The sequence below is a fragment of the Panicum virgatum genome, chromosome 7N, assembly GCF_016808335.1.
Source record: "Panicum virgatum strain AP13 chromosome 7N, P.virgatum_v5, whole genome shotgun sequence".
Lineage (NCBI taxonomy): Eukaryota > Viridiplantae > Streptophyta > Magnoliopsida > Poales > Poaceae > Panicum > Panicum virgatum.
The window spans coordinates 49,451,427-49,519,891 of record NC_053151.1 but is presented as its reverse complement, the minus strand read 5'-3'; the positions used below and the strand labels follow the sequence as shown (position 1 = coordinate 49,519,891).

At 47.1% G+C, this 68,465-nt stretch overlaps 7 protein-coding genes, 1 long non-coding RNA gene and 1 pseudogene across 12 annotated transcripts; 7 read left to right on the top strand and 2 right to left on the bottom strand.

Annotated features, from left to right (window-relative positions):
* The first annotated feature begins 10,915 nt into the window (after positions 1-10,915).
* On the top strand, positions 10,916-15,370 carry LOC120683728 (BTB/POZ domain-containing protein At1g50280-like). The gene is made up of 3 exons (XM_039965815.1): positions 10,916-11,291; positions 11,404-12,570; positions 14,619-15,370. The coding sequence occupies exons 1-3, from the start codon at positions 11,229-11,231 to the stop codon at positions 15,072-15,074; spliced, it is 1,686 nt and encodes a 561-aa protein (XP_039821749.1). The 5' UTR covers positions 10,916-11,228; the 3' UTR covers positions 15,075-15,370.
* A 2,449-nt stretch (positions 15,371-17,819) lies between these two features.
* Positions 17,820-25,440, top strand: LOC120682992 (vacuolar protein sorting-associated protein 41 homolog). Its single transcript, XM_039965002.1, has 19 exons — positions 17,820-18,203; positions 18,723-18,992; positions 19,073-19,252; positions 20,599-20,862; positions 20,941-21,073; positions 21,468-21,558; positions 21,863-21,965; positions 22,364-22,467; positions 22,602-22,695; positions 22,776-22,931; positions 23,024-23,086; positions 23,181-23,246; positions 23,368-23,568; positions 23,680-23,757; positions 23,881-24,000; positions 24,120-24,200; positions 24,280-24,365; positions 24,628-24,709; positions 24,793-25,440. Exons 1-19 carry the CDS (start codon positions 17,919-17,921, stop codon positions 25,186-25,188), a joined length of 2,853 nt encoding a protein of 950 aa, XP_039820936.1. The 5' UTR covers positions 17,820-17,918; the 3' UTR covers positions 25,189-25,440.
* A 93-nt stretch (positions 25,441-25,533) lies between these two features.
* LOC120682993 lies at positions 25,534-27,476 on the bottom strand (annotated as a pseudogene).
* A 42-nt stretch (positions 27,477-27,518) lies between these two features.
* LOC120682994 (small glutamine-rich tetratricopeptide repeat-containing protein 2-like) lies at positions 27,519-33,415 on the top strand. 4 transcript variants are annotated; one of them, XR_005678660.1, is made up of 8 exons: positions 27,519-28,060; positions 28,152-28,201; positions 28,306-28,393; positions 28,823-28,939; positions 29,795-29,846; positions 29,953-30,066; positions 32,770-32,936; positions 33,116-33,415. XR_005678660.1 is itself a non-coding variant. In XM_039965004.1 (6 exons), exons 1-5 carry the CDS (start codon positions 27,590-27,592, stop codon positions 29,101-29,103), a joined length of 777 nt encoding a protein of 258 aa, XP_039820938.1. In that variant the 5' UTR covers positions 27,521-27,589; the 3' UTR covers positions 29,104-29,119; positions 29,206-29,456. The 4 variants fall into 4 exon arrangements, 1 of the variants encoding a protein (XP_039820938.1); XR_005678659.1 differs by having other exon boundaries at positions 29,795-29,859; XR_005678658.1 differs by having other exon boundaries at positions 29,795-30,066.
* A 1,487-nt stretch (positions 33,416-34,902) lies between these two features.
* LOC120683563 (protein BPS1, chloroplastic-like) lies at positions 34,903-36,322 on the top strand. The gene has a single exon (XM_039965645.1). It carries the CDS (start codon positions 35,051-35,053, stop codon positions 35,984-35,986), a length of 936 nt encoding a protein of 311 aa, XP_039821579.1. The 5' UTR covers positions 34,903-35,050; the 3' UTR covers positions 35,987-36,322.
* A 1,098-nt stretch (positions 36,323-37,420) lies between these two features.
* LOC120683567 (mavicyanin-like) lies at positions 37,421-38,632 on the top strand. The gene is made up of 2 exons (XM_039965653.1): positions 37,421-37,894; positions 38,047-38,632. The coding sequence occupies exons 1-2, from the start codon at positions 37,714-37,716 to the stop codon at positions 38,388-38,390; spliced, it is 525 nt and encodes a 174-aa protein (XP_039821587.1). The 5' UTR covers positions 37,421-37,713; the 3' UTR covers positions 38,391-38,632.
* A 964-nt stretch (positions 38,633-39,596) lies between these two features.
* On the top strand, positions 39,597-45,498 carry LOC120683132 (uracil-DNA glycosylase, mitochondrial-like). 2 transcript variants are annotated; one of them, XM_039965159.1, is made up of 7 exons: positions 39,599-39,867; positions 39,984-40,204; positions 41,260-41,418; positions 43,030-43,060; positions 44,283-44,418; positions 44,524-44,607; positions 45,197-45,498. In XM_039965159.1, exons 1-7 carry the CDS (start codon positions 39,651-39,653, stop codon positions 45,261-45,263), a joined length of 915 nt encoding a protein of 304 aa, XP_039821093.1. In that variant the 5' UTR covers positions 39,599-39,650; the 3' UTR covers positions 45,264-45,498. The 2 variants fall into 2 exon arrangements, with proteins under 2 accessions (XP_039821094.1, XP_039821093.1); XM_039965160.1 differs by lacking the exon at positions 41,260-41,418 and having other exon boundaries at positions 39,597-39,867.
* Positions 45,499-48,808: 3,310 nt separating this feature from the next.
* Positions 48,809-56,897, top strand: LOC120683207. The gene is made up of 2 exons (XR_005678700.1): positions 48,809-48,903; positions 56,249-56,897. It is a non-coding gene; the product is annotated as an uncharacterized LOC120683207 (long non-coding RNA).
* Positions 56,655-58,036, bottom strand: LOC120683206 (two-component response regulator ORR6-like). The gene is made up of 2 exons (XM_039965233.1): positions 57,587-58,036; positions 56,655-57,469 (listed from the first exon to the last, which is right to left on the bottom strand). The coding sequence occupies exons 1-2, from the start codon at positions 57,804-57,806 to the stop codon at positions 57,183-57,185; spliced, it is 507 nt and encodes a 168-aa protein (XP_039821167.1). The 5' UTR covers positions 57,807-58,036; the 3' UTR covers positions 56,655-57,182.
* Between the last annotated feature and the right edge of the window lie 10,429 nt (positions 58,037-68,465).

Sequence of the window (68,465 nt, the reverse complement as noted above, 5' to 3'; positions counted from 1 at the left end):
GCTAAAGGCAGATTCACTAGCAACGGTGGAGATTGGGATGGCGAGCACATCACGAGCCAAGCTGGACAATATTGGAAATCTAGTTGACTGCCCCTTCCACCAAGTAAGAATATCAAACTTTTTGCAATCTTCTTCACACTCTTCGGCCAAGTATCTATCTAATTCAGTCCTGCTGCCCCTGCTGCTCACCCTGGGCGTTCGGTTCTAACCGAACCGATCGGTTCGGTTCTTCGGTTCTTGAAGAACTTCGGTTCCTGGAAAACAGGAACCGTTCGGTTCTTTTCAAAGCTAGGAACCGAGAAACTTCGGGTTCGGTTCTTTCGGTTCGGTTCCGATTATAACCGAAAGAACCGAACTTCCAGGATGTACAAAAATAGCCCATTCAATAGCAAATTTTGACAGCATTTCACCTAATTTTTCATGCAATCAACAGGGATAATTCAATATAAAACAACAGCACAAGACATAAATATTATGGTTCTCTCAAATTCAAAGAACAAGCAACAATCACTATCAATCCAGTGATTCACGCTCAGAACTCACAAGCAGTACTACAATTCACAGTTTTAAAATAAAAGCAGCAGCCAGCAAGCAGTTTCAAACTTGGAATAATTAAAAACAGCAAGGCACGAAGCCACCACTCATTTCCTCAACATGCAAGCAGCCAAGCAGTAGGCCACAACACCCTTCGACCTTCGTCAACGACTTAACATCAACAAACCTGAAAATGGTTTACAAACTGAAACAAGTAAGAAATAATAGAATGTATGTTGACTAAATATTTTTAAATTCAAGTGTTTAACTCAGCAAGCAAGGCAGAGCAGGCAGCAGTATTGCAGCAAGCAGGGCAGCAGTATATGACTAGAAGAAATGAATATTAGCTCACATGGTCATTTATCTTTAGATGAGTTCTTGTTTTTGCTTTCCTTGGAGGACTTGCTTGGCTGGGAGCTAATGTTGGTGGATGTAACCATCTTCTTTTTGCTGCCTTGGATTTGTGACTTGGCAGCATGTGCATCAGCAATTGCTTTGTCCTTAAATTCCTGAATAATATCTGAAAACAGAAACAGCAAACAATGGATATGTTAAATAATTTTTCATTGTTGAAAACAACAAATAAATAGTACAATAAATAGTTACCTTCTTCTAGTTTGGTCAACTCTTCTGTATTCTCTACAACATTGATAGGAGTTCCTCTTCTAAGCCAATCTTGAGTGCAAACAAGAGCTTCAACCATAAATGGAGTGAGTGAACTCCTAAAATCATCTAGAATGCGGCCACCTGTGCTAAAGGCAGATTCACTAGCAACGGTGGAGATTGGGATGGCGAGCACATCACGAGCCAAGCTGGACAATATTGGAAATCTAGTTGACTGCCCCTTCCACCAAGTAAGAATATCAAACTTTTTGCAATCTTCTTCACACTCTTCGGCCAAGTATCTATCTAATTCAGTCCTGCTGCCCCTGCTGCAACTGCTTGCTGTTCCACTATTCAGCTTCATCTTCTTTACAATTCTAGTCTTCAACTTTCTAGCTCTCTCTCCACCTTGCTTAGATGGGGGTGAATCACTTGGCTGAGAGGACACTTCACTTGGAGAAGAACGATTGTTCCTATATTCTTCAAAAAGTTCTTGCAAACATTTGGTAATTGCAGCCCAAACTTTCTGCCCAACACCATCTCCATAAATCTCATCGATTGCAATTTCTGTATATTGTGAGAGCTTGTATCTAGGATCAAGTACAACAGCAACAAAAATCAGCAAGTTAATATTTTCCTTGACCTTCTCCTTTCCCTTTGCCGTCTCATTTTGCAATTCCAAATTTTCATGCCATTGCCCCCAATACTTGTCATACTTGTCTTTCATTCTTCTTCCCATTTCTTGCTGTAAAAAATCAGAACTACTCATCCATTCATTTATTAGCTCATTGACCTCTCCAATCTCATGAAAGTAAGTGTGAGCAGTGGCACTTAACGAGGCTGAAACATGTTTTGTTATTTCAGCAAAGTGGCCTAGAAAGTCAGCTAGTTTTCTTGCATTCTCCCAATCAAGCTCATCAGGAACTCCTGGACCAGGAACACCTGGTTTAATGTCACTAAGCAATTCAATTGTATAGTATGGATCTTCATCCAGATACCTTGGAAAGACCCTTTCATATGCGCAAGCAGCTTTTAGCATGTCACAGGTTGAGTTCCACCTAGTGCACACATCAAGGTTCAAGAATGCCTTGCTGTCCACTTTTTCCCATTCAGCAATCTCTTTAAATTTGGCTATTCTTGATGTGCCACCCCTAACAAATTTAACTGCAGCCCGTACACGCTTGATAGATTGGTCTACTTCTTTCAGCCCATCTTGGGCAATCAAATTAACTATATGTGCAGCACATCTCATGTGAAGGTACTTGCCATCTGCTATGCTAGTTTTCAAACTATTCATTTGTCTTCTCAAGTAACTAACACCACTATCATTTGCACTAACATTATCTACCGTTACTGTCATTACTTTCTCCAACCCCCATTCAAGCAAGACTTTATGCAGATGTTTCCCAATATCATCCCCCCTTTTGCCTTTGACCTTGAAAAAACTAATTATCTTTTTATGCAAGCACCAATCATTATCTATAAAGTGGGCTGTCACAGTCATGTAACTCTCTTGCTGCTGTCATGTCCAACCATCGGTTGTGAGACAAACTCTATTGCAATGTTCTTGAAACAAAATTTTCAGTTTTGCTTTTTGCTCAAAGTAAATTTGCACAGCATCCCTAGTGCATGTTCTTCTAGATGGCAAAGTGAACCTAGGGCAAGCAACAGACATGAACTTTCTAAAACCAGACTTTTCACCTTTTGCAAATGGCTCCTCATCTTCTATGACCATTTCAACAAAAGCAGACCTAAGCAATTCGGGATCAAACTTCCAAGTACCTACACCAGTACCTTGACTAATTGACAAAACCCCTTGTTTAGACTCTATATGAGGATTACTCTTGCAACAATTAAAATGCTTATGCATAGCAGATGTACCATTGAACACTGGATGTGATGCAATATCTTTCTTGCAATAGTTGCAGTTTGCCTTGATCAACTGACTTTCATGGAAAACTTTGCTGAAGTGTTCCCACATCCCAGATCTGGATACTATGGGATTTCTCTTCTTGCCCTATTCACCTTCTAGATCAATGACCTCCTTCTCCTTCTCCTTCTCCTTTTTCTTTTCCTCCTCCTTCTCCTTCTCTCCATCAGTACCTTCAACCTTGTCGCCTTCGAGCATTTCCCCATTAGGCCCGGTGTACTCTGATATCCAATTACTCATCTCTTGATCCAAATCCTCCTGAGACATCTGAAAAAATGCTCGATAACAAGAAGAAGTTCATCCTAAGACTGGATACAACAATCATCTACCAAGGAACATTCAAAGCTATCCAGTAAATATTGGCCGATTGCATTTCTAGTCTAATGTGAGCATCAGTTGTTACTGAGAATAATCGATTCGCTATTTACTCTGCTCATAAATTACTGAGCACACGCTAGAGTTCATAACATGTACTGCAATGTTCTTCCTGACCACGAAGGAAAAGATGAACAAACAGCATAACAGAGCACATTCATAATAAGTATATAAAAGAGAGCTTTACCTTGAAACAAGAAGGCTAATTCAAACCTCCTCCTTCTATAGAGTTCAGAAGTAAAATTCAAGCATCTTCCTCCTGATAGTCTTGAATGGTTAATTAGCTGGTTCACTGCAACAAAAACCTGTACAGAAGGCAATGGCAAACCAATTTAAGTGTGGTTCACATAGCATCCCCAAAATTATTTACTTTAGATTTCATCAATAACAAGGGAAAATCCACATATACTGTTAGATTAGAAAATTACTATCATCACCTAAAGGATTATATAGATCCAAGATCTTTGGTCTGATTGTTCACACAAGCAAGCATATTACATATTTACATTACAGATCAAAGGAAAGAAATAGGCACAAACTCTAACAGGTACTTCTGGATCTCGTGCTTCAAACCAAGAGGATCTAGGGAAGGGGTTGAGGGAGGAGGGCTTAGAGCTTACCTCAAGGACTGGGCACAATCGCTTGGGGGTGTCTGTCAGGGGGAAGCGGAAGCGAAGATGGCGCCATGTTGGAGATGAAGCAACGCCCGACCCAGGGAGCCGCGAACCAACGGCGGCAGCGGCGGCGCCCCCCAGGGGAGGGACGAGCCAGTGGCGGCGGCGCCCGTCCCTGGGGAGCCGTGAATCGGCTGCGGCGGCGCTCGCCCCAGGGGAGCCGCGAGACAACGACGGCAACGCCGCGCCCTGGGGAGCCACGAACTGGCTGCAGCGGCGCCCGGCCTAGGGCCTAGGGGAGCCGACCGGGGTGCCTAGCCATAGGAAGGTAGGGGGCGGCGCCAAGGAGATGCGGATGCGGGGGCGCAGGGAGATGCGCTTCGGAAGAAGGGGATGGAGGCGTCGGGATGCACTCTCGAAAGGAAGAGGATGGAGGCGTCGGTGACGGTGAGGTCAGGGGGGCGGGTCGGGGTCGCGGCCTCGCGGGTGGGTGAGTGACGCCTGGGTGGGTGGGGGATTTAGGGTTTTGTTTGAGTGGGCCTTTGGCCAGATTCTTCCATGTGGGCTAAATATCGGTTCCTCGGGTAACCGGAATAAAAACTGAAACCGAACCGACGACTTCGGTTCCTAAGAACCAGGAACCGAAATGGAACCGAACTTCTCGGTTTCGGTTCGGTTCGGCTCTGGTTCTTGGTTTTTTCGGTTCGGTTTTCGGTTTTTGGTTTTTCGTGCCCAGGGTGACCTGTCGTGTTCAGGGTCGAAGCGACCAGCCCGTCGGGGGGCGTACTTCCTACCATTGATGATGTTGCGGGCGTCGCCGCCGCCGGCGTGTTCACGCGTGTCGTGGAGTCGCTCCCTTGCGGGAGTTCTTCCGATGCGGTCATGCACCGAGGGTGCCTTCGCACCGTCCGCTGCGGCTGCCTTGCCCTTTCCTTCTGGGGGAGAGTGCACCGAGGCCTCGTGGCCCTGGTGTGCTGCACCTCTAGTCTTCAGGACTATTGAGCGCCTGCGAGACGCAGAGCTCTCGGCCTGCTGCACAGCAGCCTGCTCGATGAGCACCTGTGCTTCATAGCGCAGGTTGCGACCCGAAGTCGTAGATGGCTCGGGCATTGCTTGGAGTAGGTAAGCCGCAGCGACGAGTTTCTCGCTGGCCGTCTTCAGTTCCGGTGGTCTGTCGACGTTGTCAGCTAGGATCCGTTCCCGGGCGACGTGCCCCGCCGCCCGGGCCTGCGCGCCATGCGCGGTGCGCTGCTGCACGAGCGCAGTGCGCAGCTCCTGTGTCTGCCGGCGCTGCTCGTCAAGCCTGGCTTCAAGCTCCTTGAGTTGCGCTAGCTGTGCCTGCCTCGCCACTGAGCTTGACGAAGAAGAAGGGTTCGCGATAGGCACCACTACTTGGTTTGCCTGCGTGTCTGCCCCGCCGTTCCCGTCATTGCCCGGAGCGTCGCCGATTTGCCCGTCCGCGAGCTGGACCATGAAGCACTCTCGAGTGGGATCGTAATCCCCCTCACTGGAGTCCTCAGAGCAGGTAAGGCAGGAAGCCGCCGCAAGCTGGAACGAGCGGAAAGCATCGAGGTCGCGGACCCCAGAGTAGTCCTCGACCTCCTCGGCCGTGAAGTTGTCCAAGAAGAAGTTGATGTCGTCGGCGATCGAGCCCACCGTCTCGGGGTAGGAGTCGTCAGGAGATGACGCGATGAGATTGCGGATCGAGAGGAGGTGATGACCCGGTAGATCCTTGTACTCGGTGAAGTTGGTGCTGGATGAAAAGGCATAGGTGGCAGCGTTGCGCATCCCGAAGGGAAAGGTCGATGGCGCAGTCGCGCCCTCCCTGGGAGGCACTGGGGCTGCGGTCGATGGTGGTGCCGGAGCACGTGATGACGAAGTGGTGGCTCCGTCGGCCGCGACGCTGAGTTGTGACATGCCAACCTCAACCCACGTGGGGGAGCTGAGGCATGCCGCCCTGCGCTGCTCTGTGCGCACTTGTCGCGAGCACTGGCCCGAGCGCCTGTTGCGCCGGGCTGGCGACGTCGGAGCGTCGGGGTTCCGTCTGGGCGGGAGGAGCTCTATGAGGTAACCGTTGCCGGTTGCCCTGAACTCAAGACTCCCGAACCGAATCTCGTATCCTACTGGGAGCGGATCCGAGGCGTCCATGGGAAATGGGTTGGATCTGCTCGCCATTCCTGGAGATCAAATGGGAACAAAAGAGAAATGTCACGCAGCGTACCCCTACCTGGCGCGCCAACTGTCGGTGTCCTAACCCGGCGGTCCGGACCAAACAAGTGATGATGTTGCGTGTTCTTCGTCCCAGATGGTTGATGCAAGAGGCAACACAGTCACGCACGGGTTTATCCTAGTTCCGGCCGCGGGGCCGTACGTCCAGCAAAGGGGTGTGCGAGAGCACTGTACTGTCTTGCACCGGGAATGCCTATAGTAGGGGGTACAAGCGAGGCGAGAGAGGGGGGAAAGCTCCCATGTCTCTACTAGAGGGGGTGTTGATTGAGGCGAATGCCAATATCAGGACTCAGAAGAGCATATGTGCTCTGTGAGTGGTGCTGAGTGTCGTGTTCTACCAAATGGATCCATCCCCCAAGATAAAGCCCGCCTCCCCCTTTTATAGACACAAGGAGGGGCGGTGTACATGTACAGGAGATCGTGGAAGTCGTCGTCTTCTCCCCGAATCGCGGGGGTGCAGTGGTCGAGCACTGTAGAAAGTATACTGTGGGGTATGGCGTCTGGCGTGGCAGTCGTCCTAGGCATCGTCCTTGGCCTTGCGGAGATCGCGCCGGCGTCCTTATAGCTCCAGCGGGCGGCGTGGTCGTTGCTGTAGGGGGTACCGTCCTCCAAGCGTGGCGTGGCGACGTTCCGAGGGTCCTGCAGGCTAGGGTCTTGTCCTGGTCAAGGCCGGAGCCACTTCCGAGGGTCGTGCCGAGCACGTCTTGCACTGCATCGCAGGTTCCCACAGTGTCGCCACAACATCCGGACTGTGATCGGAGTTGGCGGACGGGACTCCGATCACAGCCACTGCGCGGAGTGGCTGCCTGACGCCATCCGACCCGGATGCTGCGGAGGAGTGGTTGGAATTTAATGCCTCCGTACGGCGGGCGGGTGAGCGGAAGGGCCGTTTGTCCTTCCTGTCGAGGGGTGGCCTCGAGCGAGGCGGAGTCGATCTGCTCTCTCGAGGGCAGGCTCGCTACCCTCGAGCGAGGCGAAGACGCGGGGCGCGGTCGAGGGTCTCGGCGGGGAGCCCTCGAGCGAGGCGGAGATCGCCCCGCGGGTTCGAGGGTGGTGCGGATGGGCCGTCGTACTGTGTATGTGGGCCGCGTATTGGGCTTCTTTGAGTCTTTTCCTTTCTTCCGGATTGAAAGGAGGCTATAGGCCTTTGTGGGCCCGGTTACCTAACATGTGTTTGCGTTTTTAGGACGATTTTAGTCTCCTGGTTAGGGTGCCCCTAATCATAGTACCCGACAGGGAGCGTGCCGCCGACAACCGCCGGATCTGCGTGGGGCCAAGCCAGGGAGGGAGAGGGAGGCTGAGCGAGCGGATGGTGTAGCACGCGGCCGGCACAGAGCTCGCGGGCGAGCGGCCAGGGCGGAGCTTGCGACGCAGGTGGTGTGTGGAGCACGCGAGCAAGGGGCCGGCGGAGGACATGGCCGCCACGGAGCTCGACGTGGTGCTGCTCGCTCGCCTGGCCACGTGCTGCTGCTGCTCACCATCGACGGTGGCGGATGCGGCTTAGCAATGGGAAGATGGCGAACGGAGGAAGAAGAAGATGATATGTGGTGCCCGCGAGTCACTGATAAGAGAAAGGGCCTTCGATGCAATATACGTATTCGTATACATCTGCAACTGGGCCAGGTTGTCTCCATACGTATTCCATGTCATTTTTATGAGAAGCGGAAAATTGTAGTGGTATGTTTCGAAATAGACAAATTATAATGATGTTTCTCCAAACTTTGAAAGTTGTAATGATATAGATCCAAAAAAACTCTAGACTAATCCCGTGAGCCTCCGGTGCCGCCGCCACCATCGAGGTTGGAACCGCGGGTGGGAAGAGCACGACGCAGCACGGAACCGGGGATGGGAACACACGCGATCCGATTTTTCTAGATACCCTCTAACTCGGATCACGATTATCAATCGCGATCCGATTTTTGCAGAATACCCCTACTTATTTACATTTAGGCCCTTGATCCCCGTACGGCGGTTCATCTTTCTCGTTCAGCCCTCCTCTCGCGTTCGTAGGAAGCGACGGAGAGGGGGACGCAACCAACCGTGGACCTGCAGTTCACGCCCAAATGCTCCGACGGGATCCTGCTTGTTTCCCCCGTGATCAGAGGAACTCCTGACTCATTCGTTGGCCATGACCTGCTGCTCCAAAGCCGCTTGTTTGTGTTCTGCTTGGATAACCGGCTGCGTATCAAAGCTCCGTGAGTAATTTGACATTCCTGCATACAAAAGGGGCATCTCTGGCTGATCTTTATGCCAATGCCTAGCATCTGCATGTGCATCTGCATCTCTTGCTGCGTTTAGTTTCAGGATCCCTGTGCTCGCTGTGTCCTCGGAGCTGGAGAGGTAGAGAAGGTTTAAATTGTGGATTTGCATGACGCAGCAACAAGATTGGAGTAATTCTCTACAAAATCTAGTATACCTTGTGGGTTGGGCTTTATCACCCAACAATTTAAAGCTCTAGCAAGGATTGTCAACCAAGTAGCCTGGGGACAGCATTCACGGCCATGCAAGGAAAACGATAGGTCCGGCGGCGTTTCCTTATCGCTCTCTCTTTGCCGGTGCTCTCGTGAGCCCTGCCCAGCAAAACGCCGTGGCGCCGAGGGAATCGTCACTATCCATTTCAGTTGGTGAGTGGAACCAAGAGAACATTCATCTCCTCTTCCCAACACCTTATTTTAGCCGACGCCAACCTTTGGCCGTCTCCCAGAGCATCTCCCGTGATCCATCGCCAGGAATAATTGCCGCGAAATGTGGATATCTGCTCCATAACATACGGACACGTATGATAATGTAGATTGGTCATTGCCTGGGCTATTCAGTAGCAGTATGGTTCCTGCCATTGGCGGTTGATGATTCTAGATCATTTAACTGTTCGCAAACCGAAATGTAAAACCTAGCCCCTGCACTTGAACTCTACTGAAACTAGCCCACATGCAGAATCATTTCTTTGTATTTGAATTGCTACTGAAACCAGCCAACGTTCAGTCCTGTCTTTGGTGCATTGCATTGCATTCAGAGGCTCTTGATATAAAAAAAACGCACCACAATTTGGATTCCCCGAATAAATTGTTCAGTAGCTTTGTTCTTCAGGAGTCAAACCAATTTAAGGTCAGACTTTGTCTGATCAAAGTTCTGCCCCTAATGGCTCTAGTCCCTACTCCCAAGGTGGTTCATTTCCATCAAAACCGCACCGGATGTACTTGGTGGTGGTATTGTGACTGCACATTTTGGAGTTGCTGCACCACCTGCTGATAGATTAACACCAGAGGCATTTCTTCTGTCACTTGTGACTGGATTCCTGAGCTAATACCGGTGGTACTATTGCGCTGCTGCAACATGTTGTTCTTGCCGAGCTTGGAGGCATCTGCAGCATTATCATATCGCACTATTCGTCCTAACCCTCTCCGAGTTCTGTCGATGCCATTAGAATAATGAACTAGTAGCCCCCAATAATCGATTTGTCCCTTGTTAGCTTTGATTGTTTATCGCCTAACCTGAGATTAAAGGGTCTAGACCTGAAGATTTGTTAAGCAAACTCTCGGCAAATCTAGCCATGCTTTACTTGCGATTGCGATAGCATAGCAATCAGACAGCTCACCCTGAGCTAGAAGATGCTGTTGTTTTTGCATGCTTGTTCCTCCTAATGTTTGTAGGTTCTTCAGCTAAATCCACTAACATGTCAACAGAAAAGACATTGACACATTGTTGTTGCAAATGGTCCGTGCATGCATGCTCTCTCGCTCCTCTCTTCCATCTCCTTAACGAACACTTTAGGCTCCAAATAATTTAAGAATGAGAGGGCCCTCCCTTGCAACTCCCACATGGAGTAAGGCTGTGAGCTGCAGTGAAGTTCCAGCAGAAAACTTGTCTGAGCGAGAGACAAGTACAAAACCTTGGATGGCCACAATGTGACAAACCTGGCACGATTAGTTTTTGGACTAGTAAATCCAAGGCAATTGCACCAGCTCCTGACAAAAGCACACATGCCTGAACAAATTGTCACGGCCTCACAAGTAAATTAAACTATGGAGGGTGATGCGTCCTGTTGTCTTCTCTTTGCTCCATTTTTTATTTCTCACTCGAGATTTCAACAGTGCATTGCCATAGGATAGTTCGTAGCATGTGTAAGATGAGTGTAGGGTCAGGTAAAAGTACAGGAAAACTTTTGCAAGTTGCAAGAGCTAGTTCATTTTTACATCCTAGCTTTTGTTATAGAAATTGTAATGCATTATATGAACCAATAGCTTTATTATGTCCTAGAGATCGAATTAGGATTAAAGTTGACGTGCCAAGCAATTGAGTAAAGCCTAGAGAAGGAGCTTTTTTGTGCATCTTGTCATCGCAAACTTCGAGAAAAAAAGAAGAAGAGAGAAGAGCTTGCAAGGTACAAGCAAGATAGCCTTGTACGTTGCATGTTTTGGTGCGTCGATCAGGTCTTGACACGTACAGCTCGCATACAGATTCTGAACAGCGCAAAAGCTCAACCCACGGTGGCCATGAATGAGATTTCCCCATTCGGAGCAGTACGCAACAATGAGTTTTTGTTTGTAGCTCTAGTGCGTTGCGAAGGCAAGCTCCCTTTTTTGCTCGGTATACTTTGAGGCGCAGAATCACCAGCATTGAAAGAGTTCAGAGAACCTGGAGCCTACCCAGACCAAAACTTGCTCTTGTTTTCTTCTTAGGAATCATGCGTGAGTCACCCAACATCTTTGCCCCCGGGACACATGCGCACTCAACTTGCATCTCATCTCGCAGTAACCTATACTAGTGTGAGCTTGTGACTGTGCATGCCTTTGAGGAGGCCGGTCCCAAGCGGCTGTGCAAGTGCAAGCAGGCTCTCCCTCGCTCTCAGCTCCCTCTCGCCTTTCCAGATTTTATACTGCACTGGCTGCGCCTGCACGTCCCATTTGCATTTCTCCCGTTTCTCCTTCCACCTCCCGTGAGCCATGAATGAGCACTGCGACCTCAAGGTGCACATCAATGGCCATCACACGCTTCATCTCCACCAGGCACGTACCGCACCACCTCTCAAGTTCTTCGTCCAAAAGGCGTCTGTCCTTTTTTTTTTCTTGCCTGGCTCTGAAAGTCTGAATTGATCTCACCGTCGCTGCGATGTAACAGAGCGTCATGTGCGCCTTCTCGGGGAGGCTGAGGACAATGGTGAAGCAGGAGAAGAAGAAGGCGAGCAGGAAGGAAGCCTTGTCCATCAAGCTCGCCGATTTCCCGGGCGGCGCCGAGGGCTTCGAGCTCGTCGCCAGGTTCTGCTACAACAATGGCCGCGCCCTGCTCTGCCCCTCCAACCTGCCGCTCCTGCACTGCGCCGCCGTGTTCCTGGAGATGACAGAGGAGGTGTGCGCCTGCAACCTGCTGGCGCAGGCGCAGGCCTTCGTGAACGGGCTCTACTACTGGACCTGGGCCGACGTGCTCACCGCGGTCAGGAGCTGCGAGCCGTTCGCCGCGGCGGCCGACGCCTCCGGCCTCCTCGAAAGGCTCATCTCCGCGCTCTTCTCCAAGATCACCGCCAGCCCAGAGACGCCCATCGCCATCACCACCGTGGGTACGCCGAACCGCTCCTCCTCGTCGTGCTCCTCGTCGCCGGACACGGTGGGCTTCGGCCGGTCGTCGTCCACCAAGACGCCGGAGTCGATGCGGCCTTGCGTGGGCAGGGAGTGGTGGTTCGACGACATGACATCCCTGTCCCCGCAGACCATCGAGAAGGTGATGCGAGTGCTCGGCTGCTACGGCATCGAGAACAAGAACCTGATACTGACGCGGTTCCTGCTCCACTACCTCCGCGCGGCCACGCGCAGGCCGGCAATGGCGCTCTGCAAGGAGGGCACCCTCGCCGGCCTCGCCGACACGGTCGTGCACGGCGTGGCGCTCGTCGGAGGCACGGCGTTCTCGTGCCGAGGCCTCTTCTGGGTGCTGAGGATCGTGTCGGCCGTGGGGCTGAGCAAGGAGTGCAGGCACAAGCTGGAGAGGCTCATGGGCCTGATGCTGGACCAGGCCACGCTCGACGACATCCTCGTCTCCGGCGACGACGGCGGCGTCTATGACGTGAACCTGGTCATGAGGCTGGTCAGGGTGTTCGTGGGCTCCGAGGAGGAAGCCGACGCGCCGTCACAGAGGATGAGGAAAGTGGGGAGGCTAATCGACAAGTACCTCGGGGAGATCTCGCCGGACCATTCATTGAAGGTGTCCAAGTTTCTCGCCGTCGCCGAGAGCCTGCCGGATTCGGCCAGGGACTGCTACGACGGCGTGTACAGGGCTTTGGACATCTACCTCGAGGTAAACAACTCGGCTAATTTATTTCACGAACAAGTTGCATCGGTTCACCGCAAAAGTTCATTTCTCCAATGAAGCTTGCTGATTTCCATCCCGCTAGTGGATTGAATAGTAGTACTGCTACTGTTTGGAACCATGATTGGGACATGATAACTGAAACATTGATGCTATTGAGTAACTAATCATAGGCTGCTAGGTGTAGGTACGGCAGTGCTTTATCTTTATTCTTTCCATAGAAAATTTTAAAATAAATACGGAAAATAAGTACCTTACGGATTACTTGTAGCAAATACTAGTGAATTTTTTACTTTTACCCCTTTGCAATGTTCGGAATGCTTGTTCATTGTGATTCTTTTTCTGAAAATTTTGGGGGAAAAAACATAAGCTGGAGTTCTGCATTTGCCAGCTTTGCTGCAAGTCCTCTTCACCTGGTTTCAGACTTTCAGTTACTCTGGCTTCATCAGTCCTGCCCTGCCTACTGACAGAACATTGCTAGGGGCTGTGTTTAGATCCGTGAAATAGTGGTAAAAAGGGTCACATCGGACACTGTGTCACACTATAGCACTTTTCGTTTGTTTGTGGTAATTGTTGTCCTACCATGACCTAACTAGGCTCAAAAGATTCGTCTCGTCGTGTACATCAAAACTATGCAATTGGTTTTTTTATTTATATACATTTAATGCTCCATGCATGAGGTAAAAGATTTGATGTGATAGGTGAATAGTGAAATTTGGAGAAAGAAATTTTGGAAGTGAACACAACCAGGGTGATGGTAATGAACATCCTGTCAGTATATGATTGGCGTCACGAGAAGCTAGGCACAAGGCACGGTATTGTGCACTGTAAAAGAGATAAAAATCGGGGATCCGGCTTGTGTAATTTCTGTTACATATAAGGTGGCAGAACATTTCGGCGTTCCTCTTCGTGATCCTTTGCTTTTTTCTCTCTTTCAGACACTGCACAATTTTTTTTCTTTCTCCCATATGTTGGTGACTGTTCTTTATCAAGTCTATGGGTCGCCAACTGAATAAAGGTCGGCAGTACTATCATGGGATGCTAATGATGGACAGATAGATCACCTAGTACTTTGGCTATGGACTTATGGGGGGAGCTTTAGGCCCTTAGCCTTTAGTTGCGATGCCTTTCGCCCTTTTGCACTGTGCAAGCGTGCGCGGTTGGAGCTGGCTCATCAAATCTGCAAATCTTGTTGCAATGCTTAGCTACAATGCATGCGTGCCTTTTGCTTTTTTTTTTATGAGCGTCTGAACCTTCGGTCCATGCTAATCAATCCAACTTAGAATTGCTATGCCATTGCCATTTCAGCAGTACTTGACTGCTTATCCCAGGGAACAAGTGGTGATGAACCAGCCTTTCTGAACTGTTTTTATGCTGTTCAGCAATGCAGGTTGCAGAATAGTTTTCAGTCTTTAGTCTTACCTTGCTGCTGTGCTGTGTGATGTGAACTGCTGGGATATCGAGTTAGCAGTTCAGCAAGTTCTTTTGCTGGCGCGGCAGCTAAACTTTTACCTTCATGCATGCACACGTCGCTTTAACCTTTTGCCCTGTTCGCGGGGCACTTTTTTATTCATCTTGTCACTAGGCCAGTAGGCCATCGAGTTGCTTCCCCTTTGTCTTGATCCCTGGTCATTGCACAACTAAGATCCCGACTTTGTTTACTACTGGTGCAGTGGAACCTATGGAGTCTTTCGTCAGTGGCCCTTGTGCCCGATTGCCTTTAGTCTGGCCTTTGATGCTTTCTATGATCGAATGGATCTTCTTTAATCATCTCCCTCCTTTATGTTTGTGCATTGTAATTTCCCTCGCATCCACTGCATTTCCTTCTTCAAGCATGGTTAGGGACACACACAACAAAAGCAGTTAACAATTCTTTGTGCAGTGCACTTTTCTTCTTTGGCTGATGATTTGACGCTCTTTCTGAATGATTGGAATGTTTTGAATCTTGATCTCCACAATCAGCAAAACTTATGCAGAAGAAGACATGAAATTTTGCTGAAATTTGTTCTGAACTTCTGCCCTTTGCATGAATGCAGTCGCACCCGACACTATCCCTGGAGGAGCGCATGGTGCTGTGCCGGTGCCTGAACTACGAGAAGCTCACCCTGGAGGCGTGCAAGGACCTGGCCAAGAACCGGCGGATCCCGCCGGGCGTGGCGGTGCAGGCGCTGGCCTCGCAGCAGTGCAAGCTCCAGATCAGCAAGCCTGCCGCGCCCGCGAAGGATGGCCGGGCCGACCCGTCCCGGACGCCGAGGAGGGTCGTCCGCGCTGGCGCGCGAGCCCGCAGCGCCAGCGTGGACCTCGACGGCGGCAGCGACGAGAAGGAGCTGCTGCGGCTGAACCTGCAGAGGATGCAGAGCCGGGTGGTGGAGCTGGAGCGGGCGTGCAAGGAGATGAAGGGCCAGATGTCCAAGATGGCCAAGGGCAAGTCGTCCTTCGGTGCCGCCTCCTGCCACCAGACCGGCGGCAGGGGCCTGCCGAGGCTGTGCTGATGGAGCAGTAACTTTGTCGCGGTAAGAATGTCACATACTAATAGAGAGTGCAATTTTTCCTCTTGACCCCTTTTTGTAAAGTTGATTGTTTGTTGGGTGGCGGATTATTGGTCGTTTTACTCTTTACTTTGTGTGGCGTTGGCTGAGAGTGAGGTAGATGAGCAAGAATGAGAGGGATGTAAAGTTTTTTTTTAACGTTGTCCCTTTTTTGCTTTCGTAGTTTCTTTTGTTCTTTTCGTTTTCTCTTGTAACCTCACCATGATTGAAGAGGATCAAAATGCTTCATCTTTTGGACACGTCCCGCACACCATGAGGGGCTCGCCGTCTTTCCGTTGTGATGAAACCTTTTCGAGCAGGTAAGTTACTGTCAGAAAGCTAGAGGGATTACAACTACAAAAGCTTTCATCTTTGTCAGATAAACTGAAGCTGGAACGGAACTCTGTAAGGGATGGGGACCGAATCACCGAATCTGACGGTCCAGATATCCAACAAGGATCAGAGTCTAGATTCCAGAGTGTGTGCAGGCGCGGCCAAGCAAGCCCCAGATGGACAAAACCGGCCTCGGCTGAGTCCAACAAACGGGGCACGGTCGCCAACACGCAGCACTGACCAACCCTGCCGTTGCCGAGTCAGTAGGCTGGCTGTGGTTGGAGTTGAACTAGAGCATGCAAAGCGGTTAATTTTTTAGGTGCATCTCGCCGCTGCCCCTGATGCCCCTGATGCACTTCGTGTTGAGCGCGCGCCGCGCGCTTCTCCGGCGACTATTTGTACTCACCCACCCATGCCATGCAACCAGTATTCTTCGGCCCATTACATGTGGGTGTCTCACAAAGCAACCCATGTAAAACCAGTGAGCCCGCTAGCCGGCTTTGCTAATTGGCGGGCGCTCGCCAGGAGCCTCCTGACGCCACCTACCAATTTTAAAAAGTTTAAAGTTCCCGCAACATTCCATTTTTAAATATTACTTCCTCCATACTCTTTTGATAATTCTATTTCAAAACTCAAATATTCACAAATAATTGTCCTATTTGCTATTGATAAAGACCATGACAATAAATAGCACCAGTAATGAGGAGTTTCTACCAAAGACATTGAAGGACTATCAAAAAGTCTTGTGTTACATTAATCAGATGATAAGCAAGGTTGCTTTTCCTTGATCATTGTGTCAAGGTGAAATATGACTATCAATAGAGAATGGATATAACTTATACATATAACTTTATCACATAATTTTTTACCAGTACATTTGCAACATTATTTTTTAGCATAACTTTTATCCCTATACAAAATTTATACATATATTTTTTGGAACTACTTTCAAAATAATATCTTACAAGTTTTGTTTGTAAAAGATTATGATTTATATATATAATTTTTTTCATAGATAATCTTTTACATAATAAATTTGTAGGACAACTTTCATGTCATACATAACTTTTACATGCCATAAACATAGATATTAAAAATAGCATGAAAAAATGTATTGAAAACGAAAATAGGGTTTAGCTTGTTCCTTGGCCCACGTAATTACGACGATACATCATTTTGGTCATTCAACTCTAAAACTCTAAAACCGAATATTCTTGATAATTAAATCCGACTATCATCTGAGTTCGATTATGGTCATTTTGGTCATTCTAAATATTTGAGTAAAGTTTATTTTTGACCATACGACTATCATCTGAGTTCGATTATGATCATTCAACTCTAAAACCGAATATTCTTGATAATTAAATCATCAAAACTGTTCATATTTAGCCATTCAACGGTTTTGCTGGGTGATTTGGGTGACGTAGACACCACGTGCAATACGCCTACCTATCAACCTCTCTCTCTTTCTCGCTCCTGTTGGAACGCCGGCTGGGCAAGCTCGAGCTCCGCCACGGGCCAGCACTAACGGGCCCTTTTACAAAATTATTAGGGACATTATATTACCACAATACTCGCATGACTAGGGATGAGAAAAAATAATCTAACTCTTGATATTTTTTGGGATCTCACTGAGCGCGCGTGGACAAGAGATGATGACGAGCCGCCGTAGTATGTAAAAGTTGGGAAAGCGAAAGGTAATGGCTGTTGCGTTCAGTCCAGCGCAGGTCGGTGCCTCCGTGGCGCCATGTCTCACCGTCCGGATCGCACACGCCGCTCGTACCGTGGACGCCGATGACGCTGCATGTTTGGCGGGCGGACGACGAAGCGCCGAAAGGCAAAGCACGCGAGAGCGAGGCATAATCTGACGCTGGTCTCTTTGCTCTTTATTTGCAGCCAAGTCCATCACTCGGGGGCAGAGCAGAACTGAGATCTGCCTAATTTGGAGTGCAGTGTGGCACACAAGTACTCTAATTGGCAAGTTGCTCACAAGTTTCACAATAGGTGCAGGTAATATTTTTCTCTCACATCAAATCAGCTCCAACCACTAATTACCAGACAGCCAACAGTATTTTTGTCTCACAATAAATCAGCACCAGCCACAAATTATAGCCAACAGCCACGCCTAGCTTAACAGGACGAAATAATAGCAGCAAGACGATGACATTCTTAATTGCTGGGCTTCCAATCTAATCCACCGAACCAGGAAGGTCCTGGAGGCCCACGTGTACCCACTCCGCACGGTCCAGTCCAGCAGACGTGCCGAGAGGCTTGGCTCGTATACGCCGGCCGCCCCGGCTCGGCTGGACCCGTCGAGTCGAGTACTAGTTTAAAGCGTTTCACTACAAAATACAAATTGATAGATGAACACCAATACAAAGTCCCGGCTCGAACTTTTTACACGCGGACCCCCGGCTTCGCCAGAAATCGCCTCGGAGCGGGAGATCTCGCGGGAGGGACCATCCGCCGGCGAGGATGTCCACCGCGAGGCGCGCCCACCCGCCGCTGCAGAACGGCGCTGGGGGCGACGACGGGGACGACGAGCGGGACGAGGAGGAGGAGGAGGAGGAGGACGGCGATGGGGAATTGGAGGATGAGGCGGAGGAGGAGGAGCCGCGGCTCAAGTACCAGCGGCTGGGCGGGAGCGTGCCGGCGATCCTCTCCACCGATGCCGCCGCGTCCATCGCCGTCGCCGACCGCATGGTCGCGCTCGGCACCCACAACGGCACCCTCCACATCCTCGACTTCCAGGGCAATCAGGTACCCCTCACGACGGGGCGCTCTTCTCTCGGAATTTCGGATTTGTCGTGGCCTCGTGGCTCGTGGGGGAATGGAGGGGACGTGGCGTGGAGCCAACCGGGATCGTGGCATTTGGGACATCTCTGAAAGCTCCCTCTCTATTTGCTGGGTCAAAACTTCTCGCCAGTTCAATGTTAAAATTCTGAGGGATTATCTATGGTTTGATTAGGATAGCTGCTAAACTCTAACACTGAATTGGCGTAGCTTCGACTATAAGCTTTGCACCGTTACTGGAGAACAGCTTGAAATCATGTGACGATGCTTATAATTTTCGCAATAATGATCACACCTCTGTAGTTTTGTCCTGTAGTTTTGTGGAACTTATGGGGCCGAAAAAATGGCGCATGATATGCAAAAGTAAAGTGTGTGCTCCAATGCCTTTTGTCATCCTACGCATATTCTATCCTTAGAAATGCTATAGTATATCCTTGTGCTGATCAACTCATCAATTCTCATCTTTCTGTTCAATATGTTCATTAGGTGAAGGAAATTGCTGCCCACACAGCAACTATCAATGACATCAGTTTTGATGCAGACGGTGAATATATAGGCAGTTGCTCAGATGATGGCACAGTAGCAATAAGCAGCCTCTTCACTGATGAAAAACTGAAGTTTGAGTACCATCGCCCGATGAAAGCAATTGCTCTAGACCCTAATTATTCCCGGAACTATAGGAGATTTGCTACTGGTGGATTAGCAGGTCAAGTACTTGTGCTGACAAAGAAAACTTGGGGTGGTTACCATAAGAAGGTAAGTTTGATTTCATTAGGATAACTGATACTCTGGTGTATTCAGTGAACACTAATAGTTGTCTCATTTGTTCATTTTAGGTTCTGCGTGATGGTGAAGGGCCAATCCATTCTATGAAGTGGAGAGCAGACCTGCTTGCTTGGGCTAATAATGCGGGGGTGAAAGTGCATGACATGAAAACAGACAAAGGAATTGCATTCATAGAGCGACCAAAAGGCATTCCTCGGCCAGAATTCTTACTTCCCCACCTAGTATGGCAGGTAAATAATATGAATGGAAAAAGTCTATATAACACCCCAACGTATCAATGGTGGATCACATCACCCCCTGAACTACAAAACCGGATTTCTAACCCCCTCACCTTTGCAAAACCAGATATTTAACCCCCTAGGGTGGTTTTACAGCCCGGGTTGCTACAGTAATCCGGTTTTATTTTTTCCCTTTTTATTTATTTTTGCTGAATCTTTAAAAGATCATAATAAATCACAGAAAAATTATAAAATAGAAAATTTAATTTTGTTGGACTCCACATGAGTAGATCTATACAATGAGCATATAATATAGTATGTTTTAGTACCAATTTTTTTGCTGTAACTTTAGATCTATACTTTTCTATATGGAATAATTTATAGATGCAGCTTCTATGGTCCAATTGTGGTGAAATTTTCATAGTGGGCTAATTATAGTATGTTTTTACTGTAGTAAAAATTTCATACTCATTGGATCATGTATAACTTAGTTATAGATAAAGCATAGATTTAACAAACATAAACCTAAATAAAGTTATAACTAAGATATACATGATCCAATGAGTATGAAATTTTTACTACAGTTCAATAATACAATAATTCTCTCACAGTAAAAATTTCACCACAGTTGGACCACATAAAATGCATCTATGGATTATTCCGATTAATTACAGTAAAGTATAGATCTAAAACTACAACAAAAACTTTGTGCTAAAGCATACCATATTATATGTTCACTGTGTAGATCTACTCACATGAAGTCCAACAAAATTAGATTTTCTATTTTATAATTTTTATGTGATTTACTATAATTTTTTAAAGATTCAGCGAAAATAAATAAAAAAGGAAAAAAACAAAACCGCGCCACTGTAGCAAACCGGGCTGCAAAACCACTCTGGGGGGTTAAATGTCCAGTTTTGCAAAGGTGAGGGTGTTAGAAACCCGGTTTTATAGTTCAAGGGGTAATGTGATCCACCATTGATACGTTAGGGGGTTATATAGACTTTTTCCTAATATGAATTAGGCATATTTTAGTTGAACCATGCTCTGGAGCATTTCAATTTCTCAATGTACAAGGAAATTATTATTAGAAGGGTAAAGCAAAATGATTTTGTGGAGCTGAAAGCTTTTTGGTGATGTGTGCCATAAGGATCAATATTTGTTTGTAGCTTTGCTGCGTGGAAGACAGAGAATATTTGTGTTAAGGAGCATGATAGTTGTTTTATTTGCTAGGCAATAAGAAAGTGTTCACCGTGTCAAGTGTCTAACTCACAAGACAAAACTTCAAAAATTTTCTTTCCATTCTATAGTTTGATGGAAAATGTACATGTTGTATTTACTGATGTTTACATGCTTAGGATGATACAGTCTTAGTTATTGGATGGGGAACAAGTGTCAAGATCGCAGCAATTCGAACAGATTTATCTCAGGGACTCAATGGCATACAAAGGACCATCGCCGCAGTAGGTTCTGAGAAGTATGTAGATATTGTGGGTTCATTCCAAACAGGCTACCACATATCTGGGATTGCTCCTTTTGGCGACCTTTTAGTTGTGCTTGCCTATATTCCCGACGAGGATGAAAAAGAGAAAAAAATTAGTACTTCTGTTACTCCACGACAGGTATTCATCAGTACTTGTCCTTTGCTTGTAAACTTCTGCTAATATTGATATTTCAGTTATGTTTCCGCCATTTTGTAGGGAACTGCACAGCGTCCAGAAATTCATCTTGTATCATGGAAAAATGATGAAGTTACCACAGATGCTCTGCCTATTCATGGTTATGAACATTACAAGGCAAAGGATTATGCTCTTGCGCATGCACCTTTCTCAGGTTCAATAGATTGTGTTCTAAGAGTAGTGACATTTCTTTTCTTTTTGATGCAATTTTTTAATTTCCGTTTGGACATGTCCAACGGAGGCCTCCGGAGGCGCCGGTGCGTAGTGAGGTGCTAAAGCGTGTCGATAAGGTAAGGAGGGGTAGAGGTAGATCTAAACTGACTTGGTACGAGTCGGTTAAGAGAGACCTTAAAGATTGGGATATCTCTGAGGAGGTAGCTTTGGATAGGAGCGCTTGGAGACTAGCTATCAACGTGCCTGAACCGTGACCTTTGTGTCTTTTGGGTTTCATCTCTAGCCTACCCCAACTCGCTTGGGACAAAAGGCTATGTTGTTGTTGTTGTTGTTGTTGTTGTAAGGAACCCTGATTCTTATATCCTTCTGTTCAGGAAGTAGCAATGCAGGTGGACAGTGGGCTGCTGGTGACGAACCTTTGTATTACATTGTGTCTCCTAAGGATATTGTGGTTGCAAAACCAAGGTTTGTGAAAATTCTACAAAGCAAGAGCTCTTTTTTTAGGGCAAAAGTAAGAGCTCATATTTATTGTATCCAATTTTATCTGATTGTCACTTTGTTCTTATTGATTTTTATTAAATGAGTAATTAATAGCTGAGCTAGCTAGTGAAAAAATTAAAATGTCAATACGGTTCTATTTCACTACTCTTTACAACAGAGGTCCAGGTTAGTTCTTGTAGGTTTTGCGCAGTTTTCTGAAGTTTATGGCCTTTCTGTAACAAGAATCACATGGCAGTTTCATTTGATATTATGTGTGTCTTCTAATTAGAGATGCTGAAGATCATATTGCTTGGCTTCTTCAACATGATTGTCATGAAAAAGCATTGGCTGCTGTTGAGGCAGGGCAAGGGCGGACTGAGCTTCTTGATGAGGTGAGCTAGAAAATAGTTAAGCTTGATAGTAACTTTCACCCCTCCGATTATGAGGATGCCCCTAAACCCTAAAGATTGCTGCCGGGTGGGCCGAGCAGACCCACGGGTGCTCGGCCCATGGCATCTGGGCCATGACTGCTATGTTCCATATTGTCCCTATTGATGCAGTCATGCAGATAATAGATAACGTGCCCTGTTCGCCTTTATCTTATATGTTACCCTAGTCCAATGTATTTCAGAAAAACTAAAAGTGCATGTTTAACAGCCGATCTAATTGGTGTACCACTCGCAAGCCCATCTCTCACAAATGAGAAGGACCTTGAGAACTAGAAGGAGCCTTAATTTCATAAGAAGATACTTTAAAGTATTAAAGTTAGTTTCATGTTATTTCATTCCAGGTGGGTTCAAGATACCTAGACCACTTGATAATTGAAAGAAAATATGCTGAAGCTGCTCAACGCTGTCCAAAGTTGCTGCGAGGATCTCCTTCAGCATGGGAGAGGTCAGAAAATATGTTGATATACATGTCTCAGTTATATGGTCTAGTTTCTCTGATGAGATTTAAGATTTTGATGGGCTTCTTTCTATTATACTGTTAGTTGAGTGCTTTTTTTAACCAAGACTTTTATGCCGCAGATGGGTCTTTCACTTTGCTCATCTCCGGCAACTTCCTGTTTTGGTCCCTTATATACCTACAGAAAATCCTCAGCTGAGTGATACTGCGTATGAGGTGTGGTGCTAATTTATAAGTTCTGTTTACTTGTTTTAACACCTATCTGTTTGTAATACTATTTTGAATTTCTTGTGTAGGTTGCCCTTGTTGCTCTAACTACCAATCCTTCTTTCCATGAACTTCTGCTAACCACTGTAAAAAATTGGCCACCTATGTTATTCTCAGCTTCACCTGTCATATCTGCCATTGAGCCACAGCTGAACTCATCATCGATGACTGATACATTGAAAGAGGTGCGGAGGAACATTTTTTTATGGATGCGAAACATATACATTTCATTCTTTTTAGCTCTGTGATTGATACCTTTGTCTTATGTGCCCTGTAGGCGTTAGCTGAATTGTATGTAATCAATAGTCAACATGATAAGGCACTTTCCCTGTATGCTGAAGTAAGTATGTCCTACATTGTAGTATTTGTATGTACATCTCAAAGTATTTTTTTACTACCACAATATATTTATAATTAAACATTATTTGGTTCAGCTCCTGAAGCCAGAAGTATTCGAGTTTATTGAGAAGTACAACTTGCATGATTCCATTCATGATAAGGTACCAAATGGAAGGAGTTTAATTTAGTTCTAATACAGAGTAACATTTTTCAGGGATATAAATTAGAAAAAGCCCTCCATATCCTGCACTTAAGGACTTATTGCTTTTTTATGTTCTACAGATCGTCAATCTTATGATACTGGATAGTAAAAGAACTGTTCACCTACTGATCCAACATCGTGATATCATTCCCCCATATGAAGTTGTGGAGCAGTTGCTGCATACCAATAAAAATTGTGACAAGAGATATTTTTTGCACCTATATTTGCATGCTCTATTTGAGATAGATATACATGCTGGAAAAGACTTTCATGATATGCAGGTATTCGGTTACTCCCTTCTAACATAGTCCTTGTAATGTCTATCCCCAATTTTTTTACATATCTATTGTGTTCTGACAATAACTTTTAAGACAAAACTGTTGGCATTATAGGTGGAGCTTTATGCAGACTACGAGCCAAGGATGCTACTACCCTTCCTCCGTTCTAGTCAGCATTACAGGCTTGACAAGGTCATAGACCCCCCCCCCACCCCCAACGCACACGCACAACCACCCATACCCACACAAAGGCAAAAGACCATTAAATTCATCTTTGAATTAATTGTAGGCTTGAATTTGTTTTTCTTCTTCCAGGCATATGAAATCTTTGCACAAAGGGAACTTGTAAGGGAGCAGGTTTTTGTCCTTGGTCGAATGGGCAATGCTAAGGAAGCTCTTTCAACAATTATAAACAAACTGGAAAACATTGAGGAGGTTCTAACTTGATTATCCATTATCTTACCACTTTCTTAAGAAATTATGTTTTATATTAGCTAAATGCCTAAATTGATGCATAAGGTTGGACAGTAACATTGATCTTGAACTGCATACAGGCTGTTGAATTTGTTATGGACCAACATGATGATGAACTATGGGAGGAACTGATTAGACAATGCCTCCAGAAGCCTGAAATGGTAATTGAAACAAACTGGGCTTAACCTTCCTTGAAACTTAGGCATCTTCTGACTCTTATTTTATGACTATATTGAGCAGGTTGGGATGCTATTGGAACATACCGTTGGCAATCTTGATCCTCTGTACATAGTCAGTTTGGTTCCTGATGGGTTAGAAATTCCTCGGTATGTTTGCACCAGATTCTTTTTTGTTGAAACTGATGGACTATAAAAATATCACATAGCAAAAACCCTAGCAAAAAAATTATAAATGATCTGCCGTGGCCCCTTGAGTAGTATGTTGATATTGTAAACTTGGATGGCATCAGAAGCAATTGAAAACTGTGGCCATCATAATTTTATCAATATTTTCATCCAGATGATGATACACACCCTCATTTATCCACCTATTTCCTCCTGCTCTGACTATTTCTCATGCTTTTGATAGGTTGCGGGATCGGCTTGTGAAAATTGTAACGGACTACCGGACAGAAACTTCGCTGCGAAATGGATGCAATGATATACTTAAGGTTAATACATTTTTGGTTTACCACCTGCTCTATCTTTCACCAATCTGAAATTCTGAATATTTTCCAAACTTGGTCTTGTGCAGGCTGACTGTGTGAACCTTTTGGTTAAATACTACCATGAGGCTCGACGTGGAGTTTACATGGCAAGCATGGACGAGGAGGTACATGGAAACAGGGTTGATGATGGATCATCCCGAGCAAGTGAGAGATCATCCAGTGTCCGGGCTCTAGATATTAAGTCCAGAACGAGATGTGGTGCCCGGTGTTGCTTATGCTTCGATCCTTTGCACATTCAGGACATATCCGTCATTGTGTTCTACTGCTGCCATGCATATCATCTGTCATGCCTGGAAGGTGGGTTAGACTTAATGAGATCAAACAGTAATCAAGATAGCGACAATGGCTCAGACGATGAGGATGGTTCCCCGTCTGGCGAGTCTCGTATGCGCTGTGTATTGTGCACTACTGCTGCTGCATAATTTATACCTCGTTGGGTAGTCCACACTACCTTGTGTGTGTTGTTTTTAGCCTTGTAATTATTGTGTTCTTCTGGTGTGTTACATATGTACAATAGCATGATTCTTTGAGGGAAGCCATGTCCTCAGCCAGAGGATTTTTTGTGTAAATTTGATGAGCCACCATGAGCAAAGTTGTGCGGCATTTTCATTTTTTTGTAATGCCACGCTTGCCGGGTAATGAAAAGTTTATTACAGGATGCGGAATTTTCTCCACTGCGAAGCTGAGTGAGCAAAGCAACTTGTTTATGGCCTTTCTGTCTTAGCAATATTAATTGTTGAATAAAGCAGGATGTCAGAGTACTCAAAAGTATCGAAACAAATCTCAGGCATAAATAATATCGAGGAACTTGTTCGACTCCCAGAGCATTGCAAATGTCAGTACTTGGTAACTTGCTATGGTATCAGTAAACAAGAACCGAGGAACTGACAGAAGTAAAGATGAAAACTAAATACAAGTTAATGCAGAGTACGCCTGCCTATACACCTCTCGGTTTGGGATCAGGGCATGGTAGAATGCCCCAGTTTCTTCTCATTTCCTCCAGGTCTTCATGAAAGTGCTTCTCATAGTATACAGACATCAGATCCGTGCACTTGAGACCTGCTTTTGTTGCCCATGGGAAGTAATGCTGGAAAAACAGTGTCCTTTGTTTCTCACTGAACCTTATAGAGCCCCCGACAACTGACAGCATGCACATTGGGAGGAACATCTGCTCAAATTCTATCACCTTGAGGGCAGTCTCTCCAATCAGGTTCGTCGGAAGGCCAAACAGAACGTGCCAAAAGTCGGACTTCACGGGCACGTGTCGCAACGTAGGCCAGCTCGTCAGTGTCCATGAAACGGACAGGTGGGCGATCGTCTGGTGAGAAGTTCCTTGATCCCATGAACTGAGCATAGGCTGCACCGAATGTGTTCTGTGGCATGTCCCAGGCATGAGAAACCTGCGAAGAGATGACACGAGGACGCTCCAAGAGAACTTCCTGAAGAACAATGTTGAGTCAGTAACATGGACAGGTGAAGAAATTCATGCCACAGTAGTAGAAAATTGCATATTCAGTGACAGGTGAAGTTCTTTTTTGAATATTGCATCAGAAGATGGCAAGTAAAATCAAACTTGACCAGGACATTGGTAAGTTGAAGTTAACATCCAGGTAACAGGGGAAAAACAACATTTCACAAGCATCCGAGTATCAGGGTATCATCATCCTAGTGATTTGTTCGCATTTCAAGTGAGAAAAAAACTGTGTTGCACTAACGGGGTACTTCTGCATTCGATGTACAAAATCTGCTATTACCAAAAGCTAAAAGGAATATCAAGCTAAATGGTGACTTTTTGAACAAAGAGGGTCAGTATGTGCTTACCCTGCCTTCTGCACTATTCTTCATTCTCTGAAGCACACGCTCAAATGCTGGCTTCCCAGTAGTCTCTCCAAGAGCAGCTATCAGATCAGCCCTTCTAGGGTCAAGCAAGGCCCCAAATGCCGAACCAAACGCAACAGCTGCCTGTTGCCACCCCTTCAGCTGCACACGCGCACCCGGCATGGCTCTACACGCATCAAGAAACAGCATTCCAAATGTTACGACCTGATGCCACTTTGTAGTTTCCGAACAGTCACAATTGCAATTAGCAAGCAGGAACATACAACTGAAACCGCATACAACAAACATACTCCAATGTGTTTTGTACTAGTAAGATTGATGAACCTGCTGCATGCGAATGAAATTCCGAGTGTATACATTGGAAAAGAGCAGCAGGCCATTGATCAGTCGGTGCCTTCAAGAGAGCGGCACCTACGACACCTTCAAAGACATTACATCGAACAAAAGAGCGGCACCTATGACTCCATTAAGGCAAGTAGATAACATACGAAGCTTCCATGGAAGGAAGCAGCGAGCGGTGGTACCTACGGTACCGAGAACCCTGGCGCAGTCTAATTCTAGTCTCAAATCCACCAAATCGAGTACTAGGGTCTAGGGCCTAGGATTGGGGCGGAACCATGGGTCATGCCCGGCGGCCACTCCTCGAGTCCTTCGGCGCTTGGGGCACGACAAGACCTCCTGAGATGGATATGATACCTACTGTTGACAGCCGGTCGGAGCGGATGGCACGGTGGCGCCCTCCGGCTGCCGCGAGACAACGGCGATTGTCGACAAGCCTCTCGCCGCTAAGCCTGACTCAAGAACACAAGGGTGTTTACGCAAAATTACCATACCGGGCTACAGCTGGGAGTCTGGGACTGGACCTGATCCGGGCCGTGAGAATTAAACGGTCAATATACAAAGGGACCCTAAAGGAAATACCAATTCCGGTAAAGCTCCCCGACTCATCAACCCATCATCGCCAGCGGCCACACCCACACGGAGATGGCGGTGGCTGCGGCGGTTGCGGGACTGGGAGTGACCACGACCCACCGTTCCTGCTGCCTCGCCTCCGCTCACCGGAGGACTCAGCATCGCCGCCGGCGTCCTGCTCCTCCGCGCGCTTCGGGAGTAGTGGAGGTGCGGGTCTGCACGAACCGCACGTGCGCGCGGCAGGGCGGGCGCGAGGTCCTCGCTGCGCTAGCGGGCCTCGCGCCCCCGCGCGTCGTCGTGGACTCCTGCGGGTGCCTCGGCCGCTGCGGCGCGGGGCCCAACGTCGCCGCCTCCGTCGGCGGGAGCGCCGCGGTGTTTGGTCACGTGGGCACGGCGGCGCGCGGCGCGCAGCTCCTGGAGCACCTCCTCGGCGCTGCGGAGTTCGACGCGGCTGCGGGGCTCTCCGCGCTCGCCGCGCGGGAGAAGGCCGAGGCTGCCCTTGAGAAGGGAAGCGCGGCTGAAGCGGAAGGCCTCCTGAATGAGGTCTGGGTTCTGGACAAATGTGCCACTCTGCAACTGTGCATGTTGCATAAAGTTGTTTGATTCTAACTCGATCCCACCTGTTTGTTTGTAGGTTATTGGGCTCAACGCTTGTGGTGGTATGCATTTGGTGTACAGGAGCAGGTTACTTTCTGTTGTTTTGAGTTCGGCGTGCGAATTAGTGTTTCCAAGTTAAATAGTGTGCTTCCTGTAAGTTTGCCATGTGACATCTTGTGGAAATTATGCAGGTCTAAGGCGAGACTAGCAATAGGGGATATCTCTGGTGCGCTTGAGGATGCCGAGGAAGCAATAAGAATATCCCCCAAATTTACTCAGGTATTTGATTTGCTTGGAACCTCCAAATTTCCTAGGTATCACTTCGCTTGTATATTCATATCATGCCTTGCTATTCATGTTATGATATCCATCTCCCTGGGAATAAGCTTGAAAAGTACCAATTATGATGTCTATCTATGTTTTCATTGTCTCATTCTCAACTATGAATTGGCTGGTTGCTTGGTTCCAGTCGCCAATGTTTGCTGCAAACTTGTGTGAGTGCCTACATGGTTGCTAGTAACTTTGTGATATGCGAAGCGAGGAAGGCTTGGTACTTGTTACAATGAATACAACCAAATAATACCAACACTCAGTCAAACCCATCTTTAGGCATGTCATACATGTCTTTTCTCCGAACTGCTGCTGTTTTTATTGTTATTACTAAGTGTGTCATGGTCCTTGCTGCCCTTATTGATGATGGGTTTGCAGGCTCACTTGTTACGAGGGGATGCGCTTCTTGCAATGGGTGAATATTGTGCTGCAGAAAATGCTTATGAAGATGCGTTGGATCTTGATCCCTCTATTCGCCGGTCCAACTCTTTCAAGGTTAGCATCAGAGATTTATCTTGCAGAATTACAATTTCCTATTCTGTTCTAGCTACCTAATTTAGCTCTGAAAGCTCAATAACTCATGCATTCTGCCACATTCCTTTGTTAAGGCCCGCGTGGAAAGGCTACGTGAGAAGCTTGTCAGTGCCACTAATCCATAGCTCATTTGGAAACTTCCTCCCCATCTGAAGTTCCACCCAACAAGTATTGTAGATATGTAATTGGTAGGTCTGAATTGCTCGATGCAAAGCATACATAGTTAGCTACATCCCTTTTGGTTAAATGTACACAGCGTACAGTCTCTTCTTTATCATGGTTTGTCAATCTCATATTTGGAACAAATGGGATGATGAGATTAAGATGTTGGCAATCCCTTTTGATATAAGATGCTGATGATCGAAACGTGAAGGAAATCATGTTCACACTTTGCACCACTACAAATGGTAAGTAATTGTTTGTTGCAACGGATTGGAGGATCCAACAGCTCATATGAATGGATGGCATTGTTGTTTTTCCCACTGTGACCACGGTATAAGGTACAGATTTAGTATAATCTTATAGATCTTATTGCATATTTGCGCCTGACTATATAAGCTATTGATTTCCAAACCACGCTGTCTGTGTTGTGAGTCATTCTCACTTAAGAAAATTGATTGGTTGCAATCTCTGGGGTGCACTCAGATGTGAACTTGGTGTTAATTGGTTAATGCTAAGCTAAGGATCGAAAAAAATAATTATTTTGCTCTTTATCCATTCCTTGCACCATCCTATTTGATTCCTGGGCAAAAGGTATGTGGTATACATAAGCTCCTCTTGGATTTTACATAGATTCTAACAGTTCTTTTTTTTCAGGATCGAACCATCATTTTCTGATATCCTATCAGTTGCCTCAATTCAGTAGGCGGTACTAACCTCCTGTAATGATTTCAATAATTAGTTATCCTCGCCCTCTGTACTCTTTATATTCTTATGAAATGTATAAAGTTGTTACCTTTGTGGTCTGCTAGCAGAGCTTCTGAGGTTGGAACTATCAGTGCAACATTGTTATTCGCTTGCATCAGCTCCCAGCTGATATGCTCATCCATTTGGATTCCTACCAAACAAATGCTGCCACAATATGTTAGGTAAGTATTTCCATGCTTTGGCATTAGATGAGGTGAAAATTTAGTATCAAATCAAAGTGCTCCTAAATTCATTTGCAACATGCAGTTAGAAACTAAGTATTTGATTTTTATGCATATTACGTGGAAATTGTTTTGAAATTTCACGTTTGTATCATCGTGGACCAAAAGGTGTATTTTGCAGAAAATAATTTAGCATACCTTTTATAGTACCTTTTATCTTACCTTGTGCTCCTTGTGCATCTGTTAGGTAGAATCTTTCTTAATCTCATTTGGCCCCTCTGGGTGTGTAGTAGTAGTTTTTTTTAGTCCTGTTGCATATCCCAGTATCTAGGAGGATTGTTCTGAGTTTTGCTTGAATAAAAGACAGTGCCTACTCCCTTGACTTAAACCAAAGAAACCAAAATGTTTAATCAAGGCTCATGATCGAGATGACTATATTTATTTATTGGAGAATTTCTTGGCAGCGAATGGCTTGTGCTCATTTTGAGGAACTCAGGCGTGCTGGCATCTGAAAGAGGCCTTTCCCCTCTTTTCATGGGGCCTTTCTGAAGTAACAAATAATTGTTGCACATATAACCATTTTTCCTTGACTGCTGGTTTACTTTTTCCTTGGCAGTGTGGCTAGTACAATTGTTGGTATTTTTACATAACCTTAGTTGGTGGGTTAATAAAAGTTTGACGCTACTAGGCATCAAGGATTGCTAGTCTTTTAATTTACCAATACATTCACTGCAACTCTGTAAGCATGCTCAAATAATGGTTTTTCTCAAAGCTTTGGTATCTTAAGCTTTCTACAAACATATACAAAGAAAAGAGGCAATAACTAGACAAGAAGAAAAGAGGCAATAATAGCCAGGCATTTACAAAATAGCACTCAGCACTAATTTTGTAGGGATCCACATTGTAGCAGCTGTGTCATGGCTGGCGTTTTCTATTTCTTTTATCTTTTTTTACGGCATTCCCCGTTCCTTTTTGTTGCTGAAGGTAAAGCTTGTTCCTATCAAGTTCTATCATCATGTATGAATGCCAACCACCATGGGCCCCTTGTTGTCCCAGATAATGGAATTCAACCATCTTCTTCAGCCGTATTTTTGTGGGAAGCCAGTTCTTTTTGTCCCCAAAATAAGTGGGCATATGTATTTTTTTTATATAAAAGGATATGGGTCTACATATGGCCGAAAACATTGAAGTCTGAACTTGCAATTCTGGTCTAAAGCTGACCAGACCAATTTGCCATGCTGCCAGCAAATTGTCACCTTGTTGGGATTCCAATCCAGGTTTAGAGATAGGCACTTTCTTTTCTGATGCTGTGGGCCATCAGCTGGATTGTTTTAAGCACATGCAAGATGATAAGAACATTCTTAGCAAGTTAGCATGATATTTTTAATTAAAAATAAAGAAAAAAATGTTAGCTGCTTTGATTGTGATTGTTGACGACCAAAATTGGCACTGGTCGAACAGACCGGTCTGACCGGTACTTGAGAGCGGTCTGACCGGTCAGACCGGTCTACCTGGAATCCGAGTACAACTAGAACTCTTTGTAGATTTAGATCTGTAATAGGATTTCTTGCGGGATAAGTCCACCCCACCCTATAAATATAAAGGGTCACGGCCGATTATGGCATCCAATCGATCAAATCAATACAACTTTTATCTTTTTATTTTTCTCTTGCCCTAGCTTTTCCAATCTACTATTTGTTGTTCCTCCGTCGTCTCTACGTCGATTGAGGGCGTTCTAGGTGGCATGCCGACTCTAGAACAACCCTACGTGCGCCTGCCCCGACGGGTCTTCCCGGGCTAACGTTCGTAGGCTTTGTCACCGATCTGCAGGCGGCGACCGGTCTGACCGCTCCAAGGGACCGGTCTGACCGGTCTACGCAGGAGGCGCTGCAACGAGCTGCCTCTTCGCGCCGCACGTTCGAGTGTGTTCGTGTGTTGATCCTGAAAGGCGTCAACAGCGATGTTTAGCCGTTTTGCTTCCCGTGTGATGCAGTGTACAGAAAGAAAGCTTATGGATAACATTGCTGAACTCTCTCATTGTCTGTCTGACTTTTATTTGGCAAGCACCTCCTTTCTTATACATTACGATTGTTGAAATGGTCATATCATTTGTATTACGCTGAATTCTTGCATCAATAACAGCCATATTGTTACAGTTGCAGGCATACACACATGATATCTTTTAGAGATCTTTTATGATGCAGTCATGCATAAAACAAACTCATATATGGTTGTGACTTGGAATGGACTGCCTCGAAATATCTGCCAAGTGTATAAAACATGATTAGGTGACCGGTAGCAATTTCATTATCTGTTCCTCAGCTGAATCATGTGTGTCTATTGATCAGCAGTTCTAATTTCATTACCCTTCACAGCTCGTTATCACATCTTTTTATTTCCCTGAGTGCTACAATATGTCGAACCAAATGCTTCAGTAACTTAAACTTTCTTTCTACGGGCTAGGAATCGTCGCCATAATCTGTCCGCTTCCGTAATGCTATTGATTTGTGAGCTTCTGTTACTTGTGAGCTTGCCCTAGTTCAAGGCTACACATTTCAAACTTCTGGCGTACCATTCCCCTCCTGTAAACATCAGCTCAATTGATGAAATAAAATGATCTGTCTGCATCAACGAATCCGTAATTTCAGGCTTATACTCTATCCTATGACCTGTTCGTGCTCATTATCCATGTGCTGTGTGCAGCTCAAGCATTGTGTGAGGTCAAAGCCGATGGGCGGCGACCTGACCTGACCTGCGGGTGGTTCCCACGCCGACGTTTCGTTCCCACCGTTTCGGATGCGTGGCGCTAAAGCGAAACACTCGTGGAGGCAACTGTAGCTGTAGCCCTTCCAAACGGCCCCAGCACCCAGGTATTTTTCTTGGCCAGTTCCGGTTTCCTCTACCTCACTTGCCAGCCGTGGTTTCTGCTTCCCTTGCCTGTCACTAATTTTATTTCTTTCTTGTTATATACTTCCTTTGCCTGTTACTCCTTGCCTGTCACTAATTTTATTTCTTTCTTGTTATATACTTCCTTTGCCTGTTACTATAGCTGTTACTAGTAACATTCGCCATTGTTGCACCGGATGGCACGAGGTGAAATCCTATTTGCGGCGTGCAGAATGGGCGCACCTAAACAGGAACACCTACCAAGGCCTAAACAAGTGTGACGCCGCGCCCTAACGAGACGATTGTGTTGTTGGTCACGGAAATATCTTCACTGCAAAGAATTAAGGTGCTGATGTGCCCCCATGGCCTGCTTTCGGTTCGTGCGTCCACGGTAAGTAGGGAAAAAGGAGAGGAGGTGAGAGGTGGTGGCACATCGGCGAAATGGCCAGTCAAGGAAGGGGGGGGGGGGGGGGGGGGGGGGGGTGAATCATGAACGAAGCATGTTTTCCACGCTAGCGTCGTCATTCTTTTAGACTTTCGATGCCAAGTTACCGGCAGATACCGGATGTCTAGCTATTAAAGAACCTAGTACAAAGCTTGTGGAAATTACATGGCGCATTATACGCGTGGCATGCGCATTTGGGCTTAATTCGCTGGAAAGCTTGTTCCGTGTGTTCCTTGGTGCTGACTTTGCTTATCCTTCTTAAATCGGGGAAAAAAGGTTGATGAGAGATAAGTTGATGACAACCGTGAGTTAGGAGAAACTTCCGCGTAGGAAGGCACATTTTGATTCCTTGATCAAATTACAGTACTATCAAATAAAGATTCGTCGCCGCGATGAAGTGGGGATCATCCATACCCCATTTTTCCTTCTGCCTGTTAATCAGTGTGATGTACCTCACTTGAAATTCGTACAGTAGCTTGATTCACTAGGAACTGTTTCTTTCAATGTGAACTGTTTCCTTTTCCTCTGGGTACTCGTACAAAGTGTGAACCCTGGAGGAGTGCAAGGTTCGAACTGAAAATTACTTGCACGGTGATAGTACGACGCGACCCGTGGCATAGAGATCGGATGTCGTAATTGTGAAAGCGCAAGAAGTCACCGATCAGTCTGAATTCTAAACAGATGGGATGGGAAAAAAAATTCTCACAGCCAGACATTCCAGTATGTACTGCTGGACGCAACAGTCGATGACGTTATAGGCTGTATCCCATGAAATACTCAAAACTGAATTGCACATCATTGCATAAGCTCACACGGTCAGGACAGATTGTTTTTGTTCTGTTTCGTTTTGAGAAAACTTGTGAGGTCGCACATAAAAAAGCTTCCCCCCGTTGTTCCTGAGAAGAAAAGATAGGAAAAGGTTGCATTGCCCAACAGAGCAATCCAAGCTGCAAAATGCATAGCATCAGCCAGGCAGATAAACATTCGTTTCAGGCGTGATCGTCCGCCGCTGCTGGGTTTGTGAGGTCGGTCCGTTTCTTTTGTGTGGAGCCCAACCAGTATCTTTTTCTTTCTTTCTTTCAGGAAACAAATGGCGCGGAAGCGTCACGAAGAAGCGAGGCCGGCGCCCGGCAGAGAAAGCGTTCCGGGGTCACGCCGCATCCCTTTCCCGGAAACGCGTCCTGGCCTTGTTTGGTTATTCTGGTCTCCGCATAAAAAACCAAATAAAGTCTATTTACAATTTTTTTTCATAGATGAGTGTAATTTTTCGAGACGAATCTAATGACGGTAATTAATCGATATTTTGCTACAATGATGCTACAGTAATCATCCACTAATTACACGGTCAAATGTCTCATTAGATTCTTCAAAATCACTAGCGGGATTCTAAAATTAACTTTATAAACTGACTTTATTTAACAACATAATTAGTTGTCAAAATATCACTGTTCCTAGCCCGAGAGAAACCGAACAACACGAGCCACTCCGCCCGGCCGCCGCACGCCGTCCTCCCCTGACCCTTTTCACACGCCCCCGACGCAACCGCATCGCCGCGGGCTATATCCTCCCCTCCCCCGCCTCCCACCCCACCTCCGCATCCAGCCTGATCCAGCGCCGCCGCCGATCCCCAGCATCTTTGCTTTAGCATCCCAGATGTTCCTCACCCAGAAGTGCAGCTCGCTCCTCCCGCCCAACCACCACCACTCGGACGCCGCGCCGCCCAAGGCCAGCCGCCAGCGGAAGCAGCAGCAGCTGCTGACGGCCAAGGCGGCCTGCTTCGACGCGGCGCTGGCCGCGCGCCTCCGGGGCCTGCTGCCGGGTCCGGCGCCCTCCTCCCCGCTCGCGGCGCTCGCGCGGCTCGCCGACCTCCTCGCGCTCACGCTCGCGGAGGCGGCGCCCGCGCTCGCCGGCGAGGGGGACGCGGCCGCCGTCGCGGCGCACCTCGACGCCGGCGTCGCGCTCCTCGACGCCTGCAACGCCATCACCGCGCGCCTCGAGCGCCTCCGCCGCCGCCGCCTCCTCGCCCGCTTCGCGCTGCACCTGCTCTCGTCGTCGCCGGCCGACGGGCGCGAGCGCGCGCGCGCGGACCGCGACGACCGCAGCTCGTCGTCCCCTCCGCCCCCGCTCCCCTCCCTCCCGTTCGACCAGCCCCGCGGCCGCCTCTCCGCCGCCGCGCGCGTCCTTGTCGCCGTGAGCGCCGTCTCCTCCCTGGCCGCCGCGGCCGCGGCCGCCGTCCTCGGAGAAGCCTTCCTCGACGCGGCCGCCTTCCCCCGCGTCTCCGGCGGCGACTTCCCCTGGGCGGAACCCTTCAACGCCGTGTCCGGCCAGCTCGCCGCCTACAGCGCCGCCAGCGAAGTGGACGCCATCGACGAGGCCGTCCAGAGGCTCGCGTCGGTGCTCGACGGCGAGGACGACGAGGCGGCGGTGCGCGCCGCGGCGCAGGAGGTGGAGAGGCGCACGGAGGAGCTGACGGCGCGGCTGGACCGCCTGTCGGACGCCGTCAACGGCGTGTTCCGCGCGGCGCTGGGCCTCCGCAACGCCGAGCTCGGCAGCTTCACGGTCGGACCCGCCGGGAAGACGTGTGCGTAGCCTTCCTTTTTTTTCCCCACTCGACCTCTGACTGCAAGCGTGTGCGTCGTTGTACATGAGGCTGTAGGATGCTGCTACAGTTCAGTGTTGTGGTGCGTGGCAGGCAGTCTGGGTAAGTGTCGTAGCCAAAGGCAGGATTGGTTGGGCGAATGTGTTGGTAAAATCGTGTGTGTTAAAAGAGGAAGCCGCATACGAGGATACATGTTGCATTTTGCGCCCTTTTGTACATGTGGAATCCAATGCTGTGTGGAAAAAGAACATGTATGTGCTGGAAATGTTCAATCTGTCTATGCAGTGTAATTTTGAGGCGTAATACTATGAGGAATCTGAGATGCATAGCATGTGTCTGGTTGATCCGTTTATCAGAATCGGAGCACACTTTGGCCCTTCGATCACGGGAGTCATCTGATTTTTGGATTTCCTTGAACCGAACCTTCAAAATCAGACATAAGCTGAAACAAACGAGATTCTTGTTAGAACGATTCTGGGTTTGGCTAGGAGACCAGATTATGCTTCCAGGTCGGTCATCAAATTCATCTGACGCTTTTTCCGTGTGCCGAATCAGCCCCGGAACGCAAACGTGCGGTCGCCGGAGCCGTCACGCAACGCGCGCGGGCACGGCGCTGATGCCGTCGCGGCAAGCGCCTGGGCTGGGGATGCATGCGCGGTCGCTAGCTGCCGGGCGTGGGCGTCGCCGGCCTCGACCGCCTGCGCCTCTCGGCACCCTCGCGGCGCACGGGCGAGCCCGGCTTCCTTGCCGACTGGGCCGATGCCAACCTCCGACGAGCTAGCAGCGCTTGCCCTCACACTTCCCCTACTCCGATCCACCCCGACAGGGACGCCGTGCCTGCTTGGCATCTGCAGCTGCAGCATGCGTCCTAGTTGGCTAGTTGTACCATGCCCTGCGCTGGAGTGTATGTGCAGCACGCGTGCGTCCACTTCTAAAAACGTACCCGATCCATGCATCATCTTTTTCTCGGCATCTGCAGGGTGGAGCGAAGCCGAAGGACATGAGAAGAAGCGAGAGATCGGGGGTTGTTTGGCAGGGCTTCTCGTCAGGGCTCCAAGGTATTAGCCGAAGCTGGTTCGGAGGCTCCTCCAAAACGACTCCAGCTTCTCTTTTTATTAAAAAATAATAGTTCCCTATACAAAAGTTTGGTAGGGTTCTTGTAGGAGCTGAAGCTATAGCTATTGCAGAAGTCCTACCAATTAGACCGTATAGATAGGTAGCAAGGGTGGAAGGAGAGAGATGGCTCTTTATGGTTTGATAGGATGAGATCTTTTGCTAGGGTGTTTTTCTAGCAGCTCTAGAATGTGTGTCATTTCATTTTTAGAATCCATGTGACCATGTCTGTAAGTAATGTCATCGGCTTTATCCTCCCTTGCATGCATGCACGCACTAGATTTCCCTTCTTCCTTGACCAGCTTGCATAAATAAAAGCTACTAAATTTGATGGACAGTGCATCTTGCATGTCCTCCCGCTCTGCGCTTCAGGCGTCAATTGGCGATTTTGTCGCGCGAAGCCACAGCTAACCGCGCCCCCTCCACAATTCCCTCCATGAGACTTTAACCAAAATCCTCCTCCGCTCCACCTCGAGGCACCGCTTCAACCATGCATCCCCCTCCCTATTAATTCGCTCCTCCTGCTACCGCGGAGCAACTCTTTAGCCATCGAGGTATCGGTGTTGGTTCTGATCGATCGGAAAAAGCAGGCACGGCAACGGCAATGGCGAATCTCGTCTCACTCGCACTCCTCCTCGCCCTCCTCGGCGCATTGTGCCGCAGCACCGACGCCACGGCCTTCGAGGTCGGCGGCGACGACGGGTGGGTCGTGCCTCCCGCTACCGACGGCGGCATGTACAACCAGTGGGCGTCCAAGAACCGCTTCCTCGTCGGCGACAGCGTCCGTAAGATCTATCTACTATTTTTGTCGCCATTGATTCGAGATATTATAGATAGATCCTCGTCGCGGCCATGTGCGTGCGCATGCACGCCTTTCTTCGTTCTCCGGCGACGCCATTCCCTTAATTAATCTTGCCAACGCAACCGAGGCGCGCAGATTTCAAGTACAAGGAGGACTCGGTGCTGGTGGTGACGGAGGACGACTACAGCAACTGCCGCGCGACGCACCCCATCTTCTTCTCCAACAACGACGACACGGAGGTGGAGCTGGACCGCCCGGGCCTCTTCTACTTCATCAGCGGCGTCACGGGGCACTGCGAGCGCGGCCAGCGGATGACCGTCAGGGTCGTCGGCCAGGGCGCGCCCCCGCCGTCGCCCCTGGCTCCCCCGGCCCCTCCTAGCCCGCCAAGCCCCAGCGCCGCCGCGCCAGGCACCAGCGCGCTCGCCGGCGCCATCGCCGCCGCGGCGATGGCGCTGCCGGTCATCATGCTCACCGTCTAAATTTGCGAAGCTGGCTGCGGATGGACGGCTTTCGTGCACCCCACGTTCGTTTGTGAATTGTGATTGCTACTAGTACCGGCTCCCAGGTCGCGTTCCGTTTTTCATTATGATCGCGCATCTTCCCTAGATGAAATTAGTACGTTTTTGTGATCGTATGGAGCATTTTATTTGTGTCTGTCCTCGGGATCGTATTGCTCAACTGTATCATTTTTTTTGCGAGTATACATGAAGAAATGAACACAATATTTGGGTGCACCCTGCCTGCAGCCCATTTGCCAATTGCGTCTCTACTTCGAAGCCCATGGATTTGTACGCACGCAGCAGAGAAAACAATATGGACGAGCAGGTCCAAACTTCATTTCGGCTCGAGCTACCCAGGACCCACTGTATAATATTTTTGGGCCACTGCATAGGCCGAAACGGAGGCCCGCGACGATAGAAGCGGGCAACAAGCCCGACGACTGGCAAATCCTCCAGATTGGCCTGCCAGAGGGGGAGCTAGCGACGCGAATCCACCGGCGGCGGGGACCGACCGTGGCGCCAATTCCACCTCCCCGCGCGCCCTTCGCCGCCTCCCTCTGCTTCCTCGCGACGCGCGCCCATTTCCTCCGGTCGAACTGCTACTAGTGCCGCCCAGGTTTACAAAACAGACCGGTCCGGTCAAACCGCCGCCCTTCGGTAGCGGTTTATCGGACCGGTTTGATCGAAAATCGATGGAAACCGATTGAATTCAAATTCAAATTCAAAAGCGCATGTGTAACCGGTTCCGACCGGTATACCGACCGGTTTATCGGTCCGGTCTGACCGGTTACCGGTGTTTTAACCAAAAAATCCGACAGTTTAAAAATAGTTTCCCGATTTGACCGGTTTATCGGCCGGTTTGACCGGTTTACTGGCCGGTTTGATCGGTTTACCGGTCGCCATATGCGGTGGGTTTTAATGGGCCGGCCGGCCCATTTTTTCTTTTTTCTTTTTTGATTTAACTTTATATGTCCGCAAACTATACTAAATGGATGATTTTTTGAGAAAATCTGACACCATTAAATTCGTCGCACCTTAAAGTATTTTTTAGAAATTTTTTATTTTTTAAATTTAAATTTGAATTTTAAATTTGAACCAATTTGATACCGGCCCAAATCGAAACCGGGCCGGTCCGGTTCCCACCGGTTTGGATAACCCCCGCAACAAAATCTCAAGCTGCTGCGGCTGCCGAGCAAAACCCCCTCGCCGCCTCCCGAAATCTCTCCAAATCCGGAGCCAATGGCGCCGTTCCCTCCCACCCCGACCGCGCCCAAAACCATCGCCGACTTCTTCGTGCGCCCCGCCAAGCGCCTCCGCGCCGCCGCTCCCGCCGCGGCGAGCGCATCCCTCTCCTCCTCCTCCTCGCTCTCGCCGGAGCAGCGCCGCCGCGCCGACACCAACCTCGCGCTCGCCCGCGCGCGCCGCAACCTCCGTCTCGCCGAGTCCAGAGCCAAAGGTACGCCCCCGCGCCTCCGCCGCCGTCTCCCCCGCTCTAGGGTTCCAGTGGCGCGCACGCCGCCCATCTGGCCGGCCGTGCTATTGATCCGGTTCTGGTTGCGGGGTTTTGTCTAGCGTCGGGGGGCGCCGCGAAGCTGGAGGAGCTCCTCGTGGAGGAGACGTGGGTGGAGGCGCTGGACGGGGAGCTGCGCAAGCCCTACGCGCTCGAGCTCTGCCGCTTCGTCACCCACGAGCGGCTGCACGGCCCGCTGCCCGTCTATCCGCCGCAGCACCTCGTCTTCCACGCGCTCAACACCACCCCGTTCCACCGCGTCAAGGCTGTCATCATTGGCCAGGTACCCCTGCCTCCGACCCTATCACCCTTCATACCCAGGAAGCTGCCTCTTAAGTTTTAAGCTGTTATAAGCTACGCGAATCATGTTGATTTTGTAGTGCGTAGCAGCAGGAACTTGCTGTGGTGTGGTCAGTTCTTAGTTATCCGTACGATGTTTATCATTTGTGGCAAATTTGTTACGGAATTATGAATGTATGCACGATTGGTTATTTGGATGATCAATTATGTTACACTACCGATCTATTTATTCTAGAATGATATGGCAACACTTGTTTTTGTTGGCTTGCTTTCACAAGCAATGGTACATTGAGTACAAGGTATTACTATTTTCTCTGTATCCTTATATCACGAGCACTTTAAGCATTGCTATCTGAATTTTGTCTAATATAGTAGTCCTGCACTGATAATGTGTGGGTTCATTGGAACTGGGTATGAAAGACTATGACATCGATTTTCTAATTTGATGACATGATAACGTTATTGTGTTTGCTTATGTTCTTTGTATACTGCATTGTGTTATAAGATCTGTTGCCTCCTGTGTCAGTGGCGGAGCTGCCTTAGCTCATCGGGGTCCGGCGACCCCGACGAAATTTGTGAAATTCCATGTAAACTACTGTAGATCTCTGTATTTGACCCCGCTGTCCTAACGGAGCCGACCCCGATGGCGTACTCGGCTGGCTTCGCCCCTGTCCTGTGTTAATGATTTGAGCCTACGTTACCTGTGTCTTTGCATCATTTGAATTTATTGCACAGTTTGAGATATCATAATGACGTAGTGCCCATGTCTGCATTTCGTTAACCTGTCATGCTGCTAGCCTGCTTGGTGCTAGGTCACATTGCTGCACCTTCCGTTCGGCTTTTGTTTGATTAAGCTCTGGACTAGATCATGTGTTCCTTTGTACTTTAATCTACTTGGCATTAATACAGCAAAACCAGACTTATTAGCGCCAGACTTATGGTTCATCTACAAAATAAGCCAGATGTCATCTGTGAGGGTCAAAATGCATTTCTGCTATTGTTTCTCAATGCTCATATTGCAGCATGCCTACTTTTCAGGATCCATATCATGGCCCTGGTCAGGCCATGGGATTATCTTTCTCAGTACCAGAGGGGATAAAAAAACCTTCCAGCTTAGGTAACATATTTAAAGAGCTGGAAAAAGACCTAGGTTGCACTGTGCCATCGCATGGAAATTTGGAAAGATGGGCTGTGCAGGTAAGTTGATTTCATATTCACTCTTGTCACAGAAGAGGATATGAGCTTGATATATCATGACCTATGGGACATCAACTTATGAGGAGAAAGGCATTACAATCTTTCACTACCTATTGAATCCAACTAGTCTTGACAATTTTGTATGCTTCTTATCCATGCTTTATGCGATATGGATTCCATGGAATGAATTAGTTTCCTGATTTTGTTCTCAATAACTATGTGTTCATTGGAACTGGATCCGGAAGACTATGACATATTTTATATAAAGGAACTATATAAGAAAAATTAGAAAATAAAGTGGCTGTTGCGGTTAAAACTGTATGTCTGTATCATAGTCACAGAATTCGGGGTCGACGCCTCGATCCGTGACCCCGGAACGCCGTCCCGAATCGGGGGTCGGGAACGACAGGGATCGATGTCCCGATTCTGGACAGGTCGCCGTCCCATTGCCGCACAGGTTCATCAAGGGACAAGCTCCAAATCTGACGGGCCGTCGCACCACTGACGCAAGGACGATTCGAGAGGGGGACGAGACGGGATGCCGATGGAGAAGGTTATGACTTACGAGCTTACGGACATGGCGTCGCCTCCTCCAACTCCGGCAGCCCGGCGACGACGAAGACGCGGGCAGCCGGCAGCGGAGAGTCGGCGGTGCTCCAGGCACTGTCCCAGCGGCGGCCGTCGTTCACCCGCCGCCGACCTCACGCGAGTACGCGACCCGCCGGCGTCTTCTCGCTGCGAAGCACGAACGACGGATCTCACCGACGACCTCCTCCCGTTGGGCCGTCACCGTCCTCACAGGCCCGCTCGACTCTTCTCGAAGTTGCCAGGCGGCAGAGGCGCAAGCAGAGGCAGAGGAACCAGGAACCATCGTCGGTCAGACTCAGATGCGTGGCCCGTCTGTTGATTTTGATTTTGGATCTGTGTAATTTTTCTTGGTATAGCGGTAGGTTTCATGGCTGATTGGCTCGAGTTGGGGGGGTTCGACGCCTGCTTTTTTATTCTTATTTTCTTATTTTCTTCCCTTTTAAAGTACTAGTATATTCGCAGCGAATCACGTTGGAGGGATTTTTTATTTGCAACTATAATCGCATGGAGGGAATTTTTTCACGGACATGGAGGAAACTCTCCCGCCACATGCAATACAATATTAGCTCATGTACAAAATAAAAGGTAACCTGGGCGTGATTACGAACTTTTTTTTTTGTCTCGTCCCAAAATCAAAAGGAAAGAAAAATTGGGGACTAGTAACTCGATCACGTTGGGGACGTGACCCTCGACCCCAAGCACCGTCCCAGGGGTCATCGACCCATAAACGATGGAGTCACGTACCAAATTTAGGATTCTTGTTCCGAACGGGTATACCCCCATCGTACCATAATTCTATAAAGTATCGATCCTCGACCCCGTTCCTCGACCCGGGAATTTTGTGACTATGGTCTGTATCCCTCACTTTAAAGTGAGGGGTCAAAACAAATGGTGATGATGCTACTCCTTTAGCTCATTGAATAACATTCTATTACAAAAATTCCTCACATGGCAATATAGTTTTTCTCATTCTTGCCTCTGGAGATATTCACTGATTTGGACAAAAAAAATTCTGTTTTGCAGGGTGTTCTTATGCTCAATACTGTACTAACTGGTATGATTGTTTTCTCCATGAGAACAGAAAGATCCCCCCCCCCCGGTTCTTTTCTATCTGCAATCTTAACCAAACTGTGTTAGTGTGAATTGTTTTATGACTACATTTATGTTGTTGTTCTACTTAAGTTTGCTTCACTTTATTCTGTTAAACCCATAATACTATAGGCCCATATGGTCCGCTGCTTCTAGTTGCAGCTGTATTTAGTTGATTCAAACTATTCCAGCTCATCTGATTGAGCCTTTGACAGTTCTGACTCCTAAACATAGGGTTAGAAATTTTCTTATCTTTTTTTTAGAAGGAAAGGCCACATGGCCCCTGCCCCATTATATACTTAAGTTTGCTTCACTTTATTCTGTTAAAGCCCATAATACTATAGGCCCATATGGTCCGCTGCTTCTAGTTGCAGCTGTATTTAGTTGATTCAAACTATTGCAGCTCATCTGATTGAGCCTTTGACAGTTCTGACTCCTAAACATAGGGTTAGAAATTTTCTTATCTTTTTTTTAGAAGGAAAGGCCACATGGCCCCTGCCCCATTATATAGAAATAAAGCAGAATGTAGCATGTTCAGTACAAGTTTAAATTTCTGAACATAGGGTTAGAAATTTTCTTATCTTTGCAAGAAGCTCCTGCCACATTGCTACCTGTTGATTTTCTGTGATCTCAAGTTATTTCTTTTGTGTAAATTAATTCACTCTATGGACCCAGTGTGCATGTACATAACCACATTTCTCCTTTTAAGGACCCTCCTGCTGAAAGCATTACATAATATAACAACAACCTTGATAGCTCAACTTTACACGGCCAATATATTTCCAAGTTCAGTCATGCTATCTGCCTATTCCTTGTAAACTTGTAATCCTTCAGCCCTTGTATAAAAGTGCAAGTGATGTTTTAGTGTAACCCAACGTTAAAAGAGGTTGCCAACATATTACTCATCAAGCCTTACGTAGTTATGTTGCCCAAGGGCCATTGAGCGGTGAGAATGACAAGGCCATTGGCTGCATGCCATTGACGCAGTCTGTATTTTGGAATTTGGCCAATGATATTTTGCACGCTTTATCATAGCATAACTTTGAGGCAGTTTTGTGCTCTTATTTTTTTTTTCTCTATTCCTTCTAGTTTCCGTCAAAATCATACTCCTATTTGTTATTTCTGTGTTTGTGGGTTATATCTTTCGTGTTACACTGATACTAGCTTGTGAAATCTTGTCTTACCAGTGAGGGAGCATCAAGCAAACTCACATGCCAAGAAAGGATGGGAGGAGTTTACTGATGCTGTTATTAAGACCATATCACAAAAGAAATCAGGGCTAGTCTTTCTTCTTTGGGGAAATTCTGCTCAATCAAAGACAAGGTAAAGGCTTATTTTATTTTACATCTGAAAGACTTTAACTCAAGTTCCAACACCAGGTAATATGGCGATGGGGTTTACATGGTCCATTTTTATGCTATTTTGCAGATTGATTGACGGAACAAAACACCACATTTTGAAATCAGCTCACCCCTCAGGCCTGTCTGCAAACCGAGGTTTCTTTGGATGCAGGTATGTTTCTTCTCTCTAAATAGCTTTCTTCTATACTGTTCCCTAGAAAAGACTCATCTTCACCCCAAGATAAACAAATAAAACAGATTAAAGAAGTAGAGAAAGGTGAAGGATGTCAGGATTCATGTTTGTTGGGGCCATACTTTGATAGAAAAATTAATAAAGGCTCCTATCATTATGGTATTGAATGACTTGTTTCTTCACCACTTCACCATATGCTTATTTGAGATGCCCACAGACGGCTAGGGTCTGTGGCTCTGTGCTACTGCTAAGTTTCAGTGGGTTGATAATGATCTTTCCCATGAAAAACATCTAATTCCACCATCACCGCATGTAATGCAATTGCTGGTCCGTTCTTTTTGGGCGTCATGTCCTGTCTTGTTTTTTTTTTTTTGCCAACTTGATGTTACTTTTGCCTTTTCGCTTACTTGCGTTAATGGCTACTGCCGCGTGTGCATTGGCTCAGGCCTGATACATGGAACCTCGATATGATCTCCTCAGCATATCAACCCTGTTTACGCGTGCTAGCTTTTGCTGCGATTATCCTTTAATACGTTGTCTTGTGCTACTATGATTTCATGATTCCCAGGCACTTCTCCAAAACAAATCAGATCCTAGAGAAGCTGGGACTATCTGCAATCGATTGGCAGCTATAGACAATTACAAGACCACATGTGATCTGGCTGTTTGAGCTTGGCAGCCACCGTGTGAGGTGGAGCGGGAGCACCTGCGTTATAAGGTCTTAATGGGCAAGGACCATCCTGTTCGGCCATAGTAATTTGGTAGCGACTTTAAATTATATGGCCGGTATGAGTGCTGACTCTACTAACGCTTTGTATAGCCCTTCTTTTGCATCACGTCTTATCCCATATGCTTCGCTTTCGTACCAAACTGTTCTGGCTGTTTCGGTTGTCGTACATGCAACTGCTTTATTGGGGCACTAGGACGCACATTTGACTATTTGAGCCGCCGCGCTGTTGGATCTGACGTACTAGTAGAGGTTGATGTTTTCAACTACCATAAAGTCAGATCGTCCCTCATTTGGGATCTCTTTGTCCCGCAACTCGTAAGATTTGCTCCTAGACTTGGCACCAACTCTTGGATCCTACGAAATCAAATTGCAGCAGTAGCCATTTCTTAAAGACGAGCAGTGCCCTGTCAGCTATCGTTACATCAGCCGGTACGTACACGTGTACTACTTGTCTACCAATTAGCTGCACGGAGCCATCCTGTGATGTGACAGAAAATTTGGATCCTGCCTGGTAGAGTTTCTGAAACTTGACACACACCACACCGCTAGCCGTGTCTCGTCGATCAGACCGGGGCTGCAGAAAACGACGTGGCAATCGGCACCCCATCCATCGGGGATCCGGGACGGACGACTTGACCAGGGAGGGGGGCGACGTTCTAGTACCAGTGTACCACGCCACGCATCGCCATCGCATTCGCATCTCCCCCGGTCTCGTTCCTGCGCCAAAAGCACGCCCCCAGGATTCGATTCGAGAAATCAAAGCGAATCATGGGGGATCCGCGGCGGGACTTGCATCCGTTCAGACAGGGATCAGACCAGGCGCTGTCGCGATGGTCCGAGCACGGGCCTGGGACTGGGACCCCCTCCCGTTCGCCCGACCGCGGTCACACGGTTGTTCTTGTTCAAACCCTCGGCGGCACCGGCGGTCCGAGCTCCAGAAGACTGCAAGACCGTCTCGATCTTCTGCCGATCCGGCGGTGGAATATCGTTTCCCTCTCTACAGCGACGGATGGGCCAGCAGCAACGGGCTTCAGAGTTCAAACACGCGTGTAACGACGCCTGCCATTGGCAAGTAACGCCCCCAGTTACCACTTACCCCTGCACGTCTGCACACGAACACCTCCCAATTGCCACTGGTCGCAGCTCGTACGGACCTCGAACAGTGTCGACCGCTCCACCTGCGCCCGCAGATTCTCGGGGCCCGGTCAGGAAGATCGCAAATATTGCAGGGGCCCGGGCGCCACGCGGGGGCCGGCCGGATCCGGCGCGCCAGCCAAGCCATCCCAGACCAGTCACGACGCAACTGTTGAGGCCACTGTGATCGGCGGTTGGCGTCATATGAGCCCGGTTCACCAACGCCAGACCAGGACCCCGCTATCCGGTGGACCCCGGGGGAGAATCCCCGCCCGGCGATCAAAACCAACCAACAAACCGGAGCCGGGCTCCCACGTTTCCCTCGTGAAGCTGAAGCTGCCCACCGGGGTTGGGATGGGGGCGATCCGGCGGATGCTGACGTGCAGGTTTGGTTTGTCCCATGCCCCTCCGTCGCTCATTATTCCCTTTCGCCTTCAGCGCAGCCTCGTCACCCGATTTTATGTTCTGCCTGGGATTTGTATATATACAAAAATTTTCCTCCATGCAATTCGAGGACGACATCTCAGTGTATAGACTAGAAGGAAAAAAGGCAACCGTCCAAGCGAACCCTCGTCCTCACTCGTACTACCAGATTTCTGTTCGTGCAGATAGAAGATCTCGAGCTGTGGAAATCGGAAGGACCGCCTCTGGAAGAAATTGCACAGGAAGCGACCCAAGCCATGACCGGCATGTGCCGTGGGCCGCGGCATGTGGGGCTGACACGGTACGGGCCAGGAGGTTGGAGAGGCAACGAAGCAACGGACGGATGCGCCAGACGAGGCCGCTTGCGTTGCATGCACGCCTCGCCAGCAGTCGCCGTGCGCTCTACGTGCCTTGCCCTTTGCTCTTTGGAATGGGCATCCATTCGTGCGATCTCCTCGCACTCCAGGATCCTGCTGTTAGGGCTGTACTCCCGTGCTACCTGCGCTTGCTTACAGTCCACTCTGTTGGTCCAGAAATGACACGCAGCGTGTCAGTGCTGGAGCTGCGGGCCTTGTTCGTCATTTAAAAAAATAGCGCGCACGTTTTTCGAAAATAAAATCTCGCATGCATGAAGTACTATATGAAGTATATTTGTAAATTTTTTTAGAGATGGGTGTAATTTTTCGCGACGAATCTAATGACGGTAATTAATCGATAATTGGCTACAATGATACTACAGTAACCATCCTCTAATTGCGCGGTCAAAGGCTTTATTAGATTCTTCAAGGTCATTAGCGCGGGGTACTGGAGTTGGTTTTGTAAACTGTCTTTGTTTGACACCATAATTAGCGATCAAAATGTCACTATTCATAGCACGCTAAAATCCTAGCGCGAACCAAACGAGGCCCTTGTGGAGTCAAGGGGACGAAGAGAGTTCACACTATTTCTGCCACAAATAATTCATCAAATTCACACAAATTCTGCCAGAAACAGTTCAGTTCCAGCACGGTTCAGAACTTCAGAAAAAGGAGGTGTTTCAAAGAGGCTTTTGTTTCCATCTCTTTCATACAGTATACAAGTTTTTGGATTTTTTTCCCTCGAGATTTCAAGAGTACAATCCGATTCGTTCTCTCAAGCGCACTCAAAGCGAGCCTGGTCGACGGCTGGCTACTGTACACGCCCGATCAGGCCAAGTAGACCCAGGCTGCCGTTTGTCCGTTGGCATCATCTTGTTGTAGTAGAAAAGATAGGAATTTCGATTCGGTCGGAATGATGCGAATCAAACGGAGATAGGGTGATACAATCGATGCCTTTGACTACTGGAGTACCAAAGGGTCCAGCCCGAGGCTGTGTTTAGTTGCCTCCTCTGAAATTTTTGAAAGAGTATTTTTCTACATTTGAAATACTAAACATAGATTAATCATAAAAATAATTACAGAACTCGTCTGTAAATCGCGAGACGAAACTAATGAGCCTAATGAATCCATCATTAGAGCATATTTACTATAGCATTAATGTAGAAATTTAGTGTCTAATCACGTCCTAATTAGGCTTATTAGATTCATTTTGCGATTTACAATCCATTTGTATAATGCGATTTATTTTTCGACTACATTTAGTACATCATGCAAGCGATTTATAAAAATTTTGTGTTTTGCGTTTACACCATCTAAACACGGCCTTAATACGTGAAATGAAATGTTTGAGCATGATCAATCGCAGCGACCCGTAAACAATTCGAAGCAAAATCAAGTCAAACTCACATATATAAATATTTTGCTTAAAAAAAAGACAAAGGATTCGCCGTGGACTTTTCCCTCATCAACAACCCTGGCCGGTGGCTCTCCAAGCTCTGACGTTTCTATTCTGCTAGGACACAATACCTTCAGAATTTTCAGATGGACGACGAAACCCTTCCTCTTGCCTGGCCTGGCCTAACACGCGCACACCGATCTGTCAATCAGGCGGATCCTCTCGCGATCCTGTAGGTGTGGGTGATATGCCCAAGAGCTCATCATCACAATACGGTTTAAAGGCCCAAGTGGATATTGATCCAAGAGGGATTAGGGTTACTAATGAGCATATGAGATAAAAGCCCATTAGTACGCCCTATATATATGAGGGAGGGGCTAGGGGGGCGATGACCTGAGCCGCGTCACCTCCCTAGCCGCCGCCCCTCCCTCTCTCTCGGCCGCCGCCCTTGCCGTGCGTGCGGTGCTAGCACACCGACGCCCGGCATTTCATCCCCGTACGTGTGAACTCTGTGGAGGCGCTGCTGCGACTGCTGCGCTGATCGGCTGCTGGGATCAAGTACGAGGAGCTCGGTTCGTGGGACGTGATCGACTACTTCCTCTACATCGACGCGCGACTTCTTCCGCTGCGCTGCACGTCTAGTGGTAACGATCTATGATCTTCTACTCGCAAGTATCTTAGGTTTATGCGGTAGTGATGCTAGCGTAGCCTACCCGTTTCCCTACAGTGGTACCAGAGCCATCTTGCGTAGTTTTTGGTCTGGATCTTTTGCATATAGGTGATATGTTGTTGTAGTAGATTGGATCTATTACTTTTGCACGGTTTGATTAGATCAATTGGTCATAAGGGGTTAAAACCGGAGCGAGTTGATTGCGCGGCATGTGACAAAAGATTAGTTTGTGTTCTTTTTCTGTTATGCATACGACATGTCCCTACCGGCTGGAATCACCATCGGGACTAACTGTGTGCATAGTCAGCAGATTGAACCAACAGATCAAGGTCATGTGTAGATGCAGTCTTCTCAAGTGCAAAGTTTGCACGGTCAAGGTGATTGACCTAGTGAAAATTGAGGCATTATGAATGGCTCGGATTTGAGGTGATGCGATCACTCTGATGAGATTTTCATAGGGATTCCATAGATGCGATCTGTGTAATTCCGTGAGGTTTTCAGGGCGGCTCCCCCCTCGACCCCCCGCCCGCTGACCGACCAGCGGGACCGCCGTTGCTTTCTCGCTGTAGCGGCTTCCCAAGCGCTACTTTGGTAGAACACGTCGTACGCCTAACTTGTTTTTGCAGCGTGTGATGTGAATGGTATGGCCTCAATGTCATGTGATGATCTATGTGATGATTTGTGCGGCCTGCGTGTCGCAAGTTAACACAACCGGGTTGAGGTTGCACCATTATTGTATAACGACCTGCGTGTCGACTTGTGATGTTTGAATCCTCATGTAATTATTTCACTAGCTATTAGATGTAGTAGCTTAGTATCTTTTCATGGAGGTTTCAATCATGATGGCGATGATGATCACCACAAGACAGGACGGATGACAATGGAGGTCACCTTGGAGCCATGGCGATGGAGCCCATTGTGATGCAAGAGGCCATACTATTCCCAATATAATATGATTATATGCCTGTGATGTTTATTTTCCTGTCATACTATTCTTTCATGCTTTTACATATGGTGGATGCTTTAATCATGATAGAATAGCTTCCCTCAGAAAAGTTTGAGTTTTTGATGCCTTTTACCAATAGCTGCACCTATAAATTTTGATCGTTGTGTGGTAGGTTTACCAAAGTAGAGTACCCTCAGCTATCACTTTTGTATAGGGTGGATGTCGGACATTCACAAGCATAGTATTGGTTTACTCAGCAAAGCTATCAAAACAGTTTTGGGCTTTAAGGCATAGGGTTGGGGCCGGGGCATTGGATGCCACCCAACAAACAAGAGTCGCATAGAGATGTGATTAGTAATTTGTTACTTATCTGTATCACTACTTTTCTAGCCGTGATGCTAAAGCTCACTAGAATTTTAGTGATTATGGATCTTGAACTACTATATGTCATTAGAGGGAAGATGACTTTGATATAGTAGGTTGTCTTTTGTTAAATCAGTTAATGAAAGTCTTTACATAAACTTAGTGCTGAAATCTTGCTTTACTTTAATGTTGTAGATCATGTCTGCCAGTAACAATTCCGCTTTCAATTTGCGTTCTGTTCTTGAGAAAGAAAAGTTGAATGGAACAAACTTTATTGATTGGTACCGCAATCTGAGAATTGTTCTCAGACAAGAGAAAAATGAGTATGTTCTTGAGCAGCCATATCCTGATGATCTCCCTGACAATGCAACTGCTGCTGATCGCAGAGCTTATGAGAAGCACTGCAATGACTCACTTGATGTCAGCTGTCTGATGCTCGCCACCATGTCCCCTGATCTGCAGAAGCAGTATGAGCATGCAGATGCTCATACCATGATCGAGGGGCTGCGTGGGATGTTTCAGAACCAAGCCAGGACTGAGAGGTTCCATATCTCAAAGTCCTTGTTTGCGTGCAAGCTGGCAGAAGGTAGCCCAGTCAGTCCTCGTGTGATCAAAATGATTGGTTACATTGAGATTTTGGATAGACTTGGTTCTGAACTTCACCAAGACTTGGCTACTGATGTTATTCTCCAGTCGCTCCCGGCGAGCTATGAGCCTTTTATCATGAACTTTCATATGAATGGCTTGGATAAAACATTGAGTGAGTTGCATGGGATGCTAAAAACAGCAGAGGAGAGCATTAAGAAGAATCCCAATCATGTGATGATGATTCAGAAGGGGAACAAAAAGAGGAAGCGTTGGACGCCTCCTAATCCCAAAGGTAAAGGCAAGGAAAAGAGTTCCGGTGGTGAGTCCTCGGGCTCTAAGCTAAAGCCAGCACCTAAGGCCAAATCTGGCCCTACTTCTGAAGATGAATGCTTCCACTGTCATGAAAAGGGACATTGGTCTAGGAACTGCAAGAAGTACTTGGAAGAAAGGAAGAAGAAGAAGGGAAGTGAGACTTCCACTTCAGGTATAAATGTTATAGAAATAAATATTGCATTATCTTCTAGTGAATCATGGGTATTTGATACTGGATCGATGATTCACACTTGCAAATCGTTGCAGGGTCTAAGTGAGACTAGAAGATTTGCAAGAGGCGAGTTGGACGTTCGGGTCGGCAATGGCGCAAAGGTTGCGGTGTTGGCGGTCGGCACCTACCACTTGTCTCTACCCTCCAGATTAGTTTTGGAATTAAATAATTGTTATTGCATTCCTGCTTTGAGCAAGAACATTATTTCTTCTTCATGTTTGGAAGAAGTTGGTGATTTTAAGATTGTAATTGAGAACAAACGTTGTTCTATCTTTTGCAATGGTATTTTTTATGCTCATTGTCCATTGGTGAATGGATTATATGTTCTTGATCTTGAGGATAAATCTGTCTGTAACATTAATACTAAGAGGCTTAAACCAAATGATTTGAATCCCACTTTTATTTGGCATTGTCGCTTAGGTCATATAAATGAGAAGCGCATTGAACAACTCCATAAAGATGGATTGTTAAGCTCATTTGATTTTGAATCATTTGACACATGTGAGTCTTGTTTGCTTGGAAAGATGACCAAAGCGCCTTTCACTGGTCAGAGTGAGAGGGCGAGTGACTTGTTGGGACTTGTACATACCGATGTATGTGGACCAATGAGCTCAATAGCCAGAGGTGGTTTTCAGTACTTCATTACTTTCACTGATGACTTTAGTAGATATGGCTATATCTACTTAATGAGGCACAAGTCTGAATCGTTTGAAAAGTTCAAAGAATTTCAGAATGAAGTACAAAATCAATTAGGCAAGACAATTAAATTTCTGCGATCTGATCGTGGAGGAGAATATTTGAGCCTTGAATTTGGTGATCATTTGAAGCAATGTGGAATTATTCCGCAGCTAACTCCGCCCGGAACGCCTCAATGGAATGGGGTATCCGAACGGAGGAACCGAACCTTGTTGGACATGGTTAGGTCCATGATGAGCCAAGCTGATCTTCCATTGTCATTTTGGGGTTATGCTCTTGAAACTGCTGCGTTCACACTGAATAGGGTTCCAAGTAAGTCTGTTGAGAAGACACCATATGAGATATGGACTGGGAAGCATCCCGGATTATCTTTTCTCAAAGTTTGGGGATGTGAGGCTTATGTCAAACGTTTGATGTCAGATAAGCTCACTCCAAAGTCAGACAAATATTTCTTTGTGGGGTATCCTAGGGAAACCAAAGGATATTATTTTTAAAATAAGGCGGAAGGCAAAGTGTTTGTCGCTCGCAATGGTGTTTTCTTAGAAAAGGAGTTTCTCTCAAAAGGATTTAGTGGGAGCAAGGTGCAACTTGAAGAAATTCAGGAAACACCCAAAACTGTTTCAGCACCCACTGAAGATCCACGGGATGTGCAAGATGTTGCACAACCCGTAGTTGAGGCACCAGCCCCACGAAGGTCTATAAGGGCACGTCGCGCTACTGACAAGCTCAACCTCCTTATTACGGAGGAGCGCCATGTATTATTGATGGAAAATGATGAGCCCTTGACCTACAAAGAAGCAATGATGGGACCCGACTCCGACAAATGGCTTGAAGCCATGGAATCCGAGTTAAAATCCATGCATGATAATCAAGTTTGGAACTTGGTCGATCAGATTGACAGTGTAAGACCTGTCGACTGTAAGTGGATTTTTAAGAAAAAATTAGACATGAATGGAAATGTTCACATCTATAAGGCACGATTAGTGGCGAAAGGTTTCCGACAAATTCAAGGTGTTGACTATGAGGAAACCTTTTCGCCCGTCGCAATGCTAAAGTCTGTTCGGATTCTCCTAACAATTGCCGCATATTATGACTATGAGATATGGCAAATGGATGTCAAAACCGCTTTCCTTAATGGACATCTAAGTGAGGATGTGTATATGACACAGCCTGAAGGTTTTGTCGATCCTAAAAATGCTGGGAAAATATGTAAGCTTCAGAGGTCCATCTATGGATTGAAGCAAGCATCTCGGAGTTGGAATATTCATTTTGATGAAGTAGTCAAAGGGTTTGGCTTCATCAAGAATGAAGATGAGCCTTGTGTTTACAAAAAGGCTAGTGGGAGCGCACTTGTGTTTCTGGTCCTATATGTGGATGACATATTACTGATCGGAAATGATATTCCAATGCTTGAAGCCGTTAAAACCTCATTGAAAAAGAGTTTTTCGATGAAGGATTTAGGAGAGGCGGCTTATATTCTGGGTATTAGGATCTATAGAGATAGATCAAAAAGGCTAATTGGATTGAGCCAAGACACGTACATTGACAAGATACTGAATCGGTTCAATATGCAAGATTCCAAGAAAGGTTTCTTGCCAATGTCACATGGCATTACTCTAAGCAAGAGTCAGTGTGCTACGACACCTGATGAGCAAAAGAGGATGAGTACGATTCCTTATGCTTCAGCCATAGGGTCGATCATGTATGCTATGCTTTGCACGCGCCCAGATGTTTCCTTTGCTCTAAGTGTTACGAGCAGGTATCAGTCAGATTTCGGTGAATCTCACTGGACAATTGTAAAGAGTATCCTTAAGTACTTAAGAAGAACTAAGGATATGTTCCTAATATTTGGAGGCGAAGATGAGCTCCTTATAAAGGGTTACACCGATGCTAGTTTTCAAACAGACAAAGATGACTCCAAATCGCAATCCGGTTTTGTTTTCTGCCTCAATGGTGGGGCAGTGAGCTGGAAGAGTTCCAAGCAAGATACGGTGGCTGATTCGACGACAGAGGCCGAGTATATTGCAGCTTCCGAAGCTGCAAAAGAAGCTGTTTAGATCAGAAAGTTTGTTTCTGACTTGGGTGTTGTTCCTAGTGCGTCCAGTCCAGTGGACCTCTATTGTGATAATAGTGGTGCCGTTGCACTAGCAAAGGAGCCTAGAACAACTAAGAAGTCCAGACATATACTGCGAAAGTATCACCTCATCCGTAACTTTGTTGAGAGAGGTGATGTGAAGGTTTGCAAGGTGCACACGGATTCAAACGTTGCTGATCCGTTGACGAAGCCTCTCCCACAATCAAAGCATGAGGCGCACATGAGATCTATGGGTATTAGATACTTACATCAGTGATTCTAGTGTGCGTGGGAGATTTTGTGTCATGAGTATGTTTATGTAATGATAAATAATTGTTATTTGTTCCATGGATGATTATTTTACATTGATTATCAAGTATGTGACTTGTTTGTGAAACTCTTTGTTGAAAATGATATGATTCTAAATTATCCCTAGTTTATGTCGTTGTGTGGGACAACAACGACGTTGAGACTAGCACATGCATTAATTGATGATCATGTTTCACGGATCATGGATATGGAGATATCGGATTAATGATGTGGACACATGTTGGTGAACATGGTGTTGGATTGACCCACTCCAAAACAATGTTGGGATTGTTATTTTGTATGTGCCATCAGTTGTTCTTGAGTGTTATACCTACTGAATCCTTAGACCTGAGATCGCCATTGTTTCTCACTGTGTGTAGTGGTGCATCTTGGGGCTGCTAAACGCTACTCCGTGACTGGGTAGTTACAAAAGCAGCTTACAGGTATGTCATGAAACATGGAATGGGATGTGAGCGGATCAAGATGGAATTTGCCCCTCCTAGATAACGGGAGAGATATCTCTGGGCCCCTCGAGATAGTTGGATTTGAAAGTGCATGGCCATGCCAAAGTGATTAAAGAGTTAATCATGATGACTAAAGGTTAGTTATGAATAGAATCCACTATTAGATCGAGAGAATGGTCGAGCTATCACAAAGGTGGCACGCATCTCGCTTTGAGCTTGACTGGTATCGTGTGACAAAGTGATCGGTGTATGAGTATATCTATGGTTCGGCCGATATGATCTTTATGTGTATTTGTGAGTCACTATGCCCTGCTAGGTGCCGCTATTGACTTGTGATTCGGAAATGATTTCCGATCACGACCACCTACACATGAACCTAACGGGTCACACACTTAAGGGGTTTGGAATGTTGGAAAGCTTGTATGTATGATTGTCTCTAGTGCAAGTGGGAGATTGTTGGTGATATGCCCAAGAGCCCATCATCACAATACGGTTTAAAGGCCCAAGTGGATATTGATCCAAGAGGGATTAGGGTTACTAATGGGCCTATGAGATAGAAGCCCATTAGTACGCCCTATATATATGAGGGAGGGGCTAGGGGGGCGATGACCTGAGCCGCCCCTCCCTCTCTCTCGGCCGCCGCCCTTGTCGTGCGTGCGGTGCTAGCACACCGACGCCCGGCGTTTCATCCCCGTACGTGTGGACTCCGTGGAGGCGCTGCTGCGACTGCTGCGCTGATCGGCTGCTGGGATCAAGTACGAGGAGCTCGGTTCGTGGGACGTGATCGACTACTTCCTCTATATCGACGCGCGACTTCTTCCGCTGCGCTGCGCGTCTAGTGGTAACGATCTATGATCTTCTACTCGCAAGTATCTTGGGTTTATGCGGTAGTGATGCTAGCGTAGCCTACCCGTTTCCCTACAGTAGGTTCCGGGCAGCAGGCAGGAAACGAAACGTTACGCTCCAACCAAGCACATCCATCCGGAGCAGGGGGCAGGGCCACGCACACTTGTGCAGTGCAGGGTACCTTTTGTAGAATCCTCTTCCAGCGAAGCAAATCTTTGAAGAGATCCTTCCACTGTCTTTACTAGCAATATCCTCCTATTCCTTCCTTGGACTTTTCATTTTCTTTGCACACACCAACAGCTCACCTACGACAGCCAGCAGCGGTTGTAGCATAATACTATATACTAGGAGTACTTTGCCGATACGATACGCACAAGCACGAACAGGAATAATAATCTCCTTGCCGATTTGATTCCCCCCACAGCCAGCACAAGGAGACCATGCAATAATACTGCCCGGGGCGTGACAGAAATGAATACACAAATCATGCTATGGCAGAGCCCAACCATCTGCGTTATTGATTAGCTATCAATCAATCATGGACAGACAGATGAAGAGGAATCAGCCATGTGGGTTACCAAGAAATGAGAAGTGGGCAGAATTAGTAACTGCTAATCCTGGAAAACTGGTGTGAAAAGCTCCGATCATGGAAAGGTTAACAGGGTTGCCCTGCCCTGATGCCAATTTTTCTTTTTTTTTTTCAATCAACAGGTTGAGAGGTTTCTCTGAACAGAACAGCATCTCAGAGGAACTCTGCTCCTTTTCGCTTTTGGCATCTTCTCTTTTGCAGCAGCGGGTCACACGATGGCGCACGCAAAGCAAAGCACAAATGCTCTGTTCGATCCCCCACTCCTAACCTTCTAGTCTCCCTAGGCCCCAAATGTTAGCTTCTTGTTTGAGGCAAGCAGCATCAGCAGATCTGTCATCTATGTCCAAAAAATGGGGAAAAGAAACAGCAAAAAATGGTTTCCTAAGCGTAAATTATCAGTCCTAGCGGACTCCGCCGGGGGGCCGATCATCGGATCCGGCTGCAGAGCCGGGAGACGTCGGAGGGGCGGACGGGCTTGAGGAGGAAGTCCTCGGCGCCCTCCTCCAGGCACCGGCTGATCCGGTTGGGCACGTTCTCCGACGACATGATCACCACCGGGATCTCCTTGAGCTTGGACGACTCCTTGACGTGCTTGAGGAGCTCGTACCCGGTCATGCCGGGCATCCAGTAGTCCGTGATGATCATGTTCACGTCCGGCAGCAGGCCCAGTGCAAGCAGCTCCAGCGCCCTCGTCGCCGAATCGACCGTGGTCACTGCACACGGGTTCAAGAACAAAATAAATTTAGGCTTCCAATTCGCGTTTGCGGAGCCGATGCCTCATCGACCAAGAATGAAGGATTTTATTTTCTCGCAGATGGATTGATGTTTACCTCTGTACTTGGAGCTGCGTAGTATCTTGGCGATGACGGCCCGGTCGACGGAGCTGTCGTCGACCGCCAGCACGTGCTTCTCCTCCAGCTCCACCTCGTCGGCCGCCGTCAGCGGCACCACCTTCCTGTCGCCGGCCTTGGGCGACGCGGCCGTCGGCGACGTGGCAGGGGACTGGGACGGGGACGGCACCGGCGCCAGACATGGAGCGGCGGCGGCCATTGCAGCAGCGACAGTCAAATCTCCAACCGAACACCACGGGTCGACGGACCTCCTGTCGCTCCTGCTCTGCGATGGGATTCGGATTGCAGCGGGGGATCGATCAAAGGAAGGAGCTCTCCGCCTTGTGAAGGAACGAACAGGAAGAAGAAGAAGAACAAGTCCGGCCGGCTGCGACGAGAGGCGGAGCCGCGGCGCGCGTATATATACAGGTGTGGTGTGGAAAGGCAGGGGGGGAGGCGACTCGGCAGCGGTTACCAGCAAAGCAGCAGCAGGAATTAATGCGTGGGAAGGGAAATCCTGCGAGATCTCAAGGGGGCTCCGAGGCGCGCGGGTCGAGTAAACCCACCCCACCCCGGGCCCGCAGGCCAGGCCGATCCGGGCGCGGATCCGCGGGGCCCGCGCGGCGATCCGCATCCGGGCGGGATTTCCCTGCCTCGCCTCTCGCTTTCGACGCCTGCCACCCCCCACGTACGCATACGCGGATACGCCCGCCCCGGATCTCCTCCTATTTTCTCCTTTTTCTCTTCCCGGCGGTTTGGCGCCTTTGCCCCTGCTAGTACTCCTACTGGTGTGGCTTTTCGGTGCGATTTGCGTGCCTGGGGCCCGTATCCTGCGTGGCTTTTCATGCCGCCGATAGACTGGCCCCCTTTATAGGTGACCTGTGGAGTAACCCACTCCAGCTGATTCCTAGCACATCTCCTCGGATTCGAGAGACACTGGAGTAGTTTCTTTTTCGCAGCGTGCGTTTGGAATGGATTCCGCGGAGCTGCTGCTTTACTACGATTTGTTTTTACACAATTCGGATCGATTTTGAAGTGACCCTAGAGGTTTCTGGGTTTGGATACCCGCCCCGATGAAGTCCGTTGATCTGTGTAGATTTCGTATCAAGTGTGTGATCTGATCCGGTAGAGAATGATGACGCAGTGGGTATGGTAGAGATGGAGTAGGGTGCTGTGGTGATCCCTGCCCCCGCAGCGCAGCACAGGAAGATGCATTGCAGGCCAGCTCCGAGATCTCCCGACACCCTGTCGTATCCTCCTCCTCCTCCTGCTGCTGCTGATGCGGCCGCCGCGATGCGTATCTCCGACTCCGTCCCCCTGCCGTACGCACACGCGGGCACCGTGGGCTACCCATCCAGTCCAGGTCTTTTTTGGTGAATAAAGTTTTGGATGTAAAATACTATAGCACTTTCGTTTATATTTAATAATTATTGTTCTACCATAAATTAATTAGACTTAAAAAATTTGTCTCGTAAATTATAGACAAATTGTGTAATTAGTCATTTTATTTACTTACATTTAATACTCATACATACATGCGTTTAAAGATTTGATGTGATGGAGAATTTTGTAAAATTTATCGCGCAGCCGGCTGGTACGCGCCGCCGCCGATCGCCTCGCTCCGTAGCAAGATCTCGACGACGTGACCGACCGCCAATGACGAGCGCCGCGCCGCTGAACTGGCCGGCGGCGACTGGACCGTTGAATCTCCGGTACGCGGCCGGGGACAGAGCCAGAGCAAGCAGCCACCGTACGCGGCGCGGCCGAGCGAGTCTTCCGGCGCCCTCGCGGCGTCGCCATGAATTCCTCGTACCGGACGCGCTGCAAACTCTCTGCGACGGTCCGGCAGCGAGCGGAGTAGTAAACCCGTCTCGCCGCGGATTGGTGCAGGGCTGCAGGCTTGACTGAGACACTGCTGCGGAGTGAATTCGAGGGATCCCGTGGCAGCGAGCGGATCCTCCTCGAGTGAATGTGAATGGGGTTACTACTAGGAAGATCTCGTCCTGATCGATCGCGTCAGATGGTACAGTCACGTCGAGCATGCAGTGCTGTCGCGTTGCCATCAGGTTTACCTTTTCGTTTTTTTTTTTCCGAATCCCGTCAACTGCCGGAAACGAAATTTCGGCCGAAATTTCGCTAAATTTCGCTAATTTCGGACGGAAAGAGAATTCAAATTCAACAAACGAAATTCCGACCGAAATTTCGGTGATTTCGACCGAAATTCGGTGATTTTCGACCGGAAAATGATGTCAATTGTGATTTTCCTACTGTTTCCGAGGTCAAATAAAAAACTTTTGAATACCAACTTTGTTCATTTTTTCGAGATCTACAACTTTTGTTTCAGGAACTTTTTCATTTGAGCAATGGTTTGAAAGTTATTTAATTATTTCAAAAACTACCAATTAAAAGTCTTATCATTTCATGTGACAACTTCCATTTTCTCTCTTAGGCCTCAACTAAACTTTTATTATTCTTGTTATTGCGGATATGCCTATAAAATTTCAGAGTTATTGGTTGATCTAATTGAAAGTTGTTTTAAATCCAGGACAAACATGATTTGAATTGGTTATCAATTCATGTGAATTGGTTATAAATTGTAAACCATGGCTTAAATGAACTTTTGCCCAAAACCAATGTTATAGAGTTTTAATTGACGAACAACTTTCGTGTTCAAAGTTTTTCGAGTTGTCACGACGCTGCGCCGAGCTGCTCTACTACCTGCGGGAAAAAAATTATTTGACTGACTAAATCTCCATGTTTTTGATCATGCATGACACCAATAAGCTCAGAAAAACACCTAGTTTTTTATCATATTTTTTTCCCAATTTTTTACACCTAGTTTTTTCATTCAGTATGGAAATCTTCCTTATGGGTTCCGAATTCCGATCAAACACATGGGTGGTTCCTCTTGTTGTAGCCGATTCACCATCAGTGTTCCCACCTCTTCCAACTGAAGATGAAACTTGGGGTGGCAACGATGGTGGTCAAGGAAGAGACTGAAAGCATGACCATAGACCATGGGTGAAAGAATTTTGCATCCTTGCTGCAATGCCTTGCAAAACAGCTGAGGGGAGGCAAGTTAGAGACAGAAAGGCTTTCATACTCCACAATTTATTTGTAGATGTTGTCGTCCTCAAAGTTGTTCCATCCATTCAGCAACTAATTTCCAACCATACAAGTTCACACCAAACAGCAAATGGCACCACAGATCCACTCTTACACACAGAGCAAGTTGGTGATATGAAAATAGCAATCACAAAGGACAAAGCAGACGCAAGTTCCAAGTTAGATGTTAACTTGGATGGAAGTCAGGCTCCAGGGATGTCTCTAATCCCAAGTTAGATGTTAACCGATGTAGGTATGCATATGAAATTGAATAGGTACCTCACCAACATTATGATAAACCAAAGTCTAGTTGAAGTCGAGGGGAGAAAACAAATTTTTGCACATGAAATGATGAGTCATTCAAATTACGGTTTCAAATGTTAATTTTAGCCTAGCAAATTATCTTAGATTTGAGTGTGTTCTAGTCCTATTTGCTTAGAAAAACAACTAGTTTTTTATCATATTTTTTTCCAAATTTTTACAATTTTTTTGAATTTTCCAAATTCAAAACGAAAAATACCGAAATTTCTTTTCCCGGTAACTAGCGGAAACGAAAAAATTTCCGAAATTTCGGCGAAATTTCGCCGAAATTGTTAACCCTGGTTGTGATTGCCGTGTTTGGTAAAATTTCACGCAAAAAGACGAATGCACATCGCGTATGAAGTACTAAACGAAGTTTATTTGTGAAATCTTTTCATAGATGGGTGTAACTTTTCGACACGAATCTAATGATCCAAGTTCCACCATGATTGGCTACAGTGATGCTACAGTAACCACCCCCAAATCATCCTCTAATCATGTGATCAAAGGCCTCATTAGCTAGATTCAATGATGCTACAGTACCACCCCCAAATCATCATCTAATCATGCGATCAAAGGCCTCATTAGTTACAGCACATGCTACATTACTATAGTTGTGGAGGTGGTTTTGTAATTAGATTTTATTTAATACTCTTAATTAGTGGTCAAAGGACTGAAAAGTTTTCATGACAATTTTTTCATGCCCCAACCAAACACGGCCGATACAGGAAGCAGAGCTGCCGATCGAGCAGCAGGATCAATTATGCTCATGGAACATGGATCGTGCTATAACGGCATTTCCTGTCACTGTAACGGCGAGCTCCTGTCCCTAGTTCCGTTTTCGATTGTTCATCGTGCTAGGAATAGGACTAGTTAGTCATCGTGTATTTGTGACCACAGAGATGCATCGTTGGATTTCTGACCGGTGACAGCATGCCCCACCAATTGCCCAAACCAGAAAAAAAATGGTTGCGATAATTCTTGAGATGAAGGGCATGGTATCATTACGCATCCAGCCCAAACAAAAACAACGCAATACAATGTAGAAAAAAAAGACAATCCACGGTACTATACAATATTTTTTTCCTCTTTTTTTTTGAACGAACGGGCACGAGATAGTGCCTATTTCATTGATATAGCAGAAAGTATAGTCCGGCTAGCCGGTGGAAAGGAAAGGAAATTACTCCCGCGACAAAAGAGTCGCTAAATCTTTAGCCCCAGCAACTACCCAGTCTAGAGCCTCTTGTTTTATAAGCGATAGAAGGTCTGGCGCCGAAGTCTCGTGGTGTCTGAAAACTCGGCGATTCCGCTCCTTCCATATTTCCCATGACACCAGCATGGTCATGATGGCCATAGCCTTGCGTGGAACCGACGGCGTCGTTGCAGAATTTTGCCACCATTGAGCCACGCTGTCACTAGGCTGCCATTCTTGAGTCCGCATTGTTGGCTGCGCCGTCCACTCTGCTATGAGCTTCCAAACTCTTCTTGTATATCTACATTCCGCCAAAAGATGAAGCGCTGATTCAGGGGCAAAGCGACAGAGGGGGCAGGACGGAGAGTGCGTCCATCCCCTTTTTTGCAGGCGATCCGAAGTCCAAACGCGATTTTGCGTGACACGCCAAATGAAGAACTTGCATTTAGGGGGTGCCCATGAATTCCGGAGGTAGGAAGACCTTTTGATTTTGGTGCATCCAAAGAATTGCGCTTTGTAGGTCGAAGACGCGGAGTACTGCCCACTGGTAGTGAGTTTCCATGAAATCTGATCCTGTTGGTTTGGTTGTAGCTGGATGTTCTGCGTTCTAATCCAGAGCGCGGCTAGCTCAGAGAGGTGTGTTGTTGTAAGGCCAGGTTGCTGGGGAATATCATGGATCCAGGAGTTGGCTGTGAATGCCGTTTGCACCGAAATCTTTTTCCTCTTGGAGATTTTGTAAAGATTCGGTGCGAGGTCTTTTGGTCGGCAGCCTTGCAGCCAACCATCACTCCAGAACTTCGTTTTGCTTCCATTGCCAAGGGTTATGGTGGTACAAGCTGCGAACAGAAGGCGATCAATGTTGTCGAATGGGGTTTCAGTACCAACCCAAGCCTTATCTGGTGCCACCCACTCCTGCCATAGCCAACGCAGCCGAAGGGCCCTAGCGAAGCGCTCAAGATTGAGCATCCCTAGGCCACCATTCACTTTTGGGAGGCAGGTTTTGATCCAGTTGACCTTGCATTTGCCTCCCGTCAAGGCCTCATCCCCAGCCCAAAGGAAGCGCTTGCGCAATTTGTCCAGGTCTTCTAGGGTGTCCTTAGGCAGCTTTATTGCAGTGAGCAGATAAACCGGTTACGAAGTCAGGACCGATTTGGCGAGACAGACCCACCCCGCTTGAGTTAAGTGTCGTCCATGCCAGCTAGAGATTTTTGCCATGGCCTTGTCAAGCAGAGGCCGAAACTCGATTTTCTGTAATCGGCGTACAGTTAGTGGGAGTCCGAGGTATTTGATTGGGAAATTTGCACGGGCCATTGGCAGTGCCTGGAGCAAGTGATCAAGATCAATGCTGGCGCAACTTATAGTGGTGACTGTTGTTTTGTTGATGTTTGTGTGCAGGCCTATTGTATTTCCAAATTCGATGAGAATTTGTGCCAAGTTATCTATGTCTTTCTTGGTTGGCTTAATAAAGACCGCTGCATCATCAGCGTACATTGACACACGGAAGTGCAGTAGTCGCCCACCCACTTTGCTAAGTAAGGCGAGGTCGGTTGCTTTGGAGAAAAGACGATGTAGCGGGTCCATTGCTGTCACACTCCAAAATATTTAATTTTGGATTGTGAGTATCTTTTAGAATGTGTTCAGCCATCTTTAGGGTTTTCCGAGAAATTTCCAAAATTTTCTTGAAATTATTCTTATTTTCCTGTGAGCTAATTTCATTTTTTTTGAATGGCTCTAAAATATTTTTCAAGAGTTTCAAATATTTTATTTAGACTCTTGTATCCCGTACTATCTTCAGCAATTGTTGGGAAATTTTCGGATCTTCGGATTATATTTTTCGGGGTTTAATTTAAAATAGTTATCTAGACTGTTCTAGATTTATTTTAAGCCTGAAAATATGTTCTGAAAAACAAATTCATTTTCTTTTCACCTCGGGCTGGATTCAACCTGTTTTTGTCTCAATCCACCCTAAATTCCAGAATTGTGCCGCGCGCAAGCTTGAGCTTGGCCACTTCCACGATCTCATCATCCATCGTGTTTCCATCACAAAAAGTACACCCGAAGCTTCTCATTGATGTACTGAAACCAATACCCTTGTTTTCACCTTTTGCCTTTTCCTTTCCGGAGCTTAATAACTCTTCGAAGCTAGCTGACCGACAATCACATCGATCATCTTCCTTCACCAAGTTGGTGTTATCAAGAAGTAGTCCCGTGAAGTTCTAAAGTTTGTTACCTTTTTCTTTCTATTATTTTTCAGTTCTCGATTTCTTGTCGTAGTCGAATCGATTCTTTTTATCACAATTTGCTCTTTTTACTCTATCATATCCGACACCCTAAAATGTCCCATCGAGTTTTCCATTCTCTAATCTTTGTCCTTGATCAACCACACCCAAAATGGAGCCGTATCTCGATTTTCGCGTTGTTCGTCGAGGCTTCACTATCTGCACCGTTAGCTCGGACGACCAACACCGTTGCTCTAAAATCTTAGACTCAACCTAAATGCCATCAACATCCCATCCTTTTTGCCTATATCCTTACCCTTCTTTCCGTCACTCAAATTCTATTTATCAGCCTGATGTAATCTCTGCTTTTCTGTATGTGCGCGCCATGATTCGTTGAACGAGTTCGGTATGACCATGCATGCTTGACCTCATCTTGCCACCGACACGCCGAGCTAGCTATTTGCCCCATGCTGTTTTGGTTTCATCCAAGACCGAATGGCTCATGTTGCTATCATCAGCATGTGCATCATGCAAGTCTTTCGTCAGCACCCTATGAAAAGATCTCAGTTTGCCTGAAGCATCTCTCGTTCGTTCTCCCTGCTCTTAAGTAGTCCTTTTGTTTTTGGTTTTTGGTCACCACGTTTTCTTTTCAGCCCACACCAAACCCCTTTGGCCCAACCTAGTTCTACCTGCGAGCTACCCGGTCCACCAACAGCCAGCCTCGACCAAAGTCTGGGTGCTGCACGGCACCGTCTCCTCCTCTACGTACGTGCTACGCACGACCAGACCTGGTGCTCCCTATAAATCCCGAGGTCAAGCCCTCTGCGACCTCCCTGGCATCGCCGGCCCTAGAACTCCACGAGATGATCCCTCGTTCCCACTGCTCCATCGCGCCTCCTCTTCCTCGCGCAGCACTGCACGCCGCCGCATCCTCTCTGCCGCGCGAGCCTCGCGCCGCGTGATGCCCTGCGTACCCATGGCCCTGCACTCCGCCTGCTGTTGCGCCTTCTAGCTCTGCACCCCTGCCCCGCGTGCCCTGGTGCCTGCGCCATCGCACAGGGTTGCGCCAAGCCCTACACGTGCCACCGCCATCAGGTCTCCTCGCCGAACAGAGCCGCCGCCGCCCCTTCCGGCTTTGAGTCCGGCTGCCGTGGTGAGTCCCCGTCGTGGGTAAGCCATCAAACGGAACCCCCTTCCTCTCCTCTTTGGTTTCCCCCACTCCCCGCGCTCTCCCATGCCCTAGAACGCTGGGAACTCGCGCTACAGTACCCGCAGCCCTCCATGGGTGCTGTTCCGAGCTTTTTGCAAATTGCCCCTGTGGAACACTGTAATTTTGCTGATCTTTCTTGTGTCTCGCCAAATCTGAATAAAACCCCCTAGATCTATTAGTTCTTTTCAGCCCAGTCCCACCTATGATCTTTTGTAGATCTAACCCTAAACTTTGCTAATTTTGGCGAGCACTGTTTTATGTGTATTGCAAAAATCAGCAGCTAACCCTCGTAGTCTACATTTAATCGCGACTAGATCCCTGTAGCTTGTTTCTTGCGTAGAATCACCGTTTTAGTTCCGTTTTCTGTGTTTCTTGCGCCCTCGTAACCGTAGCAGCGAGCTCTATCCTTTAGTACGTTCTTTTAAAGCCTTTATTTTGTTCTGGTGTTTTGTTCTTAGTTGTACTTGTTGTTTGTTTTGTATGTTTGCTCGATGATTGCTCCGAGTAGAAGGATCGCCGTTCGAAGATTGAAGATCAAGAAATCCAAGTGAGCAAAAAGTTGAAGAGAAATAAGAGTAGCTTTTCGTTGGAGAAAGGCAAGTGACCCTAACCATACTTCTATCTATGCTTTATTTACAAGAGTACTATGATGATTTAATTGGAACATGGAGAACCACCCAAGAAAACAGTACAACCACAATACTATATGGCTCTGGTCTTGGCTGATTAATTAGAGACTCTAGCTTGTGACAGTCTTACTGAAAGGGCAAGAGGGGATGCATCGACGGGGTATAGCTCGGTCCTTTTGGGGCAATTGGTATTGTTTAATGGTCCTTTGGCAAGGTACCACCTCATTAGGACAGTGTTATGACCGCTTTGACTTGAAACCTTAGCGGATTGTCATAGATTAGGGAATCTTTGTAAAGGCCTCGTAGCGTCCCTATGCAATCACACCTCGGAAGTGTGGTATTGTGCCTAGCTAGCACATTGCGTGGTTGGGTTCAAAGTTCTTCGGAACTTTTACGCGAATTGTGGTGAAAGTGTACAACCTCTGCAGAGTTAAAACTAACCGGTTAGCCGTGCTCACGGTCAAGAGCGGCTTGGACCCTCACATGATTACTAAACTTAAAGATGGATTTAAATCACATTCTGGTTATTTCTTGTGGCCTTGCTGAGTACCAACCATAAGTGTACTCACCCTTGCTTACTGCTGCTCAGAAGGAGAAGGTGTATAAAGATTTTGAAGATGTTGCTGAGTTCTAGGCGTACGCAACCCCCAGTTGATTGCCTGTGAAGTTTGAAGCCTCCGTTTCCAGAATAAGCTGTATAACTCTGATAGTCTTTTATTTGTTTTAGTTCTTTTTTTCGTGATACTGTACTGATTATTCACTTATGATGTCTCTATATGTATGAAACTTGATCCTGGCATACATATAGTTATGCATTCGGTTTTCTTCTTAAAACCGGGTGTGACAGAAGTGGTATCAGAGCTGTATCGACTGTAGGACGTAGCCTAGATAGCAATGGTCGCTTCCTAAGGTCTATTTTGTCACAAAAGCAATTCCTACTTTACCCTTGACCTCTTTGGTGAATAATTTCACTCTTTGACCATTTTCTTTCCTCAGTCAGCCTTGATAACTCACCTTTCTCTCCTGACTATCTTTTCATTTGCACTTCATTATTTTGCAAATGTTAGATCCTCAACCTGTCTATTTATTTATTTTTGTGGATCACTTCCTGAATTCGATCATACCTCCCCCTTGATGTATGATTTTCCAAATTTCATCCAGCTCACCTCCTTTTGATACGCTGGTGAAGTTGCTCCTTGAAATTCTTTTTAACTTACCTTTTTGGACCTATCTCCCCTTTGCTTTATTTCACAATGTGCTCAGTGTCTCTCCTTTCTTTCCAAATAAATGCCGCTTTGTATTCATCCCTTGACTTTTGATTCCAAAGTATATGTTCTAATTCAAAAAAAAAATTAGATAATCCGTGCCACGTATCCTAATGCCCGTCCAAGTCATCTGAGATCCAAGTCATCTTAAGAATAGAACTGCTAGTTCATCATAAGGAGTCGAGTTTAATTGGAAATAATACCACCTGCTCACCTTCCTACTCATGTTGGATGGAAAATTCAAAGCACTACCAAAGAATCAAGCTTGAGCCATATGGTGGCACTCTCATTACTACTGCAATCACGACGGTGGAGTCAATGCTGGACAAGTTGAAGGAGTCACGTGTCATCCATGACGAAGCTGGAAGATGCAATCAAGCTTAGGAGTACCCCTTCTAGCTCTATTAACAACGTGTAGCATCGCTCCTTGACTATGTGTTGTCTAATGAAATTTTGTGCTTGCGTGATGATGTTTGTCTTTATGACCTTGTCTGATTCGTTTTTCTTGTAATGAGTGTTGGTGTATTGTGAGTTTTCTACTTGCAATGACATCAGTTGCCTAGTTGGGTTTCTCTTTTGTACCTCCCACCTCCTTGTTATCCGCCGTCTTTCTACCCAATCCTCCAGAGGATGTCAGAAGGAGAAACTGAAGGCAACACCAATGTCAACAAGCAGAAGATACCATCACCACCACCTTCTAGGTGGAACCAAGTCAAAGAAAAGAAGACCTTACTTTGTTGTCTTTGCCGTCTTGGAACTTCCTATTCTTCAATCTACCTTGCTCCGATGACGACCTCAACAACCAAGAAAGAAGTTGACATCAACAGTAGAAACCTACAAATATCTACAGTCGTCGACACATGAAACAAGCTCAAGCCAAGAATTCTCTATTTTCCTTTTTGGTTAGCCTATGTCATTCGTCTCTCTACCTTGATTTATCTAAGTGCTTCAAAAAAAAA

Excerpts from the sequence above, each read along its gene's own strand:
- LOC120683728 (XM_039965815.1), top strand. The coding sequence starts at position 11,229 with ATGAATGAGCACTGCGACCTCAAGGTGCACATCAATGGCCATCACACG. Across the intron at positions 11,292-11,403 it reads ACACGCTTCATCTCCACCAG|AGCGTCATGTGCGCCTTCTC; the intron begins GCACGTACCGCA and ends GCGATGTAACAG. Across the intron at positions 12,571-14,618 it reads CTTTGGACATCTACCTCGAG|TCGCACCCGACACTATCCCT; the intron begins GTAAACAACTCG and ends GCATGAATGCAG.
- LOC120682992 (XM_039965002.1), top strand. The coding sequence starts at position 17,919 with ATGTCCACCGCGAGGCGCGCCCACCCGCCGCTGCAGAACGGCGCTGGG. Across the intron at positions 20,863-20,940 it reads CTTCTGTTACTCCACGACAG|GGAACTGCACAGCGTCCAGA; the intron begins GTATTCATCAGT and ends GCCATTTTGTAG. Across the intron at positions 24,710-24,792 it reads GATGCAATGATATACTTAAG|GCTGACTGTGTGAACCTTTT; the intron begins GTTAATACATTT and ends GGTCTTGTGCAG.
- LOC120682994 (XM_039965004.1), top strand. The coding sequence starts at position 27,590 with ATGGCGGTGGCTGCGGCGGTTGCGGGACTGGGAGTGACCACGACCCAC. Across the intron at positions 28,061-28,151 it reads CGGAAGGCCTCCTGAATGAG|GTTATTGGGCTCAACGCTTG; the intron begins GTCTGGGTTCTG and ends GTTTGTTTGTAG. Across the intron at positions 28,394-28,822 it reads TATCCCCCAAATTTACTCAG|GCTCACTTGTTACGAGGGGA; the intron begins GTATTTGATTTG and ends ATGGGTTTGCAG.
- LOC120683563 (XM_039965645.1), top strand. The coding sequence starts at position 35,051 with ATGTTCCTCACCCAGAAGTGCAGCTCGCTCCTCCCGCCCAACCACCAC.
- LOC120683567 (XM_039965653.1), top strand. The coding sequence starts at position 37,714 with ATGGCGAATCTCGTCTCACTCGCACTCCTCCTCGCCCTCCTCGGCGCA. Across the intron at positions 37,895-38,046 it reads CCTCGTCGGCGACAGCGTCC|ATTTCAAGTACAAGGAGGAC; the intron begins GTAAGATCTATC and ends CGAGGCGCGCAG.
- LOC120683132 (XM_039965159.1), top strand. The coding sequence starts at position 39,651 with ATGGCGCCGTTCCCTCCCACCCCGACCGCGCCCAAAACCATCGCCGAC. Across the intron at positions 44,419-44,523 it reads TCTGCTCAATCAAAGACAAG|ATTGATTGACGGAACAAAAC; the intron begins GTAAAGGCTTAT and ends GCTATTTTGCAG. Across the intron at positions 44,608-45,196 it reads CGAGGTTTCTTTGGATGCAG|GCACTTCTCCAAAACAAATC; the intron begins GTATGTTTCTTC and ends CATGATTCCCAG.
- LOC120683206 (XM_039965233.1), bottom strand. The coding sequence starts at position 57,806 with ATGGCCGCCGCCGCTCCATGTCTGGCGCCGGTGCCGTCCCCGTCCCAG. Across the intron at positions 57,470-57,586 it reads ACGCAGCTCCAAGTACAGAG|TGACCACGGTCGATTCGGCG; the intron begins GTAAACATCAAT and ends ACCCGTGTGCAG.